Below are 72,089 nucleotides of genomic sequence, written 5' to 3'. Positions count from 1 at the left end.
TCATCATCATTAGCTTCCTCACTAATTGGTGTAGGTGTCACAGAAACTAGTTTCTGTGATGTACTACTTTCCAATAAGGGAGCAGGTACAGTTACCTCATCAAGTTCTACTTTCCTCCCACTCACTTCTTTCGAGAGAAACTCCTTCTCTAGAAAGTTTCCGAATTTAGCAACAAAAGTTTTGCCTTCGGATCTGTGATAGAAGGTGTATCCAATAGTTTCCTTTGGATATCCTATGAAGACACATTTCTCCGATTTGGGTTCGAGCTTATCAGGTTGAAGCTTTTTCACATAAGCATCGCAACCCCAAACTTTCAGAAACGACAACTTTGGTTTCTTGCCAAACCATAGTTCATAAGGCGTCGTCTCAACGGATTTTGATGGTGCCCTATTTAACGTGAATGCGGCCGTCTCTAGAGCATAACCCCAAAATGATAGCGGTAAATCAGTAAGAGACATCATAGATCGCACCATATCAAGTAAAGTACGATTACGCTGTGGTGTTCCAGGTGGCGTGAGTTGCGAAACTATTCCGCATTGTTTCAAATGTACACCAAACTCGTAACTCAAATATTCTCCTCCACGATCAGATCGTAGGAATTTTATTTTCTTGTTACGATGATTTTCCACTTCACTCTGAAATTCTTTGAACTTTTCAAATGTTTCATACTTATGTTTCATTAAGTAGATATACCCATATCTGCTTAAGTCATCTGTGAAGGTGAGAAAATAACGATATCCGCCACGAGCCTCAACATTCATTGGACCACATACATCTGTATGTACGATTTCCAACAAATCTGTTGCTCTCTCCATAGTACCGGAGAACGGTGTTTTTGTCATCTTACCCATAAGGCATGGTTCGCAAGTACCAAGCGATTCATAATCAAGTGGTTCCGAAAGTCCATCAATATGGAGTTTCTTCGTGCGCTTTACACCGATATGACCCAAACGGCAGTGCCAAAAATAAGTTGCACTATCATTATCAACTTTGCATCTTTTGGCTTGAACATTATGAATATGTGTATCACTACTATCGAGATTTAATAAGAATAGACCACTCTTTAAGGGTGCATGACCATAAAAGATATTACTCATATAAATAGAACAACCATTATTCTCTGATTTAAATGAATAACCGTCTCGCATCAAACAAGATCCAGTTATAATGTTCATGCTTAACGCTGGCACCAAATAACAATTATTTAGGTCTAATACTAATCCCGAAGGTAGATGTAGAGGTAGTGTGCCGACCGCGATCACATCGATGTTGGAACCATTTCCTACGCACATCGTCACCTCGTCCTTAGCTAATCTTCGCTTAATCCATAGTCCCTGTTTCGAGTTGCAAATGTTAGCAACGGAACTAGTATCAAATACCCAAGTGCTACTGCGAGCATTAGTAAGGTACACATCAATAACATGTATATCACATATACCATTGTTCACCTTGCCATCCTTCTTATCCGCCAAATACTTGGGGCAGTTCCGCTTCCAGTGACCAGTCTGCTTGAAGTAGAAGCACTCAGTTTCAGGCTTAGGTCCAGGTTTGGGTTTCTTCTCTTGAGTAGCAACTTGCTTGCTATTCTTTTTGAAGTTCCCCTTCTTCTTCCCTTTTCCCTTTTTCTTGAAACTAGTGGTCTTGTTGACCATCAACACTTGATGCTCCTTCTTGATTTCTACCTACGCAGCTTTCAGCATTGCGAAGAGCTCGGAAATAGTCTTATTCATCCCTTGCATATTATAGTTCATCACGAAGCTCTTGTTGCTTGGTGGTAGTGATTGGAGAATTCTGTCAATGACGCAATCATCTAGAAGATTAACTCCCAATTGAATCAAGTGATTATTATACCGAGACATTTTGAGTATATGCTCACTGACAGAACTGTTCTCATCCATCTTGCAGCTATAGAACTTATTGGAGACTTCATATCTCTCAATCCGGGCATTTGCTTGAAATATTAACTTCATCTCCTGGAACATCTCATATGCTCCATGACGTTCAAAACGTCGTTGAAGTCCCGATTCTAAGTCGTAAAGCATGGCACATTGAACTATCGAGTAGTCATCAGCTTTGCTCTGCCAGGCGTTCATAACATCTGGTGTTGCTCCAGCAGCAGGCCTGGCACCCAGCGGTGCTTCTAGGACGTAATTCTTCTGTGCAGCAATGAGGATAATCCTCAAGTTACGGACCCAGTCCGTGTAATTGCTACCATCATCTTTCAACTTTGCTTTCTCAAGGAACGCATTAAAATTCAACGGAACAACAGCACGGGCCATCTATCTACAATCAAACATAAACAAGCAAGATACTATCAGGTACTAAGTTCATGATAAATTTAGGTTCAATTAATCATATTACTAAAGAACTCCCACATAGATAGACATCCCTCTAATCCTCTAAGTGAGTACGTGATCCAAATCAACTAAACCATGTCCGATCATCACGTGAGATGGACTAGTTTCATTGGTGAACATCGCTATGTTGATCATATCTACTATATAATTCACGCTCGACCTTTTGGTCTCCGTGTTTCGAGGCCATATCTGTATATGCTTGGCTCGTCAAGTATAACCTGAGTATTCTGCGTGTGCAACTGTTTTGCACCCGTTGTATTTGAACATAGAGCCTATCGCACCCGATCATCACGTGGTGTCTCAACACGAAGAACTTTCGCAATGGTGCATACTCAGGGAGAACACTTCTTGATAATTAGTGAGAGATCATCTTAAAATGCTACCGTCAATCAAAGCAAGATAAGATGCATAAAAGATAAACATCACATGCAATCAATATAAGTGATATGATATGGCCATCATCATCTTGTGCTTGTGATCTCCATCTTCGAAGCACCGTCGTGATCACCATCGTCACCGGCGCGACACCTTGATCATCATCGTAGCATCGTTGTCGTCTCGCCAATCTTATGCTTCCATGACTATCGCTACCACTTTGTGATAAAGTAAAGCATTACAGCGCAATTGCATTGCATACAATAAAGCGACAACCATATGGCTCTTGCCAGTTGCCGATAACTTGGTTACAAAACATGATCATCTCATACAATAAAATTTTAGCATCATGTCTTGACCATATCACATCACAACATGCCCTGCAAAAACAAGTTAGACGTCCTCTACTTTGTTGTTGCAAGTTTTACGTGGCTGCTACGGGCTTAACCATGAACCAATCTTACCTACACATCAAAACCACAACGATAGTTTGTCAAGTTGGTGTTGTTTTAACGTTCGCAAGGACCGGGCGTAGCCACGCTCGGTTCAACTAAAGTTGGAGAAACTGTCACCCGCTAGCCACCTTTGTGCAAAGCACGTCGGGAGAACCGGTCTCGCGTAAGCGTATGCGTAATGTCGGTCCGGGCCGCTTCGTCCAACAATACCGCCGAACCAAAGTATGACATGCTGGTAAGCAGTATGACTTATATCGCCCACAACTCACTTGTGTTCTACTCGTGCATATAACATCAACACATAAAACCTGGCTCTGATACCACTGTTGGGGAACGTAGTAATTTCAAAAAAATTCCTACGCACACGCAAGATCATGGTGATGCATAGCAACGAGAGGGGAGAGTGCGATCTACGTACCCTTGTAGACCGAAGCGGAAGCGTTAGCACAACACGGTTGATGTAGTCGTACGTCTTCACGGCCCGACCGATCAAGCACCGAAACTACGGCACCTCTGAGTTTTAGCACACGTTCAGCTCGATGACGATCCCCGGACTCCGATCCAGCAAAGTGTCAGGGAAGAGTTCCATCAGCACGACGGCGTGGTGACGATCTTGATGTACTACCGTCATAGGGCTTCCCCTAAGCACCGCTACAATATTATCGAGGATTATGGTGGAAGGGGGCACCGCACACGGCTAAGAATACGATCACGTGGATCAACTTGTGTGTCTAGGGGTGCCCCCTGCCCCCGTATATAAAGGACCAAGGGGAGGAGGCTGGCCGGCCCTATGGCGCGCCAAGGAGGAGTCCTCCTCCTAGTAGGAGTAGGACTCCTACTAGGAGTAGGACTCCTACTAGGAGGGGGAAGGAAGTGGGGAGGGAGATGGAAAGGGGGGCGCCGCCCCCCCCTCTCCTAGTCCAATTCGGACCAGGGGGGAGGAGGCTCGTGGCCCACCCTGGCTGCCCTTCTCTCTCTCCACTAAGGCCCATATGGCTCATTACTTCTCCCGGTAGGGTTCCGGTAACCCTCCGGCTCTCTGGTTTTCTCCGAAATCACCCGAAACACTTCTGGTGTCCGAATATAGCCGTCCAATATATCAATCTGTATGTCTCGACCATTTTGAGACTCCTCGTTATGTCTGTGATCACATCCGGGACTCCGAACTAACTTCGGTACATCAAAATTCATAAACACATAATATAACTGTCATCGAAACCTTAAGCGTGCGGACCCTACGGGTTCGAGAACAATGTAGACATGACCAAGACACGTCTCCGGTCAATAACCAATAGCGGAACCTGGATGCTCATATTGGCTCCTACATATTCTACGAAGATCTTTATCGGTCAGACCGCATAACAACATACGTTGTTCCATTTGTCATCGGTATGTTACTTTCCCGAGATTCGATCGTCGGTATCTCAATACCTAATTCAATCTCGTTACCGGCAAGTCTCTTTACTCGTTTCGTAATACATCATCTCGCAACTAACTCATTAGTTGCAAGGCTTATGTGATGTGCATTACCGAGAGGGCCCAGAGATACCTCTCCGACAATCAGAGTGACAAATCCTAATCTCGAAATACGCCAACCCAACATGTACCTTTGGAGACACCTGTAGAGCTCCTTTACAATCACCCAGTTACATTGTGGCGTTTGGTAGCACACAAAGTGTTCCTCCGGAAAACGGGAGTTGCATAATCTCATAGTCATAGGAACATGTACAAGTCATGAAGAAAGCAATAACAACACACTAAACGATCGGGTGCTAAGCTAATGGAATGGGTCATGTCGAAGACATCATTCTCCTAATAATGTGATCTTGTTAATCAAATGACAACACATGTCTATGGTTACGAAACATAACCATCTTTGATTAACAAGCTAGTCAAGTAGAGACATACTAGTGACGTTTAGTTTGTCTATGTATTCACACAAGTATTATGTTTCCGGATAATACAATTCTAGCATGAATAATAAACATTTATCATGATATAAGGAAATAAAATAATAAAATTATTATTGTCTCTAGGGCATATTTCCTTCAGTCTCCCACTTGCACTAGAGTCAATAATCTAGATTACACAGTAATGATTCTAACACCCATGGAGCTTTGGTGCTGATCATGTTTTGCTCGTGGAAGAGGCTTAGTAAACGGGTCTGCAACATTCAGATCCGTATGTATCTTGCAAATCTCTATGTCTCCCACCTGCACTAGATCCCGGATGGAATTGAAGCGTCTCTTGATGTGCTTGGTTCTCTTGTGAAATCTGGATTCCTTTGCCAAGGCAATTGTACCAGTATTGTCACAAAAGATTTTCATTGGACCAGATGCACTAGGTATGACACCTAGATCGGATATGAACTCCTTCATCCAGACTCCTTCGTTTGCTACTTCCGAAGCAACCATGTACTCCGCTTCACATGCAGATCCCGCCACAACGCTTTGTTTAGAACTGCACCAACTGACAGCTCCACTGTTTAATGTAAACACGTATCCGGTTTGCGATTTAGAATCGTCCGGATCAGTGTCAAAGCTTGCATCAACGTAACCATTTATGATGAGCTCTTTGTCACCTCCATATATGAGAAACATATCCTTAGTCCTTTTCAGGTATTTCAGGATGTTCTTGACCGCTGTCCAGTGATCCACTCCTGGATTACTTTGGTACCTTCCTGCTAGACTTATAGCAAGACACACATCAGGTCTGGTACACAGCATTGCATACATGATAGAGCCTATGGCTGAAGCATGGGGAACATCTTCCATTTTCTCTCTATCTTCTGCATTGGTCAGGCATTGAGTCTTACTCAATTTCACACCTTGTAACACAGGCAAGAATCCTTTCTTTGCTTGATCCATTTTGAACTTTTTCAAAACTTTGTGAAGGTATGTGCTTTGTGAAAGTCCAATTAAGCGTCTTGATCTGTCTCTATTGATCTTAATGCCCAATATGTAAGCAGCTTCACCGAGGTCTTTCATTGAAAAACTCTTATTCAAGTATCCCTTTATGCTATCCAGAAATTCTATATCATTTCCGATTAGTAATATGTCATCTACATATAATATCAGAAATGCTACAGAGCTCCCACTCACTTTCTTGTAAATATAGGCTTCTCCAAAAGTCTGTACAAAACCAAATGATTTGATCACACTATCAAAGCGTTTATTCCAACTCCGAGAGGCTTGCACCAGTCCATAAATGGATTGCTGGAGCTTGCACACTTTGTTAGCTCCCTTTGGATCGACAAAACCTTCCGGCTGCATCATATACAACTCTTCTTCAAGAAATCCATTCAGGAATGCAGTTTTGACATCCATCTGCCAAATTTCATAATCATAAAATGCGGCAATTGCTAACATGATTCGGACAGACTTAAGCATCACTACGGGTGAGAAGGTCTCATCATAGTTAATCCCTTGAACTTCTTGAAAACCTTTTGCGACAAGTCGAGCTTTGTAGATAGTAACATTACCGTCAGCGTCAGTCTTCTTCTTAAAGATCCATTTATTCTCAATTTCTTGCTGATCATTGGGCAAGTCAACCAAAGTCCATACTTTGTTCTCATACATGGATCCCATCTCAGATTTCATGGCTTCAAGCCATTTTGCGGAATCTGGGCTCACCATCGCTTCTCCATAGTTCGTAGGTTCATCATGATCTAGTAGCATGACTTCCAGAACAAGATTACCATACCACTCTGGTGCGGATCTTACTCTGGTTGATCTACGAGGTTCAGTAGTATCTTGTTCTGAAGCTTCATGATCATCATCATTAGCTTCCTCACTAATTAGTGTAGATGTCACAGAAACTAGTTTCTGTGATGTACTACTTTCCAATAAGGGAGCATGTACAGTTACCTCATCAAGTTCTACTTTCCTCCCACTCACTTCTTTCAAGAGAAACTCCTTCTCTAGAAAGTTTCCGAATTTAGCAACAAAAGTTTTGCCTTCGGATCTGTGATAGAAGGTGTATCCAATAGTTTCCTTTGGATATCCTATGAAGACACATTTCTCCGATTTGGGTTCGAGCTTATCAGGTTGAAGCTTTTTCACATAAGCATCGCAACCCCAAACTTTCAGAAACGACAAATTTGGTTTCTTGCCAAACCATAGTTCATAAGGCATCGTCTCAACGGATTTTGATGGTGCCCTATTTAACGTGAATGCGGCCGTCTCTAGAGCATAACCCCAAAATGATAGCGGTAAATCAGTAAGAGACATCATAGATCGCACCATATCAAGTAAAGTACGATTACGACATTCGGACACACCATTACGCTGTGGTGTTCCAGGTGGCGTGAGTTGCGAAACTATTCCGCATTGTTTCAAATGTACACCAAACTCGTAACTCAAATATTCTCCTCCACGATCAGATCGTAGGAATTTTATTTTCTTGTTACGATGATTTTCCACTTCACTCTGAAATTCTTTGAACTTTTCAAACGTTTTAGACTTATGTTTCATTAAGTAGATATACCCATATCTGCTTAAGTCATCTGTGAAGGTGAGAAAATAACGATATCCGCCACGAGCCTCAACATTCATTGGACCACATACATCTGTATGTACGATTTCCAACAAATCTGTTGCTCTCTCCATAGTACCGGAGAACGGTGTTTTTGTCATCTTACCCATAAGGCATGGTTCGCAAGTACCAAGCGATTCATAATCAAGTGGTTCCGAAAGTCCATCAATATGGAGTTTCTTCGTGCGCTTTACATCGATATGACCCAAACGGCAGTGCCAAAAATAAGTTGCACTATCATTATCAACTCTGCATCTTTTGGCTTGAACATTATGAATATGTGTATCACTACTATCGAGATTTAATAAGAATAGACCACTCTTTAAGGGTGCATGACCATAAAAGATATTACTCATATAAATAGAACAACCATTATTCTCTGATTTAAATGAATAACCGTCTCGCATCAAACAAGATCCAGTTATAATGTTCATGCTTAACGCTGACACCAAATAACAATTATTTAGGTCTAATACTAATCCCGAAGGTAGATGTAGAGGTAGCGTGCCGACCGCGATCACATCGACTTTGGAACCATTTCCTACGCGCATCGTCACCTCGTCCTTAGCTAATCTTCGCTTAATCCATAGTCCCTGTTTCGAGTTGCAAATGTTAGCAACGGAACCAGTATCAAATACCCAAGTGCTACTGCGAGCATTAGTAAGGTACACATCAATAACATGTATATCACATATACCATTGTTCACCTTGCCATCCTTCTTATCCGCCAAATACTTGGGGCAGTTCCGCTTCCAGTGACCAGTCTGCTTGAAGTAGAAGCACTCAGTTTCTGCCTTAGGTCCAGGTTTGGGTTTCTTGTCTTGAGTAGCAACTTGCTTGCTATTCTTTTTGAAGTTCCGCTTCTTCTTCCCTTTTCCCTTTTTCTTGAAACTAGTGGTCTTGTTGACCATCAACACTTGATGCTCCTTCTTGATTTCTACCTCCGCAGCTTTTAGCATTGCGAAGAGCTCGGGAATAGTCTTATTCATCCCTTGCATATTATAGTTCATCACGAAGCTCTTGTTGCTTGGTGGCAGTGATTGGAGAATTCTATCAATGAATCAATCATCTGGAAGATTAACTCCCAATTGAATCAAGTGATTATTATACCCAGACATTTTGAGTATATGCTCACTGACAGAACTGTTCTCATCCATCTTGCAGCTATAGAACTTATTGGAGACTTCATATCTCTCAATCCGGGATTTGCTTGAAATATTAACTTCAACTCCTGGAACATCTCATATGCTCCATGACGTTCAAAACGTCGTTGAAGTACCGATTCTAAGCCGTAAAGCATGGCACACTGAACTATCGAGTAGTCATCAGCTTTGCTCTGCCAGACGTTCATATCATCTGGTGTTGCTCCAGCAGCAGGCCTGGCACCCAGCGGTGCTTCCAGGACGTAATTCTTTTGTGCAGCAATGAGGATAATCCTCAAGTTACGGACCCAGTCCGTGTAATTGCTACCATCATCTTTCAACTTTGCTTTCTCAAGGAACGCATTAAAATTCAACGGAACAACAGCACGGGCCATCTATCTACAATCAAACATAAACAAGCAAGATACTATCAGGTACTAAGTTCATGATAAATTTAGGTTCAATTAATCATATTACTAAAGAACTCCCACATAGATAGACATCCCTCTAATCCTCTAAGTGATTACGTGATCCAAATCAACTAAACCATGTCCGATCATCACGTGAGATGGAGTAGTTTCATTGGTGAACATCGCTATGTTGATCATATCTACTATATGATTCATGCTCGACCTTTCGGTCTCCGTGTTCCGAGGCCATATCTGTATATGCTTGGCTCGTCAAGTATAACCTGAGTATTCTGCGTGTGCAACTGTTTTGCACCCGTTGTATTTGAACGTAGAGCCTATCACACCCGATCATCACGTGGTGTCTCAGCACGAAGAACTTTCGCAACGGTGCATACTCAGGGAGAACACTTCTTGATAATTAGTGAGAGATCATCTTAAAATGCTACCGTCAATCAAAGCAAGATAAGATGCATAAAAGATAAACATCACATGCAATCAATATAAGTGATATGATATGGCCATCATCATCTTGTGCTTGTGATCTCCATCTTCGAAGCACCGTCGTGATCACCATCATCACCGGCGCGACACCTTGATCATCATCGTAGCATCGTTGTCGTCTCACCAATCTTATGCTTCCATGACTGTCGCTACCGCTTAGTGATAAAGTAAAGCATTACAGCGCAATTGCATTGCATATAATAAAGCGACAACCATATGGCTCCTGCCAGTTGCCGATAACTTGGTTACAAAACATGATCATCTCATACAATAAAATTTTAGCATCATGTCTTAACCATATCAGGTCACAACATGCCCTGCAAAAACAAGTTAGACGTCCTCTACTTTGTTGTTGCAAGTTTTACGTGGCTGCTATGGGCTTAAGCAAGAACCAATCTTACCTACGCATCAAAACCACAACGATAGTTTGTCAAGTTGGTGTTGTTTTAACCTTCGCAAGGACCGGGCGTAGCCACGCTTGGTTCAACTAAAGTTGGAGAAACTGTCACCCGCTAGCCACCTTTGTGCAAAGCACGTCGGGAGAACCGGTCTCGCGTAAGCGTATGCGTAATGTCGGTCCGGGCCGCTTCGTCCAACAATACCGCCGAACCAAAGTATGACATGCTGGTAAGCAGTATGACTTATATCGCCCACAACTCACTTGTGTTTTACTCATGCATATAACATCAACACATAAAACCTGGCTCTGATACCACTGTTGGGGAACATAGTAATTTCAAAAAAAATCCTACTCACATGCAAGATCATGGTTATGCATAGCAACGAGACGGGAGAGTGCGATCTACGTACCCTTGTAGACCGAAGCGGAAGCGTTAGCACAACATGGTTGATGTAGTCGTACGTCTTCACGGCCCGACCGATCAAGCACCGAAACTACGGCACCTCTGAGTTTTAGCACACGGTCAGCTCGATGACGATCCCCGAACTCCGATCCAGCAAAGTGTCGGGGAAGAGTTCCATCAGCACGACGGCGTGGTGACGATCTTGATGTACTACCGTCACACGGCTTCGCCTAAGCACCGCTACAATATTATCGAGGATTATGGTGGAAGGGGGCACCACACACGGCTAAGAATACGATCACGTGGATCAACTTGTGTGTCTAGGGGTGCCCCCTGCCCCCGTATATAAAGGAGCAAGGGGAGGAGGCTGGCCGGCCCTATGGCGCGCCAAGGAGGAGTCCTCCTCCTAGTAGGAGTGGGGAAGGAACTGGGGAGGGAGAAGGAAAGGGGGGCACCGCCCCCCTCTCCTAGTCCAATTTGGACCAGGGGGAGGAGGCTCGCGGCCCACCCTGGCTGCCCTTCTCTCTCTCCACTAAGGCCCATATGGCCCATTACTTCTCCCGGTAGAGTTCCGGTAACCCTCCGGCTCTCTAGTTTTCTCCGAAATCACCCGGAACACTTCCGGTGTCCGAATATAGCCGTCCAATATATCAATCTTTATGTCTCGGCCATTTTGAGACTCCTCGTTATGTCTGTGATCACATCCGGGATTCCGAACTAACTTTGGTACATCAAAACTCATAAACACATAATATAACTGTCATGAAACCTTAAGCGTGCGGACCCTACGGGTTCGAGAACAATGTAGACATGACCAAGACACGTCTCCGGTCAATAACCAATAGCGGAACCTGGATGCTCATATTGGCTCCTACATATTCTACGAAGATCTTTATCGGTCAGACCGCATAACAACATACGTTGTTCCATTTGTCATCTGTATGTTACTTGCCCGAGATTCGATCATCGGTATCTCAATACCTAATTCAATCTCGTTACCGGCAAGTCTCTTTACTCGTTTCGTAATACATCATCTCGCAACTAACTCATTAGTTGCAATGCTTGCAAGGCTTATGTGATGTGCATTACCGAGAGGGCCCAGAGATACCTCTCCGACAATCAGAGTGACAAATCCTAATCTCGAAATACGCCAACCCAACATGTACCTTTGGAGACACCTGTAGAGCTCCTTTATAATCACCCAGTTACGTTGTGACGTTTGGTAGCACACAAAGTGTTCCTCCGGCAAACGGGAGTTGCATAATCTCATAGTCATAGGAACATGTACAAGTCATGAAGAAAGCAATAACAACACACTAAACGGTCGGGTGCTAAGCTAATGGAATGGGTCATGTCGATCACATCATTCTCCTAATAATGTGATCCCGTTAATCAAATGACAACACATGTCTATGGTTAGGAAACCTAACCATCTTTGACTAATGAGCTAATCAAGTAGAGACATACTAGTGACGTTTAGTTTGTCTATGTATTCACACAAGTATTATGTTTCCGGATAATACAATTCTAGCATGAATAATAAACATTTATCATGATATAAGGAAATAAAATAATAACATTATTATTGTCTCTAGGGCATATTTCCTTCAAAAGCATCGCTCAAGCTTGGGGAGCCTTAAATCAATGTTATATTCATGCCCCAATCATGATCTCTCAAGAGAAATGATTATTCAAAAAATTTATGCTTGGCTTTCTGATAACAATCGCACCATGCTTGATACTTCTTGTGCTGGCTCTTTTATGATGAAGACTATTGAATTCAAATGGGATTTATTGGAAAGAATTAAACGTAACTCTGAAGATTGGGACCTCGGCAATGGTAAGGATTCAGGTATGACACCTAGTTTTGATTGTGTTAAATCTTTCATGGACACCGATATTTTTTGTAAATTTAGCACTAAATATGGGGTTGACTCTGAGATAGTAGCTTCTTTCTATGAATCTTTTGCTACCTAAGTTGATCTTCCCAAGGAGAAGTGGTTTAAATATCATCATCCCATAGAAGTAAAAGTAGCTGCACTATTAAAGTTGAAGAAAAGACTATCACTTATAATGATCGTATTGTTCCTACTTCTTATGTTGAGAAACCACCTTTCCCTGTTAGGATAAAGGATCATGCTAAAGCTTCAACTATGGTTCGTAAAAGCAATATTAAAACATATACACCTCCTGAGCAAGTTAAAGTTGAACCTAATATTGCTATTGTTAAAGATCTCTTGTCTGATAATATTGATGGGCATGTTATTTATTTCTGTGATGAAACTGCTAGAATTGCTAAACCCCATGATAAAGATGAACCTAGAACTGTGGTAGGCATGCCTGTTCTTTCTGTTAAAATAGGAGATCATTGTTATCATGGCTTATGTGATATGGGTGCCAGTGCTAGCGCAATACCTCATTCCTTATACAAAGAAATTATGCATGAGATTGCACCTGCTGAAATAGAAGATATTGATGTCACAATTAAACTTGCCAATAGAGATACTATTTCACCAATGGGAATTATTATAGATGTTGAAGTCTTGTGTGGGAAAACTAAATATCCTGCTGATTTTCTTGTTCTTGGTTCCCCACAAGATAGCTTTTGTCCCATTATATTTGGTAGACCCTTCTTAAATACTGTTAATGCTACTATAGATTGCAAAAGAGATGTTGTTACTGTCGGTTTAGATGATATGACTCATGAATTTAATTTCTCTAAATTTAGTAGACAGCACCGTGAAGAAGAATTACCTAGTAAGGATGAAATTATTGGTCTTGCTTCTATTGCCGTACCTCCTAGTGATCCTTTAGAACAATATTTGATAGACCATGAAATTGATATGTTTATGAACGAAAGAAGGGAACTAGATGAAGTATTCTTTAAACAGGACCCTATTCTGAAAAACAATTTACTTGTTGAAATCCTACGGGATCCTCCACCACCCAAGGGTGATCCCGTGTTTGAGCTTAAACCATTACCTGATACTCTTAAATATGTTTATCTTGATGAGAAAAAGATATATCATGTTATTATTAGTGCTAACCTTTCAGAGCATGAAGAAGAGAGATTATTGAAAACTCTGAAGAAGCACCATGCTGCTATTGCGTATACTCATGATGATCTTAAGGGCATTAGTCCCACTCTATGTCAACATAAAATTAATTTGGAAGAAGATGCTAAGCCAGTTCGTGATCATCAACGCCGGCTGAATCCTAAAATGAAAGAAGTGGTAAGAAAGGAGATACTAAAGCTCCTTGAGGCATGTATAATTTATCCCGTTGCTGATAGTCAATGGGTAAGCCCTGCCATTGTTTCCCTAAGAAGGGAGGTATTACTGTTGTTCCTAACGATAAAGATGAATTGATTCCTCAAAGAATTATAACAGGTTATAGGATGGTAATTGATTTCCGCAAATTAAATAAGGCTACTAAAAAGATCATTACCCCTTACCTTTTATCGATCAAATGCTAGAAAGATTGTCCAAACATCCACATTTTTGCTTTCTAGATGGTTATTCTGGTTTCTCTGAAATACCTGTGTCAGCCAAAGATCAATCAAAGACTACTTTTACATGCCCTTTTGGTACTTTTTCTTATAGACGTATGCCTTTTGGTTTATGTAATGCACCTGCTACCTTTCAAAGATGCATGATGGCTATATTCTCTGACTTTCGTGAAAAGATTTGTGAGGTTTTCATGGATGACTTTTCCGTCTATGGATCTTCTTTTGATGATTGCTTGAGCAACCTTGATCGAGTTTTGCAGAGATGTGAAGAAACTAATCTTGTCTTGAATTGGGAAAAGTGCCACTTTATGGTTAATGAAGGAATTGTCTTGGGGCATAAAGTTTCTGAAAGAGGTATTGAAGTTGATAAAGCCAAGGTTGATGCTATTGAAAAGATGCCATGCCCCAAGGACATCAAAGGTATAAGAAGTTTCCTGGGTCATGCCAGTATTTATAGGAGGTTCATTAACGACTTCCGGCTTCAGTGCTGGGCCTCCTCTCTGGAACCCGATCTACGATCAGGAGAGCTAAGGTACCTTTCCTCCTGTCCCCACCTTAGTTATGTGCTCCTCTACTCTATTCTGAACTTCTGATGTACTATACGTGTTGGCTTGTTGCTGCCATATGCTCTACATGATTTAAACCTTGTGCTAGTGGCCTCACCATATGGTATTTTGATCTCTTCTCAGTAAACTATTGCCTTGTCTTCATTGCATGCTATTATTTTATTGTTTATATGTATACTTGCCGTATCGCCATATTGGTGTTTCCAAAAATTACCGAATTCTGTGTCCATGTATCTATATCGCCGTGTTGGTGTCCCGCTATCGGTGCTTCATAGGTCCGCTATTGGTGTTCTGTTTGTTTTGTCTGATAGAGTAGATGATTCAACTCTGGAGGTTTTAGTCCAGTTTCCAAAATGGTGAATCTAGTGCTCACTGTTGGAGTCATGCAGAAATTATGAGATACAGCCTCGTTAGATTTTCTGAATTAATAGTATAAATTTGTTTGACTGATGCACCTTGATTGCACCGCAGGTACATGGAGATGCAGATATGGCTTCTTGGGTGTTGGCTCCCCCATTTTGTGTGCCCGTGGAAATTGGCCCTCAATGTTACAATGTTACATGCACCAGTGAATGCAGTGATGTTGATTTGTTGAACTTTATCTGATTCTGGCAAATGAATGTTGAATGTTAAAATGTATCTACCTGCTAGTGCTACTTTCCTTTTCCTTTCCTTTGGGATATGGTAACTGAAAGAAGAGTGTAAGCTCTAGTTTCTGTTGCTGTGAAAGCAGATCAACTTCTGCGTGCCACCCTAGAAGACGGTGTCCGTCCCTGTTTGTTGTGCTGTTAGGCAATGCTTGTTTTTCTGCTGCAAATCATTGGCATGCTGTTAGAGGCCACGTATGCTTCTATCCTTCAAAATGTTGGTGCACTATTATTGGACTTGTTTCTATGGTGCAAATTGTTGCTGTATTATCAGGCAATGTCTATCTTTCTATCTGTCATTTGTTTGTTGTCATCTGAGAAAAAAGTTCCATCCCTCAGGGAAGATTCATCTGTTTGAATTGCTTAACCCTACGCCGCGCTTCTGGATGCTTGAAGCCCGTGTTCAAAGCCTCTGTATTTATGAACTGCCAAAGGGACCTGCCTTGTTCTTCCTCAGATCGCCAGCATTGGTGGTGGCCTGAAGTGCAAATTTGGAGGTGGCGACAATGGTGTGCGCGAGATAGCCCATACAGGTTATCACAAGACACAATCATCGAGTTGAGGTTGTGCGCTAGCCGGCCGGTGGTGAGCTCTAACTTCTCCATCAAACGTCGCTGTTGCACTACTTGACTGGTGCCGCCTTAAACACGTGCTGGTTGTCAACATAGGGCCTTTACGATACCTAGACCATTTTTAGGCCATTTGCATCTATGGCTTAATTGGGCTTGGTTGAGTGGATAGAGGCTTTGGGTCATGTCCTACAAGTAGTTTGGTTTCTTGCACTGTGTTGTAGAATTGTTTTGTCTGCTGTTTGTATGCTTGCATGTGTGGTTTAGAGGTGACCAGATGCAAGCCACACTTTTGGTTGTGTGCAACGTGTTGTTTTGCTCACCTCTTTAAAAATCGGTGAAATTACCACTACAATGCACCACACTTCAAAAGCATGGTACAATAACACACAAACATGAAACATGCACACAGTTAGCACAACAATACCTACATTGCCACTTATACCACTTTATCAGTTCAACGTACATGAGTTTAAAAACAGCAGGGGCATCTCATGCCCTACACAACATCAGAGTGTTGTACTCCTACACAACATCAGAGTGTTGTACCCTGATCAGAATATGGACATTTTTAATAGCAAAACATAAAGAACAGACTTCAAGCCACTACTAATTAAATTGAGAACATCATATGGCCTAGGCCAGGTCAGGGGCACTTGACACATGCTTATGGCATCTGTAGCAGCAGATGGTGGAGTTCTTCGTGTTGAAGATCTAGATCTTCAGGCCTAGGTTGGAGAGTTGGGCTTGATTTTGTGCTTCTGAGAAAAGTACTGCCATCTCCGCCCCAACACGAGCTCGTCGTTGAACCTACACGAAGAACTCGCACCACTTGCTGGCAGGGAGCTTGACAATGCATGAAAGGTCGATGTACATCCACCTTCACATTGTCGGATGAAAAAGACCTGGGGACGAGAGCATGGCTTGATCTTCAGCGTCCCAGATCTGCCGCTTCTACAGCTCATGCCAAGTATTCGGCAGATAGCCAATATTGGGCAGAGGTTTCGCTGCCTTCTCCCTCGTCCCTAGCAAGTCGATCCTTGCTAGCCACCAGTTCTCGGGCATGAAGACCTCGGCGCCTTCGCGCCATCCACGACCTAACCCCACCACTAACTCAATCCCACTCGGTCTTTATCACCTTGTTAGTTCAGAAGACAATGGTGAGTAACACCGTTGTAGCGCACAACTAAGCATTAATGAGAGCAATGCCTAATGTACGGTCCATGCACTGATCATAGCAATGGACATCACCTTTGATCAGTGCATTGATCACAGTCATGCGTTGCCTTTGTCAACGCACTAATCAGAGCAATATCCATTGCTATGATCAATGCACTAACCAAGGCTATGTGCATGGCTATGATCAGTTCAGTAAGCATAGCACTGGGCATTGCCATGTTAGTGCACTAATCATAGAAATATGCATTGCCTTGATTAGTGCACTAATCATCGCAATGGTCATTGCCTTGATCAGTGTTATGATCAGTGGGCAAGAAAACACAGTAAACACATTTAGCAAGCATAGCATTCCTAGTAACCATGCAAACATAGCAAGCACAATGGGCAAGCTACCATTCCTAGTAATACTAACATTGGCACGGACACATTTAGCGGGAACACATATATAGCAAGCACATTCAGCATGAACAAGTTTCTAGGCTAGCATTCGTGTTAATCGAAATATTGTCACAGACACATTATAAGCACATAGCACAAATAAATTATAAGCGCGTAACACGGTTCAAACCAATTCGACCTGAATCGAACTCAATTGACTTGAACCGAATTGAATTCAATCTAATCAATTCAGATCGAAGCAACTCCCCCAAAAAACCTAAACGCCCCAAAATTTGAATATGTAGATAAGAGATTTACTTATCACATTCATCGAGGGTGTCGCCGAAGGTGGAGGTGGAGCAAACCACGCGTGGAGGTGGAGCAGACAGCGCCAGACCAAACCTTGATGGGAATAATGGTCCAACCCACCTCATACGTGCCGACAACTGAAGCTGATAACCGCGCCATTGCCGCAACCCTCGTTACCATGCTACATCTACATTTTCGAGTAGATGATTTTTCATATAAAAAACTTTTTAATCTGGGTTCGTATGCAAAAGTTATGTCCATTCTACAAATTTCCCGGACGTTATTTTCTTCCCAAAACATAAAAAGTGGTCGCGTGCTTGTTAGATGTTTCCGGCACACACCCTTTCGAGCCGTCCGATCCGATGCGGGTGTGCGCATCAGCCCGCAGGAGCCACCTGGTCGGGACTTGGAGCAGCACGAGCCCTCATCTGTCGCTTACCTGGTCAGCACCCCAAGACACATCGGCACGCGTCGAGCCGTGCAAAGACGACCGCTCTTTCCCACTCCTCCTCTCTCTCTCTCTCTGTTGGATGTGAGACACGGAAATCCCCCGCTCCTCCCACCCAAATCTCACCGACCAGTGGCGATAAAGGAAGGGTGCGTCGGCGGGGGAATCGCCGCCGTGACTGGGCGGGGTTGTCCAGGTGGAGGCCATGTCGCGGACCACGGCAGCGGAGCAGGCCATGTCCGGGAACCGGATCGACTGGCGCCGGGCGCCATCCCTGTCGGCGGCGCACACGTCGCCGCTCCAGCACCCGCGGCAGTAGAAGTGGGCGCACCCAGCAGACCTCATCTCGCCAGGGGTGTCCATGTCGAAGCAGATGTACCGGCTGAGGAGCGCATCGTTGACGGCCACAAAAACGGCGATGCCGTCTGCGGGAAGGCCGACAGCGTCGCAGACGCGCTGTTCGTCCCAGCACCACCGCTCCTAGGTGCCCTGGGCGCTCCATCTGAATCCCCGGAGCACGACAGCGTCTTGGACGACATGAGGTACACAGTGACGTAGTACAGAGCGAGTCTAATTAATGACTAAACTTAGCGATTATTCAGAAAAGAATGCTCAAGATGATGCCACGTTCATGCTATTTGTTGCATACACATATGCTTTTCGCTGCACTGGTGGAAGGGGAGGGACTCAATCTACTCTTTTTTTTCTTCAGGCAAAATTTTCAGTGCAAGCGGGCAAATTGTAACCACCACTTAGGCAATTTTCAGGAAAATACTGGCTTGTGATTGATTGTACAACTGAACTGGGCTGCAGTTGCTCTAGATCGAGAATTGCTGTGGCCTGCGTCGTAGGGTGATTTCTCACCCCGTGTCAAGCCTGAGATGCATCGCTGAATCATATCCTGCCTGCAGGTCCTTTGGGTGGGTGTGTACAACAGGGTCAGCAGCAATTCGGTCTTTAGTTTCGTCCGTCATGTTGGCTTTAGGCTTGTAGCCTAGTAGTGTTGTAGATATCTGAATAACTTGGTGGCTTCTTACGAGGGAGGAGGACATGAATGGATGTTGGCTACCGGCCAGCCGATGCAGCAGGAAAGGAAAGTGTAGGCAGAGGTTGCACAACATGCAGTTTGCCAATGAAGAAGCAACGGATTTTCACTAGTACTTCCCGGACGGTCATCCATCCTACCACTCCCCCAGCCTGAGCACGCTTAACTTTCTGGTTCTATTCTCCCTCGTTTCCAAGTCTGCACTCGTTGTTTTCCTGACAATAGTAAGATGTCAATCCTATTAACCCTCAGGAGTTTAGCTTGAGCATGAAGTCATACATTTCACTGTTTGAGCTTGAAACTATTGTTCTAAAAAACAATAATTTTTTAGTAACACTAATATTTCTTGAATAAGTAGTTTGACCATTGTTTGACCACAGTTTGACCATAGTTTGACCAGATTTGACCAAAATTCAAAAAAACTAAAATAATTATTTAATAACACTAATATTCTTGAATAATTATTTAGTAACACTAATACTTCTTGAATAAGTAGTTTGACCATAGTTTGACCAGATTTAATGAAAATTTAAAAAAACTGAAATTTGAGCATAACTTTTTTTCCTTTTGTAATTTGAGGATTGTACAAATTTGCAAACAGGCCGTAGGCCGTCTCCATCGGATGTAACTTTTCGAGTAGATGATTTTTCATATAAAAAACTTTTTAATCCGGGTTCGTATGCAAAAGTTATGCCCATTCTACAAACTTCCCGGACGTTATTTTCTTCCCAAAACCTAAAAAGTGGTCGCGTGCTTGTTAGACGTTTCCGGCACACACCCTTTCGAGCCGTACAATCCGATGCGGGTGTGCGCATCAGCCCGCAGGAGCCACCTGGTCGGGACGTGGAGCAGCACGAGCCCTCATCTGTCGCTTACCTGGTCGGGACCCCACAACACATCGGCACGCGTCGAGCCGCGCAAAGACGACCGCTCTTTCCCACTCCTCCTCTCTCTCTCTCTCTCTGTTGGATGTGAGACACGGAAATCCCCCGCTCCTCCCAACAAATCTCACTGACCAGTGGCGATAAAGGAAGGGCGCGCCGGCGGGGGAATCGCCGCCGTGACTGGGCGGGGTTGTCCAGGTGGAGGCCATGTTGCGGACCACGGCAGCGGAGCAGGCCATGTCCGGGCACCGGATCGACAGGCGCCGGGCGCCATCCCCGTCGGCGGCGCACACGTCGCTGCTCCAGCACCCGCGGCAGTAGAAGTGGGCGCACCCAGCAGACCTCATCTCGCCAGGGGTGTCCACGTTGAAGCAAATGTACCGGCTGAGGAGCGCATCGCTGACGGCCACAAAGACGAGGATGCCATCTGCGGGAAGGCCGACAGCGTCGCAGAAGTGCTGCTCGTCCCAGCACCACCGCTCCCAGGCGCCCTGGGCGCTCCCTCTGAATCCCCGGAGCATGGCGGCGTCTTGGACGACATGAGGTACACAGTGACGTAGTACAGAGCGAGTCTAATTAATGACTAAACTTAGCGATTATTCAGAAAAGAATGCTCAAGATGATGCCACGTTCATGCTATTTGCTGCATACACATATGCTTTTCGCTGCACTGGTGGGAGGGGAGGGACTCAATCTACACTTTTTTTTCTTCAGGCAAAATTTTCAATGCAAGCGGGCAAATTGTAACCACCACTTAGGCAATTTTCAGGAAAATACTGGCTTGTGATTGATTGTACAACTGAACTGGGCTGCAGTTGCTCTAGATCGAGAATTGCTAGGGCCTGCGTCGTAGGGTGATTGCTCACCCCGTGTCAAGCCTGAGATGCATCGCTGAATCATATCCTGCCTGCTGGTCCTTTGGGTGGGTGTGTACAACAGGGTCAGCAGCAATTTGGTCTTCAGTTTCATCTGTCATGTTGGCTTTAGGCTTGTAGCCCAGTAGTGTTGTAGATATCTGAATAACTTGGTGGCTTCTTACGAGGGAGGAGGACATGAATGGATGTTGGCTACCGGCCAGCCGATGCAACAGGAAAGGAAAGTGTAGGCAGAGGTTGCACAACATGCAGTTTGCCGATGAAGAATCAACGGATTTTCACTAGTACTTCCCGGACGGTCACCCATCGTCCCACTCCCCCAGCCGTAGCTTGCTTAACTTTCGGGTTCTATTCTCCCTCGTTTCCAAGTCTGCACTCGTTGTTTTCCTGACAATAGTTAGATGTCAATCCTATTAACCCTCAGGAGTTTAGCTTGAGCATGAAGTCACACATTTCACTGTTTGAGTTTGAAACTATTGTTCTAAATTTTTAGTAACACTAATATTTCTTGAATAACTAGTTTGACCACAGTTTGACCATAGTTTGACCAGATTTGACCAAAATTCAAAAAAACTAAAATAATTATTTAATAACACTAATATTCTTGAATAATTATTTAGTAACACTAATACTTCTTGAATAAGTAGTTTGACCATAGTTTGACCAGATTTAATGAAAATTTAAAAAAACTGAAATTTGAGCATAACTTTTTTTCCTTTTTTAATTTGAGGATTGTACAAATTTGCAAACAGGCCGTAGGCCGTCTCCATCGGATGTAACTTTTCGAGTAGATGATTTTTCATATAAAAAACTTTTTAATCCGAGTTCGTATGCAAAAGTTATGCCCATTCTACAAACTTCCCGGAACGTAATTTTCTTCCCAAAACCTAAAAAGTGGTCGCGTGCTTGTTAGACGTTTCTGGCATACTCCCTTTCGAGCCGTCCGATCCGATGTGGGTGTGCGCATCAGCCCGCAGGAGCCACCTGGTCGGGACGTGGAGCAGCACGAGCCCTCATCTGTCGCTTACCTGGTCGGGACCCCACGACACATCGGCACGCATCGAGCCGCGCAAAGACGACCGCTCTTTCCCACTCCTCTCTCTCTCTCTCTGTTGGATGTGAGACACGGAAATCCCCAGCTCCTCCCACCCAACTCTCACCGACCAGTGGCGATAAAGGAAGGGCGCGCCGGCGGGGGAATCGCCGCCGTGACTGGGCAGGGTTGTCCAGGTGGAGGCCATGTCGCGGACCACGGCATTGGAGCAGGCCATGTCCGGGCACCGGATCGACAGGCGCCGGGCGCCATCCCCGTCGGCGGCGCACACGTCGCCACTCCAGCACCCGCGGCAGTAGAAGTGGGCGCACCCAGCAGACCTCATCTCGCCAGGGGTGTCCACATCGAAGCAGATGTACCGGCTGAGGAGCGCATCGTTGACGGCCACAAAGACGGCGATGCCGTCTGCGGGAAGGCCGACAGCGTCGCAGACGTGCTGCTCGTCCCAGCACCACCGCTCCTAGGCGCCCTGGGCGCTCCATCTGAATCCCCGGAGCACGGCGGCGTCTTGGACGGCATGAGGTACACAGTGATGTATTACAGAGCGAGTCTAATTAATGACTAAACTTAGCGATTATTCAGAAAAGAATGCTCAAGATGATGCCACGTTCATGCTATTTTCTACATACACATATGCTTTTCATTGCACTGGTGGGAGGGGAGGGATCCAATCTACTCTCTTTTTTTCTTCAGGCAAAATTTTCAGTGCAAGCGGGCAAATTGTAACCACCACTTAGGCAATTTTTAGGAAAATACTGATTTGTGATTGATTGTACAACTGAACTGGGCTACAGTTGCTCTAGATCGAGAATTGCTAGGGCCTGCGTCGTAGGATGATTGCTCACCCCGTGTCAAGCCTGAGATGCATAGCTGAATCATATCCTGCCTGGTGGTCCTTTGGGTGGGTGTGTACAACAGGGTCAGCAGCAATTTGGTCTTCAGTTTCGTCCGTCATGTTGGCTTTAGGCTTGTAGCCCAGTAGTGTTGTAGATATCTGAATAACTTGGTGGCTTCTTACGAGGGAGGAGGACATGAATGGATGTTGGCTACCGGCTAGCCGATGCAGCAGGAAAGGAAAGTGTAGGCAGAGGTTGCACAACATGCAGTTTGCCGATGAAGAAGCAACGGATTTTCACTAGTACTTCCCGGACGGTCACCCATCGTCCCACTCCCCCAGCCATAGCTTGCTTAACTTTCGGGTTCTATTCTCCCTCGTTTCCAAGTCTGCACTCGTTGTTTTCCTGACAATAGTTAGATGTCAATCCTATTAACCCTCAGGAGTTTAGCTTGAGCATGAAGTCACACATTTCACTGTTTGAGTTTGAAACTATTGTTCTAAATTTTTAGTAACACTAATATTTCTTGAATAAGTAGTTTGACCACAGTTTGACCATAGTTTGACCAGATTTGACCAAAATTCAAAAAAACTAAAATAATTATTTAATAACACTAATATTCTTGAATAATTATTTAGTAACACTAATACTTCTTGAATAAGTAGTTTGACCATAGTTTGACCAGATTTAATGAAAATTTAAAAAAACTGAAATTTGAGCATAACTTTTTTTCCTTTTGGAATTTGAGGATTCTACAAATTTGCAAACAGACCGTAGGCAGTCTCCATCGGATGTAACTTTTTGAGTAGATGATTTTTCATATAAAAACTTTTTAATCTGAATTCGTATGCAAAAGTTATGCCCATTCTACAAATTCCAGAGAGATTTTGTAAATAAAGTCGAAATTCATATTTGTAAATTTTCCCAACAACTAGACCACATATCATATGGGAAACTTATTTTATTTTTTTGACCTTTCCATCATTTTCTTTTGTTTTTTATAAAACTGAAAAGGCGGTCCACGGGGGGGGGGGGGGGGGGGGGTTTGAAAATGGGACCTTTAGTATCGGTTCGTGCCATGAACCAGTACTAATGCCTCAAAGCCCATTAGTCCCGGTTGGTGGCACCAACCGGGACTAAAGGTCTAACCTTTAGTACCGGTTGGTGCCACCAACCGGGACTAATGGGCATCGCACCCTTTAGTCCCGGTTCGTGGCACGAACCGGGACTAAAGGGCCCAGGTGAACCGAGACTAATGCCTTAGCCGCATGAACCGGGATAAATGCACCCATTGATCCCGGTTCTGTACTGAACCAGGACTAATGGGCTTACCCGGCCTGGACCAAAGCCCCCTTTTCTACTAGTGTGTGTGGTCCGTTTTTTTTTGAAAAGGGTGTCTATTTTCCACCATTGTTGTGTCTCTGTTCTACCTGAGATTTCTTGTGCTATGTAATATGTGTTCACTTAGGCAAAACTAACGGGCAATATTTTTTCATAACATGCTATGGGAGATGGTTTTGTGTCCCTTTGCAGCACAAGGATAATGCCCTACAATCTATAACCTTTTTGTGCATTGAGTTCTAGGGGGAAAATATGCCTTCTTCTAGTCAATGATTTCTACAGTAATTTGCCTAATAATATAAAAAATTCCTATCTTGAAATCGACCCCCTAAGCATGTGTTTTTCTACTCAAATCTACGATTCTATGCGATAGAGGCCGGATAGGGAGGTTGAAGAGGGGTGTGCAGGATCCCGGGTTTTGGGGTGAATCGATGATTTTCAGTGCGACAGTGGTTTCCGACTTAGGGATGCGGGGGTTGGAACCGTCAATGATTTGTGTTGAAAGTGTCTAAGAACTTTCCCAACGCATGATAGTTAGTTACTAGAGATGCTGACATGAGTTGCCCAAAGATCCTCTCTCCAGAGCAATGGGTTTTATTTTGCCCAAAACATGCCCAAGGTATGATACTCCCTCCATAAAGAAATATAAGAGCGTTTAGATCACTATACTTTAGTGATCTAAACACTCTTATATTTTCTTACAGAGGGAGTATTTAGTTGCTACACAGGCTGGCACGAGTTATCCAAAGGGATTTTTAGCAGCAAATTGATTTAATTTGCACAACATTTGCTATTTCCAATAGGATAAGTTGTCTACATATAAATAGTAGTTGCCTAAATCACCTAAGTTTCGTACATATGCTTTCATAGATATTCTTGCCTAAAAATGTTTGTTTTGTTTGCAGGGCCTCACTAAATTCTAAAACAATGTGAAAGCAACGTTTTCGAGGTTTTATGCACACGCCCAAGCAAGAAGCTTCAACATCACTTCCAGGTAAGCTTCGCACAAAGCTATCCAATTTTATTTTATTTTGTTTCAGCAAAAAAGGAGGAGTCGCCTCAAACTTATATGCATTTTGCCTACATCCCAGCATGACTTGCTGTTTTATTTTTCCTCTGCAAGCAAGAAGCTTTGCCAATCACTTTCACATAAACTTTACACATCCCCAATATTTCCAACTAGTTTTTTCTGCCTCCCCAGTAGCTGGCTGTTAGCTTTTGTTGTTCCAGCAAATGAAGAGAGTTTCCTAAAACTTATATGCAAATTGCCTACATCACAACAGGAGTTGCTTTCTGGCCCCGTTTATTCGCAAGCAAAAATGTTTCACCAGTAACTCCTAGGTAAACTTCGCACAACCCCAGAGCTTTCCAACATGTGTTTTGATGCGTCCCCAGTAGGTGGTTTTTCGCTTCTTTGTTCAGCAAAAAAGGGAGTTGCCTAAAACTTATATGCAAATTGCCTACATTACAGGAAAACTTGCTTTTGATTTACCCTTCTCCTTTTTTGACAACAAACTAATAAGCTGCCTGCATAAATAGGTTTTAACTCACAAAATTTGCGTACACCGCAAGCACAACTTGAGCCTTTTTGTTTCTACGTAGCTATTGATCCCGAGGACGATAGCTAGGGAGAGTCGATGGCGACGTCTACCTCAAAGTCAACATTATCTTGGCGAAGTTTGAGAGGGGTGTGGGTGGGAAGTTGTGAGGCAGAGGCTACGAGTTGCCAGATCTACGGGCGTGAGTTGCCAGATGTGTGGTACGAGTTGCCAGATCTGCGGTTTTTTGAGCTTGGCACTAGTGTGGTTCCCCTCTTTTTTCACAAAACTTGCATAACATTGATAAGTAGTTGCTTGTTTTTGCCTTTTGACTTGCCTAATGGTTTTCCCAGTTGTCGCCATTTGGTCGTGTGGCCGTAGTGCAAGTTTTCGTGGGAGTTGCGATGTGGTAGTGGCAATTTTCAAAGCCTGAACTCCCACAATGCGCCCGCTAGCGGAGGTGGGTAGCAAGCGACGGGCGGGAGGAGAGGGGGTGAGTTTATGTTGTGGATATGGTGAGGATGATAGGCATGGAGAGTTTGACGTGATGGTTTTGGGCTTAATGTTGATAGGCCTTTTCCTAGAAGTAGACAACATGCACTAGTTGCTCGTAGCTTTCGTTACTAGCCAACGTGTCCAAACTTTGCTTACTCAGAGTACCAAAAACTCGCACACACTAATTCATTGATCGAGATTTTGAACTAAGCATTTGGTACACTTAATAAGGGAGCCGAACAATGTGTAGCTATTTTTTATCCAGAGTGGAGATTGAGCCTTTTTGTGTCTGGGTGGAACACTTCAGATAATGAACAATCCTAAACTTGCCTAATGTTTGTTACTCAGTTGCCTGGTATGGTTCAAAATTTGCTTTTAATGGTTTTGTTAATTTGGTGGCTTTGAGTTTTGCCAAAACTTGACCAACACTATATAGGTAGTTGCCTCAATTAACACATGAACTTTGCTCATGTGTTATTTTCCTTCACATTTCAAGAGCTTGCTAATTCTTTTTAGTTAGTGTCCTGGAAATTTCATACAAGCCACCTGAATATGCATTTTCGATGATGTCCTTATCCATGTTTTTTAGTGGGGAAAATGGCTGGGACGAGCAAAAAATGCAATTGGCAACAACAACTTGCGGCCGCTCATGACCATGATTCATCTCCTGACCATGATTCATCTACTACCATTGAAGAGCAACAAACAGGGGGAGGAATACGGCAAGCTGCGTTTAAGCTCTTTTCCCCTTTGTTTAAACATCAATATGCTTTTTTCTCAGGCACCTCGCACACATATATCGAACTTAACAAACACAAACACACACATAATCACTTGGACTAAAAACTAGGGGTTAGGCAATTCCACACTACTAGACCAGTCAATTGACACATAGAACAAGCAAGTTAAACACATTAGATCACATACAAATATTAGGGACAGACCTAGGAGGTAGGGGGTTGTGTGTCAGGGAAATCACGCATGCAGAACATGCATGTCACATTCAAATGTCAAGCAAATCACATACTCAACACCAGCCAGTCACATTCCAATGTCAAACAAGTCACATGCTCAACACTAACGGCAGGTAAGCTCTCTTTCTTTTCCCCTTTTCAAGCACCCACATGGTCTGTTTGACATTTTGAGTAGGACTTTCTTGACATTTGAATGTGACTTACCGGTGTTAAGTGTATGACTTGCTTGTTGTTTTTAGGCAAACTGTGATTTTGCATGTTTCTGAATGTGTGATATTCCTGACACACAACCCCCTCCGCCACACTTGAAATTTGTTTAGGCAAATTATTTCTAAGTTTTCCAAATAAACCAACCTTTATAACTTGTGTGTTTCATTGCCCACATTTTCTCCAAATGTACACAAGGCTTTTTTGTCTACCCCTAGCAAGTCAAGAGTACATTACATAGTGCATTGCAGCTAGTGATGAGTACGACTTGCCTGACATTTGGCTCTGACTTGCTAGTGTTAATTACGTGACTTGCTTGCTATTTTAGGCAAACTGTGACTTGCCTGTTCTGCATGTGTGATTTACCTGGCACACAAACTTTAGCCCCTCCCTTATTTGAGGTTTGTTTAGGCAAATTATTTCTATGTTTTCAAACAACAAATCTGTAACTTGTGTGTTTTAATGTCCACAATATTAAAAATACAGTTTTCGCATGTTTTCTATTACTAGTAAGAGTGCACGTGCAACGCACATCTCCACCAATACACACATAAAATTCGTTTGAGTATAAAGTTTAAATTTGTATTCTATAAATTCTAGACAACAAAACAAGGCATGACAAATATTAAATCGATGCACAACAATATGCATTTTTAACATCAACTCGTAAATGATTCAGGAACATAATATCAGATGAACATAAATATAGTGAGTAATCATGCATGCAGGCCATGTCTCAAATGATTTATACAATAAATCAAACATAGAAGACCTTACAAATTTTATGGTAAAAGAACCAAGAGTAGACACTGAAGTGTTGCAATGCAACCTAAGGAAAACCCGATACATCTTTTGTCTAGCAGGTCTGGTTCTTAATTAAGCGGTGGTTGTTCGACACAATCCACATAAACTACAGCCATGCTGTTACGCACCTGCACCCACCTACTTAAAAATATTGGTACATGATATGACATGTCTGCCTGCCAGTGATGATGAGAAAATGTATGCCAAGAATTAACAAATGCCGTGAATATGCTTTTTCCCAAACACAAGTGCTACCACGCATACCTATGTTATATTATAAAGGTCCATATTCAAGAAATAAAAATAAAAAACAAACGCTAAACTGAGAGAGACGGACCAAGAAACCACACAATGGTGACAAAGAAACAGCAGTGATGCAGGGTGTGCGAAATAAAATATCATCTCATGCCGCAGGGCGCAACAGCGCATGCATGTGCTGTCACTTCAATGAACAAGCCCATGGACCGCAATACCTTTTCAAGCCTATTCCTGCCATGCCTCTCTCCTCCTGTCGCTATCTGTCTCCTAAAGAAAGCCTGCTAATCGCCTGGTTACTGTACAAGCGTCTGCACTGCAGAATTCTCTAGCACGAATCTTGAACACTGCGGACCGACGGGATAACCGGGTGTCGAGGCACCCGGGTGTCGTCACACCTTTTCGTTTTCATGTTCAAAGTTGCTTCTTTGACTGTACTGTTGATAATCTGGTTCAACATAAGCAGTGGCACAACTTCAGAAGTCAAATTTCAAGAATCTTTATTCAAGAGGTCAAATGAGTTAAAAATATCATGAGTAACAAACATTCATCCTGGTGCTATTGTTATAAATAAATGTGCATTTATAGAAAATACGTGAATGAGAGGTATCTTTTTTCAATAATTTCTTGTTAGGACAGAAAACTATTAGTACCTTTGCTCAATCCCTCAAGTAGTAGAAAGGATCACTGCTTATTGTGAACGTGAACTCCTGACCAGTTTTCAATGAGGCAAATCTTGAATACTAATTTCTGGGCCCTGAATATGTTAAATCTAGCTTATATCAGAGCAAATAAGCTGGAATATGGTGAAAGAAGGGTCGGCATAAAAAGGTTTGATTACACTATTTATTGATAGAGCAAAATCATGTGCTTGCATGCGCATGCCAGACTTATAATTGACTCGTCCATAAGAGTCTACAAGCATGGTCTCAACTCTTTCACCAATTCAATAATTTTCTGGTGCGATGCATGGTCTCCATGTGACATATTAGCCGAGCCACATTGATGTCATCCTCAGCAAAATCCTAGATAATCTCCCTTGTGTTAGTTGAGGGACCAACTGTGCACATAATCCTCATTTTGTGCCTAACATTTGGTTTAGACCACCACATACACATTGGCTGATGTACTGTTATTTGATGAATATCCATAAGATGCTGGTAGTCCTCGTTTTCCTGTCAAGAAGTTTTCTTACAATTAATTTCAATGCATCAATTTATAAGGTTCCTTACCCACAGAACAATGCATTATATTCAACTTAGCGTTCAGCAATTAGTAGAGACATATGACATGATCATTTTGCACTTTACAGTACTAAGAAGACGACATGAGATAATACCAAATGCATTTGATTAAACCACAGTTCACTTGAAGAACAAGATCACAACCAACTAAGTTGATTATATTTCAAGCAAGTGCGCGGATCACAAAAACAGCAGCAGGTGTTCAATTCAAACATATATGCAGACATACAATAAGTATACAACTACAAAAATTAGGCTCCTGGTAAGCTGAGATGGCAATACATGTAAGAACTATACCAAACTAACCTGAGTATTGTTCAAAAACAATTGATATGTGCTCTCACCATAGAGCACAGATCATAACTTATAATTCAGAGATACGTGTGTGTTCTTACTGGCACCTCGCTGCTATCTTCAGAAAAGAGGAATTGCCTTGAGATTGTGGAAGCCGTCGCCAGTCCAGATGGAGATCTTGCTCAGTGTGTAGCTTTCATCCAACTTGAAATCCATGTAGAGAGTAACAAGCTCGCCCCAACAACAATTCAGATCACAAAAAGGATCCCACACATAGAAGATTAGATATGTGTTTTGAATGGATGCCCTCATCTAGCTGGTTCTTGTCATTCGACTTCGCCTGCGCTGCACATATACAGATACAGGTGGTACGAGGAAATCAAGATCGATTTTAAGTATAAAAGCATGCCCAGATTCAACCAAACTAATCAATGGACGATATATAATCACAGGTAAAAGCGCGCTATGAGAAACAAGCACTGTATATAATAACCTGCAAACATTTTTCACTTTCTCTCTCTCGCTCGCTACTCCATGGAACAAGAACAAATACTATTCGATACTTCTTGCATGTAGAAACTGCTCTAGTTTATTGAAGACTCGATGCACAATAGTTACACATGATTAGGCTTCTAATTAACTACTCTAGTAACTGTTTGGTTTATCGAAGACTCAATGATAGGAATCACGCATCATCCAAACAAAATTGACCGGAAGGCAGCGGAAGATCGTTTACTCGTCGTGGTTACCTGCAGCAGTACATTCTTCTGAAACTGGATGTTGACCATGTGTGGCTGCACACTATCTGACCTGAGAAATATAAATCCGCTAACGATGAGGGTGCCCTTGCAGTTTGTAAGATCAACGATGATCTAAGAAGAAAAGCTATACCATGTGTTGGGGTGGAATGAGATAATGACAGGGTCAACTAATCCAACATTTATCTGTTTCAAGAAGAAAAGGGTAAACCATTTTCAATATGCCACTGAAGTTTGTCTACATTACATTCAGATTGATGTGAATATGAAGTCACAACAGATTGGACAGTTTGTCTCTAACCTCTTCTTCCGACATTTGTGAATCGAAAAGAAAAAAAATCTGAATCAGCCTAGAAAAGCAAGGAACCACGCCTCCAAAATTGATTCCTATGCAGAGACGAAAATCCTAGAACTTGACATGGCCAGCATATGATTCACCGCAGCTCGATGGCTGTAGCACACGGCCGCAGGTATGGGCGCACGCATGAGGGAGAGCAGAGCACAGGGGCTTACCTAGGCCGGAGTCGAAGAAGCGTCTGGCCACCGGAGGCGCAGGAGGAGACATGGAGGGAGCGCAGGGCAGAACAGCAACCGCGCCGGTACCCGCCTCCATCGGGCCGCTGGCCGTGATCCGCGCTGCCCGAGGTGGAGTGGCCATGGACGCTGCGTATCCGCCGCCATGGTTGCTCTGCCCAGCCTAGAGAAGAAGGGTCAGGGAACCCGAGGTGGAGCGGCTGCGGACACTGCAGATCCATCGCCATGGTTGCTGTGCCCAGCGAGAGAAGGGTCGGGAGGCACTGATTTTTCCTTTCTGACTGGCGGCGAGGCACCGAGTCGGATGGAATTGATCCACGTATCGCAGGCGGGGCCGCGGGGATTAGGGGACGTGGACCGCGAGGGCTGTTCGCAGACCTCGGCGTCTGCCAGGCAGAACAATTGATCTCAGACGTTAATCGGATTGTTACCCCATTGATGTAATATAAGCAGTAGGATGCGTTTAAGTTGACTTAATCCGAGGATCCTGGTTACTCCGTGTACAGTTTACTGTGTGGTTTTAGGGGACTTTAAGTTTGCTCTTTTAATAGTAGTGTATATATATATATATATATATATATATATATATATATATATATATATATATATTAATAGTAGTATATATAGAAGTATAGATATAGATATAGAAAAGGAACACAAGGTTTTTTAATACCTAGCAAGTTAGAGTGCATTACATAGATTTGTCTGTTGGGTTTACTTAACTTGTCCAAAATAACTGGAATTTTTTTCAAAACTATGTTATTTTTTGTAGCAATTTCGGAAACTATAGCGTAGAATGAAGAAAACGCAAAACTAGTAGCCCGTCGGCCAGGAGTGGGCCGAAAAGGCAGTTTTCGGCCAGGGTGTGGCCGAAGTAGGCTTTTCGGCCGTGGTTGGGCCGAAAACACGTTGTTGGCGGGGGCGCGGCCAAAAATAGTAGCTTCGGGTGCGAGGAGGCCGAACTGGGCCGTTTTTGGCCCACCGGTGACCGAAGCTGGCCTTTTCGGCCAGGCTTCGACCGAAGAGCTTTTCGGCCAGGCGTAGGCCGAAAAGGTGCGGATAAGCACCGTTCGCCCCTGCGCTGCTGTTCTTCGTTGGATCCTTCTTCGTTTCCCTTTCTCTCTCTCTCAGTTCTTCTCTGTAGAATTCCCCCTGCGCCGATCTCCTCCATTTGCCACTCATTTGCAAATCCAACCCACAGAATCGGTAGATCATAGCAATCTCCACGGGCCTACGGTGTTATTTTTTGCTATGGGATAGTTTTTGATGTGTAGAGGAGCAGCCATGGTGGGGAGGAGGAGCCATGGTGGAGAGGAGGACGGGTAGTAGGTGGTGGTGACTAGTAGCAGCAGCTGCAGAGGAGGAGGTGGTGAGGAGGAGGAGGTGAGTAGTAGCAGCAGCTACAGAGGAGAAGCGGACACACACTTCGAAGGTATAATCACGTCGTCACAAATATTATGTAAATATTAGCGCATAGTTCGTGTAGCGGATAATATTAGTGTTCGTTGTGAATTTCAGTGTTAATTTAATTTAGGAGGCATTTTAGCGGATAATATTAGTGTATATCATGAATTTTAGTGTTATTATATTTTTGGAGGCATTTTAGCGCATAGTTCGTGTAGCGGATAATATTAGTGTATATCATGAATTTTAGTGTTATTATATTTTTGGAGGCATTTTAGCGCATAGTTCGTTGTGATTAATGAGAAGATGGCAATGTCTGACAGGTGAAAATGTCTGAATCAGTAAATCTGAATGTTTACTACGGCGCTGGTAATGTTCGATATAATGAGTTGGGGGTTGATCTTAGCGAGTTTAAAAATGGCGTTATGACACTAGCTGACCCGGACAGACTGGACATTAGACAGTTGAAGTACTGGTTGACAACTAGTTTCGGTCTGGATCCTGAAGTATGTTCCGTCAGTATTCATGCATTATGGACCAAATCTTGTAAAAATGTCAAGTGGGAGTTGATGCCGGTAGATAGGAGCCAGCATTGGTTGTCCCTGTTAAGACGCTGCCGAGACCGAAGAATCCACCCATATGCACTTGTGCAACCTGTGCCGAAGGAGGAGAATACCGTACAACTCCACAGGGGGTATGAACCCGGCCAAGGCAGTGAAGTGGCTAACGAGATTGTTTTATCCGGGTCACAGCCACAAGATGTGGATGCTAGCCAACCGGAGAAAGAGTCAGACTACGTGCCACACAATGTTTGTGGTCCTGATACTGGGCAGAGTAGCCAGTCGATAATATTAGCTGTTTCTGGTTTTGCTGATGGGGATGAGGAAGGGGATGAAATGCAGAGGGTGATGGAGGAAGAGGACGAGGATGGATTGGTGGAGGAACTGGATTCTGAAAATTCTGAGGATGAAGTTGAGGTACCGATTCCTTCTGCATGGGAGCAGGACATATCCACCGGCCTTACGGTGAACGATGGCCATGAGACTCCATGGCAGTATAATCTGAACCAAGTACAAATAGGGGCTATGTTTGATACAAAGAAAAAATTGAAGTATGCGGTGATAAAGTGGGCTATGTCTACGCAGAGGGTTTTCAAGACACACATATCAAGTCCAACAAACTATACCGTGAAATGTGTTGTACCAGGTTGTCCTGGGAAGGTGCACGGTCACGTGCCGAAGTATGACATCCACTGGGTTGTCACCATTGTCGTCCCACATAATTGTGTGAGGACGAACCTGCTGGTGAAGCATCCGAACCTGACTTCAAGTCTCATTGCGCAACTCATGTATACTGAGATAGTAGAGAAGAAAGATATGGAAGCAAAACACATCCAGACAGCAGTGAAGGTCAGATGGAATTATGTCATTGCTTATGGGAAGGCTTGGAGGGCTAAGCAGAAGGCTATGGAGGAAAGGTTTGGGACGTTCTTCGACTCATATGATAATGTTGTCCGTCTCCTGGGCATACTGAAGGAAAGGAATCCGGGCACTTATGTGAACGTACAACACATGAGGTTGCTGAGTATACCAGATTTCAAGGTGTTGAAACGAGTGTTCTTCTCATTTGCTATGTGCATCGAAGCTTTCCGGCATTGTCCTCCTGTTATGTTTGTGGATGGTACATTCCTGACCGGTCAGTATAGAGGGCAAATCCTTACTGCTATTGGTGTGGACGGGAACAATCAAATCATCCCACTTGCCATGGCATTTGTGGAGGGTGAGAACTTTCTCAGCTGGGTTTGGTTCTTCCGCCAAGTGAAAATTGCCATCGTGAAGGACCGACCAAACGTGTGTGTCATTCATGACAGACATGCTGGTATATTGAAGGCCGTGAAGACACTTCGGAATCCAGCAGATGACGAACCAACACCTTGGAGGGACTTGCAGAGCCGGTGGTGCATGCGCCATCTTGGGGCTAATTTTTTCTCACAGTTCAAGAACAAGCGGTTGATGAACTTGTTCAAAAAATTATGCAAGCAGAGCCAGCAGCGGAAATACGAATTTATTTGGTCAAAACTAGATGAGTTTACTAAGAAGCAGGTCCGTGCAAGGAAGAAAATGGAAGAAGATCAGGTTAAATTAGCAGCACTCATCGCGGAGCTAGAGGAGCCAGTTGGTCTTTGCGACTTGCCAGCAATTGACCCTCCTAATACTAAGAGAAAGAAGGGAAGGGCAATAAAGAATTTTTCTGAGTGGATAGAGAAAGAGCCTCCAATGAATTGGTCTTTGCTGCATGACACACATGGAGCTAGGTATGGCCACATGACAACCAATCTTGCAGAGGTGTATAACTTTGTGCTGAGAGGGAATAGAGCATTGCCACTCACAGCTATTGTGGAGGCTGTATTCCATGGCACTTTGAGATATTTCAGAGAAAGGCACGAGTTAGCAAAGAAGCATATTGAAGATAATCAGAACACACCTTATTGTAGCCGTGTCATGGAATACATGGCAAAGAAGATAGAGAAAGCAAAGAAGCACAGTGTCAGACTCATAGGGAATGAAGAAAGGAGGTATGAGGTTCAGCTTCCTACCGATGGTTTTGGTTCTGGAAATGAGGTGAAGACACACGAGGTTAAAATTGGAACGGAATTTTATCCAACGTGTGAGTGTACATGCAACAAACCGAAGTTGCTGCACCTACCTTGCTCTCATGTGTTGGCTGCCTGTGGCCAGATTCAGTTGGATGCTATATCCTTCGTGTCCCCATACTATTTAAAAGAGGCAGTGCTCAACACCTGGACAGGCGAGATGACAGGGTTTAGAGTCGTCGGCAATTTCAACAAGGTAAACGACGGTGAGAGAGTATACATCCCGCATCCAGACCTTCGGCGAACAAGTAGGGGCAGACGAAAGGCCCGTCGCATCCGGAACGATATGGACCAGTCTGAAGCTGGTGGAGCAACCAGACAATGTTTGTTATGCGCGGCTTATGGGCATAGGATGAAATATTGTCCCGACCTGAACAAAGATGGTGCTTCCGCATCGACGAGTGCTTCCACATCGACGGCTGCGACAACAGGAGCAAGAGGCAGACGTGGTCGTGGCAGTCGAGGCCGAAGGGGCGGACGAGGAAGAAATAACTCACAAGCTATATAATGTGCCGTAGTGGGTTTTAATACGTAATATGTCAGGACTATGTTTTAATTTGTAATATGTGAGGACTATGTTTTAATTTGTAATATGTGAGGACTATGTTTTAATATGTAATATGTCAGGACTATGTTTTAATTTGTAATATGTCAGGACTATGTTTTAATTTGTGCGGATAATTTGAATTGCAGATATGTCTTCGTATCCCTTAGTTAATGGTAACATCGATAGAAAGCACCGGGGCACTCTTACGGAAGCGGGCAACAACTTAGACGTGTTGGTCACTCGTACCCCAAAGACTAACTGGCTGATACACGATTCATGGGTTGATAGGTATGTGTGCATATAATGGAGACCATATAATGACTTACTATGTTTGACATACTTTTCATAACCGCTAACAATCTCTTTATTTTGTAGGTTAAGTTGGGCTGGACTTCTACCCTTGGCACGGCTGGTTGAGGGTACATTGGATGAGTGGATTGATGGTCCGGACTTAGATGAGGCAGGTGAACCATTGCAGTTACACAAGAGGCAAGTGAGACGTTTCTCTTACGACAAGTCACTCCTTACCTGCTTAGTAGATAGATGGAGACCAGAAACACATACGTTTCACTTTCCTTGGGGAGAGATGGCGCCTACTTTACAGGATGTGTCTTACTTGTTGGGATTACCTCTGGCCGGTGCTGCCATAGGTCCCTTAGAGGCAGAATCTGGGTGGCAAGCAGCGATGCAGACCCGTTTTTTGGCTGCAGTCCCGACTGCTAGGGCTATAGACAACGATCCTCATGGACCTCTTTTTAGATGGTTGAGCCAGTTTCAGGTAACCATCACGGCCACTTAAACAAATGTTGTTTTTTAGTTGTCTGATGTTCATACAATTATTACGTTTCTATGTAGATTGTCTCGTTAGGACATCCCGACGTTCAGTTGTCGGAGGCTCAGATTGACCGGTCCCTAGAGGCATATATTCTTTGGCTATTCGGCAAGACAATGTTTACGGAGAACCACGTGACCACTGTCGATGCACGACTCATCGGTATTGCACGAGAGATAGCTGACGCACGTTGCCCTGCGGATATTCTACAGAGGAGTTTTGGTTCTGCTGTGTTGGCGGCTACGTACAGAGGCCTGTGCAAAGCTTGCTTGTTGAAGTCTAGAAAATCTAGTCTTGTTGGATGTCCATTATTGTTGCAGCTTTGGTCATACGAGAGGTTCCCTATTGGACGACCCTATGTCTACATTGATAAACCTTTTGGTTTGGAGGACTTAGCTGGGACTTATGTGCCTGCTATCGGCGACTTACCTACTATGGGATCTGTTTGGACACGGCGAGAGGTACTTTTATATTAAGTAACAATTAATTCAATTATTTCTTGCCATTCAATAGTATTACTAATGCTTATTTGTTGTCATGCACAGAGACAGTTTGCGCATACTCAGGTTAGGGGATGCTACCCGTCCTTCATGGCGCAGTTTGATAGTTTGCACGAGGATCAAGTTATTTGGGAGCCATACTCGCCTCAGGCTATATCATCGAGGTACCCAGTTGGGATTTCTGGATTGTGCACTAGAGATCGGCACTTTTGGATGACCAAGGCCAAGTTGGTGTTCGACGTGACGGTTGAGGAGATGTCTCTTCATAGGGTGATGAGACAGTTCGGTCTATATCAAGAGCCTGCGATTCCAGATATTCCACACTTGCCAGACCACGTGCACAAGTAAGTACTAATACTATTTTAGTTGGCAGCTCTGCATTCATAATATACCTAACCATGTATCGCGCATGTCAATCTCAGGGACAGTCGCCTAGGAGGAAACAAGTCCATGACTTATTGGCTTGAGAGCATTACCCCTTACGTTGACGAATGGACTACCGCTGCGACAAATATCTGGGGTGAGGTTCGGCCCTTTAACTGGGAAATGTTTGGGTTGTATCTGCAGCGTTACCGGCATACAACGAGGATCTACTTGGTTCCATCAGCTGCTACTGATCAGATCGAAGCCCCTCTCACCAGCGATATGTACCCAACTGCCTCTGTTGTGGGAACCAGACACCACGCGGTAAATGCCTTGGTTCTCATATGTTAAGTCTTTTGTTAATCTGGACATATTCGCTTGGTTGTCTATTCGTGGTGTCTATCATACAACGAGCATATAATTGGTTCATTCTTTGTGTACAGGGTGACTTGACAGTACAGGCGCGAGAGGAGGTTTCCGCTTTAATGCGGCGCTTTCAGAGGGGAGAAACTATCCCACCGCGAGAGGGCGTCTCATGGTTGAGGCGTCTTGATGACAAGCTACGCGGGATTTACGCAGCTGTCACGTGTAGACGGACTTCGGATGTTGCACTTCCTCCTCCAGCACATCGTCCGCCACGTCCCTCTGTACAACATTCAGAACCACGACCCTCTGTGCACCGTTCAGAACCACGACCCTCTGTGCATCGTGCAGAACCTCATCCTTCACAGCCAGGGAGATCTTCCTGGCATGAGCCACCTCCTTCACAGCCAGGGAGATCTTCCTGCCATGAGCCACCTCCTTCACAGCCAGGGAGCTCTTCCTGGCATGAGCCACCTCCTTCACAGCCAGGGAGCTCTTCCTGGCATGAGCCACCTCCTTCACAGCCAGGGAGCTCTTCCTGGCATGAGCCACCTCCTTCACAGCTAGGGAGCGCTTACTGGCATCAGCAGATGAATCTAGGTAACACTACTCACTACATTCTTTTGAACAGTGTAGTAATCGTTCTTGCATTCTCAGCAGTCACTGATGCTTACTGGTGGTGCTTCGTTCATGCATTTGTATCAATTTTACTTTACCGCAGGCGGCAACCAGTCGCAACCGTTCATGCATTCAGAGCAGTCACCGATCCTTAGTGGTGGTGCTTCGTACTTTGAGGGCGACCGCGAGGATGATGACCAAGCTACAAACATTTATGGCTTCTCGCAGACAGTGTTTCACACTCCACCACCACCACCGACACAGGAGACACAGACCGTGACAGACGAGGTTAACTATGGTCGTGGTTATCGCGAGCCTCGTCCACCGCCTCAGCGCTTATCGCCTTCGGGTCCTCGCCCGAGGAAGACCCAGACTCGTCGTCGTCCCCCGCAGTGATATGCTTATCTATCTATGTATGACTCATTATCTATGTTAGTTTCAGACTATTCGCAGCTGTGTGTCAGTATTTATGTATGAGACCTGCTTCATGTATGTGTTACTATCGCACTTGCTTCTATGTGATCAGGAGACATATATTGTTTTATGTATGCGAGACACATATTACTATTAATTCGCATTCTTATTTCAGTTACACTTCCAAATAGACTACAACCGATAATTAAGATACAAGTACATCTGAATTAAACGGTGCGGCTGAACTTATGCAATACATCTTACATACTACAAAATGAAATTCAGATAGAACATAATGCCCTACAATAATACAAGACAAACTAATAATGCAAATACATCTGAATGAAACGGTACAACTGGAATACATCTTACATACTACATGAAGTCATCATCGTCATCCTCCGTTGATGCAGCCCTCTTGCCCTTCGACGATGCGCTCTTCTTGCCTTTCGTCGATGCAGAACTCTTGCCCTTGGTCGATACAGAACTCTTGCCCTTCGCGGATGCAGAACCCAGAAGCGGCGACATGAAGATATCATCGTCGTCCTCGCTCTCCTCAGTCCATAAAAATGGATGCTTTTCTGCAGTCCTTCTGAAAGTTTCACTCTTCGGCTCCACCACCTTCTTCCACCTTTCATGCAACCTAAGAAGTTCTTGACGTACCTCCTCATAGGTCCTTTCAGGCCACCCAGACCTACGTAGTTGGTGAGCCAACTCATTCATTATGGTGTCACTACTGGTGAGTTCGTGCCATGGAACTATCCTATTGTCCATCCTGAAATCGGTAGCTAGACTCAGCAGAGTGCTGCTCATCTTAGGGTGAAAACTACGATCGAATGGATAATGGGACATCTCGACTACACTACACTGGAATGCTTATCCACCTCCGCCTGAAGGGGGTTTTATAGATACAGAGGAGAAAATGGCGGGAAAGAATAACTGCGGTATGGCGGGAAAGGGTTGGCGGGAAGGGATTGGCGGGCAAATAAGGCGGGAAGGGATTGGCGGGAAATAAGGCGGGAACGGATTGGCGGGAAAATAAGATGGGAAGGGATTGCCGGGGAGGGGTTGGCGAGAAACGGGTGGCGGAAACATATGACGGGAAGGGGTTGGCGGGAAACGGGTGGCGGGAAACGGGTGGGCGGGAAACGGGTGGCGACACAATATAATTCAGCATGAGCCATGCAACTTCGGCCTAGGGTTGACCAAAAAGTGACTTTTCGGCCTAAACTTGACCAAAAAGTCTATTTCGGTCTAAGCGTGGCCGAAAAGTACTACTTCGGCCTAAGCGTGGCCGAAAAGTGCTACTTCGGCCTAAGCGTGGCCGAAAAGTGCTACTTCAGCCTAGCTATGGCCGAAAAGTACTATTTCGGCCTAGTTGTGGCCGAAAAGTACTACTTCGGCCCACTCCTGGCCGACGGGCTACTAGTTTTGCGTTTTTTTCATTCTACGCTATAGTTTCCGAAATTGCTACAAAAAATAACATAGTTTTGAAAAAAAATCAAATAACTGCAACAAGTTGCCTTACCTTTTTTTGGCTCTAGACAAATCAGAACGAAAAACCAGCATTGTGTTTTCTTGTTGCAGGGATCAGGGCACACCCCAAGCTATGCAGAGAGAGAGGTGGCGCAGGGGTGGTTGTACAGGAAGCGGGATTGGAAACTGACCTTCAAGTGTTGATGGGGTGGGTCGATGGATCCTCAGAGTTCCATGTATTAAGATTCATGGCGAAGAAGGAAAAGGGAGGGATGGGTAGATGGGGAAGAAAGGCTGGAGGAGGAGCGGGGGGTTGGACTGTATGGGAAGGGAGGAAGGCTGCGATGTTTTTGTGGCGTGAGGGGTTTTTTTTTGACAAATTTTTGTGGCGTGAGGTTCGCACTGTATCGCGGGATTGTACTGCGGGAGAAGGTAATCTGTCCGTGTGAGCGATCGAACCGTTTCTTTCCTCTTTTGGGCGCCAGCTAGCAACAGGGGAGGGTCCACTGCCTTATTTAGGCGTGTGCCCTGGACCGCTAGCCAGCCAACGGCTGCTGGCTAGTCGCGTCCAATTTTCTTTTTGAGAAACCTGTAACTTAAATTATTATTTTTTGAGGCTAACCTGTAACTTTATTAATCCTGGAAATGTTGGGGCTTAGTGGGAATTGTTTTACTATACTCATCACATGGGCTTTCTCTCTCGGAGAAAAACAATACGAAGATTTGGGCTTTAGTCTCACTCAGACGCTGTGTGTGAGTCGCTCAATTCATTGCCTCAAAAAAAAAGAGCATCAGATTTACGTTTCGACTTCCCGGCCGCACGAGAAGTCGGGATCTGGAGGGCGAGATGACGAGCCGCCGCTGCTCCCCGTCGTCGGCGGTGCCACCGCTAGAGGATGACAACCTCCTCTCCGAGATCCTCATCCGCCTCCCCCCTGAGCCATCCTCCCTCCCGCGCTCCTCCCTCGTCAGCAAAGGCTGGCGCCACGTCGCCTCCGACCCTCGCTTCTCCCGTCGCTTCCGCCTCCATCACCGCCGCAACCCTCCTCTCCTTGGGTTCTTCAACGATGTCCACTTCTTACCTACCATGGATTCCCCCAATTGTGTCTCGGAGGGACGCTTCTCCTTTACGCTTGACCACGGCTTAGGCGATCACCTGATACTTGGATGCCGCCATGGTCTAGTACTAGTTCTCAGTCTCGACAAACCTACGGGGCACCCTGCGGGGTACCCAGTCCTTGTATGGGACCCTGTCACCGGCAAGCGGTACCGCATTGCCGTTCCCGTGGCGTTCAATGTGGGCAAGACTTGTTGGATCGGTGCGGCGGTGCTTCGTGTTCGTGGTACTGGATTAGTCCACTTCCAAGTTGTTTTGCTAGTGGCAGACAAGGGAACACTGGTGGAAAAAGGGCCTTTGGTCGCGGTTCGCAACTGCCATTAGTCGCGGTTGCGCAACCGCGACCGAACGGGCGCGACTAAAGGCCCCCCCTTTAGTCGCGGTTGCTTAAGAACCGCGACTAAAGGCCCGTCCACGTGGGCGCCAGGTGGCCGTCGGGGCGGAGGACCTTTAGTCGCGGTTCTTCTGGCCAACCGCGACTAAAGGCCGCCGCAGGTTTAGGGTTTTAGCCCCCCCCCCTTAAACCTGTTTTCTGTTTAATTTGTATTGTTTTATTTCTTTTGTGCTTTATTTTAATTTTGAAGGAGTTTCATATATTCTACGGTACTACATACATGCATATGAATGTACAATTTCAAATAAATTTGAAATTAGAACCAAAAAGAAATCAAGAGGAATATACAATATATATTCAATATCATCGGATGACCATATACAATTTTGAACAAGTTTCCATACATGATTTAATGCATATAAAGTTCTACGTCCTCGTAATAGTGTTCTCCTTTAGGATGGAGGACTTCCCTGCTGAACCATCCAGCTAGTTCCTCTTGAAGTGGTCGGAAGCGAGCTTCTGGACTAAGCATCCACCGGAGGTTATTCCTCTGAGCATTGGTATCACTCGGAACCCGCTCAGAGGTGTATCTCCGGATCATCTCACAGACATAGTATCCACATAGATTGGTCTCCGGTGGCTGAATATCCCCAGCATTCTTAGCCTTTAACATTTTGAATTCTAGCTCTTTTTTGAATTCACCGACCTTTGTATCTACGAACCGTCTCCAAACCCTACGAGGCAAAGAAAATTAAATGAACAAGAGAGTTATTAATTAGTTACTTGATATTAGGAAATGAACGAAATAGGCCGATCGATATAGAGCGCAAATGAATGAAAATAATTACTTCTGCAGCATTCTTCTCATGCCGCCCCAAAGCTTTGGATCCATATTCACAGAGTCGTGGACGAGACATTCTGAGGTGTTAACTTTAATTACTAGCAGAATCCAGTGGAACCTGCGGACACGATACATGCACAGTACGTCATGCATAACTCATCGATTAGCCGGCCACATACCATGCATGGAGTAAACAAAAGAGAATGTGCTCAAGACAGAAACACTCACTCAAAATGGTAAGGAAATAGAATATCACTTTTGAGTTCCTGCTTTGTAAGAAACTGCCACAGGTCTGCCTCCACGTCGGCGGGGTAACGCTCCAACACATGTCCATTAACGATGTGTGGGTCAATGAACCCAACATCATGGATGTTCCTTACTCTGCATTCCTTAATCTTCATTTTGTGGAAAAAACAGGAATAAAAACATATTGTGTATTCAAAAAATGTTTAGGGATTTCAGAATAGTTCACGTATTTAATTTTTTCACTGATTCATGACATATTCGTGAATTTAAAAATTATTCGTGTATTTCAAAAAATTGATTTTATTAGACACAAAAAAATTCATCAAAACAAAAAAATATTAATGAATTCCAAAACATATTCTTTCTTCTTTCTTTCTTCTTTCTTTTTTTCTTCTTCCTTTTTTTTCTTCTTTCTTTTTTTCTTCTGTTGTTTTCTTCCTTTTTCTTTTTTTCTTCCTTTTTCCTTTTTTCTTCCTTTTTCTTGTTTTTCTTCTGTTTTTCTTTTGTTTTCTTCTTCCTTCTTTCTTCTTCTTCCTTTTTCCTTTTTCTTTCTTCTTCTTCTTCCTTTTTCTTCTTCCTTCTTCTTCTTCTGCCGGCGCGCGGAGGACGGCAGGCAGGGCCAGCGGGCGGCGGGCGGCAGGGCGGCGGGCGGCGGGCGGCGGGCGGCGGGCAAGGGCGCAAGGCACGGGCGGCGGGCAAGGGCAGGGCACGGGCGGAGGCGGCGCTCACTGGGGACGGGGGCGGCGGCGCGCAGGGCTTCGGCGTCGGCGTCGGCGTCGGGGCAGGGCTTCGGCGTCGGCGTCGGGGCAGGGCTTCGGCGTCGGCGTCGGGGCAGCGCTTCGGCGTCGAGAGAGAGGAGAATGGGAAGTGGCAAAACTGCTAAGTGCAGTATTTATAGACGCACCTTTAGTCGCGGTTGGAGAGGCGGACCGCGACTAAAGGTACCCTTTAGTCGCAGTCCGCCTCCCCAACCGGGACTAAAGGGTTTTGGCGCCGCTTCCGTTCCCGCGCAGAAAGACCCTTTAGTCGCAGTTGGGGACAACAACCGTGACTAAAGGGTACCCTTTAGTCGCGGTCCGCCTCCCCAACCGGGACTAAAGGTCTGTGCTAGAACTGGCGCGGTGCGGTGGGATGTTTAGTCCCACCTCGCTAGCCGAGAGGCTTCGACAGTGGTTTATAAGCGCGGCTGTGCTCACCACTTCGAGCTCCTCTCAAATGCAGGCTTACGAGCCTATTCTGTCACTATGTGCCTGTGGGCCTACTCGGCCTTCTGCGGGCCTGAATCCTGGCCCTTTAATGGGTTTCTAGTGGTATTCAGGCCGTGGTGGCCCAGTAGGTGGCATATTTTCTTTTTTTCTTCCTTTTTTCCTTTTTCCTTTTTTCTTCTGTTTTTTTCTTCTGTTTTTTTCTTATGTTTTTCTTCTGTTTGTTTTTTTCTTCTGTTTTTCCTTTTTTCTTCTGTTTTTTTCTTCTGTTTTTTTCTTCCTTTTTCCTTCTTTCTTCTTCTTCCTTTTTCCTTTTAAAATCAGAAAAATAAAACTAATTCATTTTAAAATCTTAAAAATACAATTATATATCAAAAAAATCAGAAAAATAAAACTAATTCATTTTAAAACCCCTTGAAGGTTTGACAAAAGGTTTGATACATCATTCAGTTCATCGACCAAATACAAAGTTTGGTACAATAAATTATTACACATCAATTCTTCCCTTGTGTCCCTGCTTGCTTACGATTGTGCCGTATCCATGGACCTCTCGAAGGGGAACATATTGTGTAGAAATACAGGACCGAGAACGAAAATCTCTTCGACTAGGTGAACCAGGAGGTGCGTCATAATATTGAAGAAGGATGGCGGGAACACCAACTCGAAACTGACAAGGCATTGGATCACATCGTTCTGTAACCGTGGTAGAACTTCTGGATTGATTACCTTCTGAGAGATTGCATTGAGGAATGCACATAGCTTCACAATGGCTACTCGAACATTTTCCGGCAGGAGCCCCCTCAAAGCAATCGGAAGCAATTGCGTCATAATCACGTGGCAGTCGTGAGACTTCAGGTTTTGGAACTTTTTCTCCGCCATGTTTATTATTCCCTTTATATTGGACGAGAATCCAGACGGGGCCTTCATACTGCTCAGGCATTCAAAAAAGATGACCTTCTCTTCTTTGGTCAGAGCGTAGCTGGCACGACCTTGAAACCATTCCGGATGCCGGTCATCAGGGTCTTTCAAACGTTGCTGGTCCTGCCGTGCTTCCTTTGTATCATTTGTCTTCCCATACACGCCCAAGAAGCTTAGGAGGTTCACGCAAATATTCTTCGTAACGTGCATCACGTCGATTGCAGAGCGGACATCTAGGACTTTCCAATATTCTAGCTCCCAGAATATAGATTTCTTCTTCCACATGGCTGCGTGCCCGTCAGCTCCCTTCGGAACTGATTGTCCGCCAGGACCCTTTCCAAAGATGACTTTCAAATCCTTGACCATATCAAATACCTCAGCACCAGTGCGTTCCGCAGGCTTCGGCCGGTGATCTGCCTTGCCGTTGTAATGCTTGCCTTTCTTTCTTACTGGATGAATTTTCGGAAGAAATCGACGATGCCCAAGGTACACGTTCTTCTTACAATTTGGCAAATGTACACTTTCAGTCTCATGTAAGCAGTGCGTGCATGCATTGTATCCCTTATTTGACAGTCCCGAAAGGTTACTAAGAGCAGGCCAATCGTTGATGGTTACGAAAAGGAACACTCGTAGGTCAAATTCCTCTTGTTTGTGCTCATCCCACACACGGACACCACCCCACAGCTGTAAAAGTTCATCAACTAATGGCCTTAGGTACACATCGATGTCGTTGCCGGGTTGCTTCGGACCTTGGATGAGCACTGGCATCATAATGAACTTCCGCTTCATGCACAACCAAGGAGGAAGGTTGTAGATGCATAGAGTCACGGGCCAGGTGCTATGGCTGGAGCTCTGCTCGCCAAAAGGATTCATGCCATCCGTACTTAGAGCAAATCTTATGTTCCTTGCGTCAGCTGCAAAATCTTTGAACTATCTGTCGATCTTTCTCCATTGCGTTCCATCTGCGGTGTGTCTCAACTCCCCGTCCGACTTACGGTCCTCTTTGTGCCATCGCAACAACTTGGCATGCTCTTTGTTCCTGAACAGACGTTTCAACCGTGGTATTATAGGAGCATACCACATCACCTTGGCGGGAACCCTCTTCCTGGGTTTCTGGCCCTCAACATCGTCACTAGGGTCATCGCCTCTGATCTTATAACGCAATGCAGTGCATACCCGGCATTCATTCAAATTCTCGTATTCACCGCGGTAGAGGATGCAGTCGTTGATGCATGCATGTATCTTCAGAACCTCTAAACCTAGAGGGCAGACAACCTTCTTTGCTTCGTACGTACTGGCGGGCAACTCGTTATCCTTTGGAAACATATTCTTCAACATTTTCAGCAAGTTTTCAAATGCCGAGTCAGCTACACCTGTCTCTGCCTTCCATTTCAGCAAATCCAGTGTGCAGCCCAGCTTTTTCAGACCATCATCGCATCCGGGGTACAGCGCCTTTCTGTGATCCTCTAACATGCGATCCAAATTCTCCCTCTCCTTTTCAGTTTCGCAGCGTCTCCGTGCATCAGCAATGGTCCGACCAAGATCATCAACGGGATCATCACGTGCCTCTTCTTCACCTTCCCCTTCACCTTCAGCATCCTCCATGAAAGTATCACCGAAATGAGCAAGATAGCTTTCATCGATGAAATCATCCCCTTCTTCATCTTCTTCCATTATAACCCCTCTTTCTCCATGCTTGGTCCAACAATTATAGCTTGGCATGAAACCGTGCCGAAGCAGATGCATGTGAACATCTCTTGAGGAAGAGTAACCCTTCTGATTCTTACAGATAACACATGGACAGATAACAAAACCCCCCTGCTTGTTCGCATTAGCCACTACGAGGAAATCTTTCAAACCCGTAGTGAACTCGCCGGAGAGTCGGTTACCGTACATCCATTGCCGATTCATCTGCATTATTATAATATAAAATATATAATTAACCATCATGCATTTGTTAAACTAACTAGCTACAAACAATATAAATTAAACAATGAACTGCACACATGCATATTTTATCAATGACACACATGCATGAAAGGTTCAAGTTGCTAACCGCGATCGAGGAGGAAAAAATAAATGAGGAACCTCAAGTGTGGCTCCAACACTTCATATCATGTTTGTTTCACCCTCTTAGGGCATTTCATCAAACACCTTGTGTGCATAAGAGGAACCAAAAGCAAACCTACACCCCCTTGTGAAGCTTGTGAAGAGAAGTGGCACCAAATGGCTAAGTGAGCGTGCTGAACTGGTATATATAGGGGAGGAGCTTTAGTCGCGGTTGGCCTGGCCAACCGCGACTAAAGGCCTTTGCGCACCTTTAGTCGCGGTTGGCCTGGCCAACCGCGACTAAAGCCCCTCACGTGCACCAGCTGGCCACCGAGCGCCCTGGGCCCAGGCCTTTGGTCGCGGTTCGTCTGCCGAACCGCGACTAAAGACTTCATTAGTCGCGGTTCCTACAGTTTCGCGACTAATGAGGCTGGACGGAAGCCTCTTTTTCTACCAGTGGAAATGGACGAATACTCGCCTGGGTTTACTCGTCGGAGACCGGCATGTGGGGTGATCCCATCCAAACGCCGCTTCCATCCTTGAGTTCTGGCTTCCAACCCTTTGCCTGCGACGCCGCTGTGCTTGTTGGAGATTCACTTTACTGGTTGCTTCTTGGGAGTTCGGTTACTGGGACTTCGTCAAGGATCCTTCAATTTGATTTGGATAGGCAGACACTAGGTGTGATATCTGCTCCGCCGCCGGCGCATAGGGATAGTGTGTCCAGCAGCGCGTGCTTGGTTTTGCACGCAGATGGTGGTGGGCTTGGCTTCCTCTTTGTGTCAGGCTACCAAGCCCAGTTATGGAACATGAAGACCTATTTGTATAATGGTGCTGCTTCATGGGTGCTCGAAAGAACTATTCAACTGGAAAAGCTACTTTCTGTTACTAGTAATTTGTACTTGCTTTGCACGTTAGATTATTATGTTTAATCACAATACTAAATCATTTAATTTAAAGCTATATCTCCTATGATATGATAAAATTATCATGTAATTTTCAAAAGCACATTTGTGTTTTCTAGTGGGAACTTTTGGAAACTTATTCTTTTAGCTCTTCACATCAAATCACAGTACCACAACGAAGTTCTATATGGAAAATGCATTAGGCCAAGCATTTTTTTCCCAAAAGAAATGTTATTGACACGTTCGTGAAATTCCAATGTTTTCCAAATTCAATCTTTAAATAAGGGAAAATTAGTGTGATGTTATAATTTTCACCTTACCTTTAAGTTAGAGTTTTCTTATAAACTCTATTTCATTTGTGTGTCGTTGACCTGTCCACACAGTGTGTTTTAAGCAACTTAACATCTTGCTAAGAAAATGAAAAATAAAATCTAAATCTAAATTTCCTACTGATTGTTTGAATATTTCTCTAACTAACAAATAATACTGTAGCGCTCACGTCTAGGTACTTCTAGTGTGTACTGGAGTTGTAGTACTACCTTGTCTTGTCTAACATGGCCGGTTCACATGCTAGCTCCTCACGTGAAAGTTCTAGAGGAGAGTCAGGTCAGATGGCATGGCAGGAGAATGGCCCCGCACAGCGAATCCCTGGAATATTGACCATCGGATTGCAAGATCTAACGGCACACAAAATGCCATGTTTCCTCATATTTGAACCAATTAATCATGGCCGTCCAATTGCAAAGATCAAACGGCTCATATGTCATATTACTCGTACACTATATAGTAGTATAGATAATCCAGAGAAGGAAAAGGTAATGATACTAGGGTTTGCTGAGAACAACAATGTGGTACTCGTGGAGACGGTTATTGGCGTTTTTACGATCCAGCTTGAGACATTGAAGTTCAAGAAAGTTCATGAAGCCCCTATGCTGACTTGTCATCATGCATTCGAATGTGTCTATGCTGCAGGTATAGCATGCCTAAACCAAGCTTTGTTTTGATAATTTGGTTTATGCATTGCCTTTCACATTCTTTAGGGTTGTAAGCTAACACTCATATATCAGTTTTTTGCTGTGCTTGATGATTTTTTCAACAAGTAGCAATGTTGTTTTGTAGTGTGTTTCTCTTTGATGTTTGTGTGTTAGCGTTATGTGTGTTGATTATGATGTAGAAAACCATGGTATCTAGCCAGTTCTGCTTCTGTGGAGACTGGAGAGATGTAACACTATCTATTGTATTGTGATTTTGAGTTCCATTGATTAATTGAAGCCCTTCGGTGTGTTTCCTTTGTCATTATATAATAAGTAGCAAAGGTTCTTCTAAACAAATTCTCATCCTTCTACTTCTCGAGTCATAGGTTGCAATTTTTTTTATCTATTTACAATATAGATGTCATATGATAAAACAATGAATGCATATTTTTCCAATTCTTGCTATACTAACTGAACTAAATATTTTTTTCGCCTGTCTATTGGCATATTCGACAATTGTATCATGGTATTATTAGTGCGTAACCGCAGTTAAGATGTTTACAATGGCTGGAAATTGAAGAGAACTACATAAATACAAACTAGCTTGAACCAAATGAAAAGAATTTAGGTAGCTAAATTGGCAGGTTCTGAAGCTTAAAAGCTAGAGAATTTAGGTAGCTAAATTGGTAGGTTCATGCTGTTAGAGAGAATTTATGGTGCCTAATATTCCTCGAAGAGAGTTAGGAGTACCACTATAATCTTGCCCTACACTTAAGAGGGTGGTATATTCTTTTATGGTAATGTTGCTTAATATGCAGATTACTGTTTTGCCAGTCAACACAGGCTACCCCCCTCATTTTTAGGGGGTACTCCACCTTAAGTGTGACCCTTCAAATTAACTGAAATGAAGCTAGGTTCATGTTCAGTTGAATGTAGCATAGAACAGATCTATTGTAGTGTTGATCATGGTAGTAATCTTAAATCCATACTAACGATTTGGTTCTGTATTTATGAAATACTCCCTCTGTTTCAAATTTGAACTAAAACCACGACGAGTAATTTGGAACGGAGGGAGTAGTTGTTTATTTTTATTAAATTTAGTAGTCTTGCTGCAAGAGGCATGTTCATTTGTGCTAGAGAAAATTAATAAATTGATTTTATTTCATCTTTTCTGGCAAAATTGATTTAAAGTTTTGAATAGTTATGATCAGCTTTACTGTTGAATTTATTGGTATGGGTACATTTTGTTTTGTCCGACATGACATGGAGAAAGCTTAAGAATAATTGTATGAAACTCTTCAGTTCTGATTAGCTAATAATCTTAGATGCATATTGTACATTTTTTGACACTAGTGATTATATACTGTTTTGAGACTATTCCCTTTGTTTGATACTGAAACTAAAAAAATATTGAGAAGCCCTAGCTGCCTCAATCTATAAACATTGGCAAAAGAAAATTAGAATCGTGGCACCGTCTCTTCGAATCTAAACCACATAGTTAGCTTCCAAATTTTTGCGTGATCTGCTGTTTGCAAGCAGCCATTGCATCTGTGATTAATGCTCTCCAATTGGGCAAGCATGTGCCATGCAGGGGCGAACTGCCGCAGGAGAGCCCGCGTGAGTTTTCCACATTAATTTGTATGGAATCTGAATATTCAACGAATTAATCAGGCAACTAAGGAGCAAACTTAGCAGATTTATTTCGCAAAAAAGTGCATGTGCTCATTGGTTCTGACCAAAATTGAGAACCTGGTCTCTACCCCTGCCGAATCGCTGGCCATATAAGCCTGTCCGCAGGAAGTACTAGATGAGGTTTTGTTTATCTAACCCTGATGTTGTATCAAACCCAAGTTTACAACTTTACATATATAAAAAGGACCCAAGTTATTTTCTTCAAATTATATATGTGAGTGTAATAATCTAAGTATGTGCTTGAGGCCCCATCATATCTATTTAACTTCTCATTGGAATGTCATTGGTTCTCCGACTTTGTATGCTTGTGTGCTGGAGATGGTGGAGCTGAACTTTTGCACAATACATAGGATGATTGTCAAGATATATTGAGTAGGTAATCTTATCTTTTAAGTGGCAGCATAATGAAATATTTTCTCTTTCCTATGCTTTGTCGATATTTTTCTGTTTTACCTTTTTCTGGTTGCTAAATTGTATTTGATATTTTTTTTCTATCAAGTGCACGCGTGCAAGTGTGAAGGCGATTGCGTAGTCCCTGGCCCCTCTATGCTAGTAACAGTATTGGAACATTCCTTGTTCATTAATGAAAAGGGCTTATAGCAATTGTCATTTGACATTGCTGTTTATTTGGGATCATTATAATACCTAGTGCTCGCTTGCAATTATTGTCCAGCCTTCAGCTTTTAGGCGATTTGCTTAAATATTTTCTCAGTATGTCTTGGTCTGTCACTCTAACTCACACATGTAATCTGCAATTGGCCTCTAGAGTTTTTAAGATGCTGTCAGGTAGTAATGTACGGTCGATACTATGATCCAACACTGCACATTCGTCTTACCTTGAATGAGATTTGAATGCAAAGTGAGAACTGATTAGCTTAAACTATGTGAATGTTTTATATTTCCAGTTTTCACATAACAATAAAAATGAATCCAGTATATAGAAGTTTTCACCTTGGCTTCCCGGACCACAAATCTACACTAATACAATAGTTGAACCACATTCAAAATTTACCTTGGGCCATTCCTTATGTTCTGTCCATTCACAGCCAACTCCGTACAACAAAGATCTTCCTTATGAGTCACTGTTGCAAAAACAGAAACGATATTGGAACATCTCGTCTAAATTCAAAAACACTAGAAGACCATTTGAAATCAGGAGCTGGAAAATCTTTCCTGCTGGTTGCAAATTTGAACTTAGTTGGTGGCCTTATTGATGGACTTGAAGAACAAAGGCCTATATCGGAGTATCCGTTGCAGAAGGAATCAATAAAAAAAACTAACAGACTCCTCCACTACAAGTAGCTGTACTGGAATATGCACTAATATGGTTCCGTTTCAGAGATGAAAGCTCGAATTTCTCCATGCGGTAGCCACTACAGATTACAGAATAAATCTCATTCTGTTTGCTGCCCAACGACAGGAGTCTTCAACCAATGATTATGAAGATCTGGAAATGTTTAATAACCGAGTAGCTGTCTTGGTGAACCCCCAGTCCCCACAGGTTATTTAATCTTTCCGAGCTTGGGCAACAGGTTGAGGATCTTGGCTACCACACGACCCCTTGTCTAGATGGGAGATTGATAATGTGATCGAGCAGAGTTCCCTGGACCCCTTAGCTTTGACGAGTTGTGCATCAGAGATGTTGGCCGCTAATAAAAGAGGATTTTTACAAAAGAAGAAAGAAAGATATTCGAGAATCTGCTCTCCTCCAAGCTCCATATCAAGTTAAGAGATACTACAATTGGACCTTTAGCAAGGTAGAAAAGAAAAATCTTTAGTCCAGCATACACATTAAAATGTAATCTGCTATACATGGGAGTCATCAGTGGAGTGAATCATGAATTCATGATACGTCAAGGAGTAATTACATCCAAATAGAATCCTACTCTTTAAATAAGTCAGGAAAACTTCTAGTCAAATTTACCCTTGTTTAAATGGGTGGCCAAAACATATATCCTTCGCACGTAGTGGGGAATCCTAAAAGAGCTCCAGCCTCAAATGGGTGCATCTATGTTTGTATCTCGTTGTGACCGAGAAGTCGGAGCTGCGTCTGGCTTGCCTAGATTTCTTCAATTTTGTGCAGTCTAAATTTTTCTGATTTTGGTCACCATAGTTATTTAATACTTTATGATTTTTTGTTTAAATACATGATAAAAAAATGACTTGCCTAGATTCTTCATAAAAAACTGTTTCGTCATGAGTAGTTGTCAAAATATATTGTTTTCATTCTATGCAGAGTAAAAAAAAGATATCTATTTTGGACTAAAGGAAGTGTTAATTAATAATATGATGTGTGAATGTGATCCCTTGCTTAAGGGATCTAATGCATGAACAAGGAAGTATTAATTTATAATATGACATATGATCTCTTGATTGAGGCGTTTACTGCTTGAATTTTATTAATTTCAATTTGCTACTGATTATTTAGCTCGCCCATTTCTAACCATGAGAACAATGCACATTTTAAATGATTTGAGATGCTATGCAGCTAAGCATTTCTCTCGAATTGAGGTATTTTCAGCAACAGGTCATTGAGCTTCTGCTGAGATTAGATGTAGCCAAAGACTTGAGAACATGTCAACATTAGAAGTTGAAGGTTTCTCATGTAAGGAAATAGAACTTCAAAATGTGCGACTACAAATGAACAGTTCTATTGGTTCTGTCTGAGTCAACTTTGGAGGTCTTGTCCTGTTTCTACATTGTTGAAGCTAATGAGCCATACAAAAATTATGAGATATAACTCTTTTTCTGAATTAATAATACAAATATGTTTAACTGAGGACATCGATTGCTCCGCAGGTACATGGAAATGCAGATGTGGCTTCTTGAGTGTAGGCTCCTCCATTCTGTGTGCTCGTGGAAATTGGACCTCTATGCTACATGCACTGGTGAACTCTGATGTTAAACTTTTATTCGATTCTGGTTACTGAATGTTGAATGTTGAGAACTGCACCTGCCTGCCTGGTGCTACGCTACTTTACTTTTTCTTCGATATGTGGTGCCCTAGAGCTCGACGGTGTCCGTCTCTAGTTGTTGTACTGTTAGACAATATATGTTTCTATGATACATATTGTTGTTGTACTGTTAGACAACATATGTTTCTACGTTGCCAGTTGTTGTTGTACTGTTAGAAATATGTTTCCATGAAGCAAATTGTTGCTGTACTGTTAGACAATATGTTTACATGATGCAAATTGTTGTTGTACTGTTAGACGATATATGCTTCAATGCGTCATTTGTTCATTGCCATCTGAGAAAAAACCGTCCTCCGTGAAGGGATGATTCAGCTCCTTGAACTGCTAAAGCCTACATGGTGCTCTTGGCTGCTCGAAGCCCATGTTCAGAATGTCTGTGCTGACGAACAGCCAAACCAGCCGTCACACCTTGTTCTTCCTCAGATTGGTGCCTCCTGCACCACCTGGGATGGTCCTGACTCCCTCCCTTCACAACAAAGTATTTTGCTATTTTGCGATGGAAAGTATTTTTATATAAACCTTCAAACGAACAGGTATTTTATAACGCAATGATATTCTCCAGTTTTCCCTTTTTATATTGTAATGATATTTTTCTACCAGAAAACCTTGCCACTCCTGGCCCCGTCGTCGGATTAGGACGTGCACAGTAAGATGTCACTGTGTCTGTGTGTATAGATCGATGGGTCCATGGTGTGTGATCAGTTGTGTAAACACGATGACATAGTTCTTTCAATGCTGTGGCAAAACCAGAAGAAGTGACGAACCCGTCCAAATGTAGTACTTGGGTTGTTTTTCCGAAATAGAAAAATGTCGATACCAAGGAGAATTCTGTGGAGTCATCACCTGAAAGCTCCATAACAACCCATCTATGCGGGCGTTGAGCAAAGTACGCATTATTTTTTTCTTCACTATGCAGGTGTGCCCTGGAGACGCTGGACCAAAGCTCCATACCAACCCATCAAAGCGGCTGGAGTGATGGAGGGGAAAGAGGTGAAAAGGTGAGCATGTTCTCGCTGTAGAAAATAGATTGCATCTCTTTGATTTTCCTTTTCAGGAGCTGAACCTAACTAGTGCGCCAAGGCCGTTAGACGGCTGAGTGTGTGGTAAAATTCTGGACAAGTGTGGACATTGCGTTTGCGATTCTACTGACCATTCCGTTTCCTCACCTTACAAACTTCTCATGACTGAACATCCGGTGTCCCAACCCTACAAAAATCACAAGAAAGGATTGCTTTCAGGATAATATATCTATGCTGGTTTGAAACAAATGAGATCTCAAAGGATTCCTCGCCATAGCTGGTCTACAATTCTACATTACTCATCTACTCGTGGTAATCGTACGTAACGTAGCACTATATACCGTTTGCGCAACTCAGAGAGGCAAGACCAAGGTTAAAGATGAAGCATGGGACCATGGAATCAAGAGAAGCAGGACCGAGATCTGTTTCCGTTTTGTCTTCCGAGATGGCATCGTCTGTTTCTGTAGCTTTTTTTCATAGCCATTTTAGCCCTCTGGTAGGATTGTGCTACACATCTAGGCGATGCGACTGAGTTGACTCTGAAGATAGTACTAGGAAATTGCTAGGCATGTTCCTACAATATGGCTTGGTCTTATCGTTGGTTTGCAACTAGTGACCACTGACCATGCAACGCGGTTCATTCTTTACAAGAATCTCGATGTACTCAGTATCCTACCAGTCAAAGAAAACAAAAATATATATACTCCTAGATTTAATCACCAGGACAGTATTGGTCCGATTCATGAGAAAATAAGTAGGCGGCTTAAAGCATCTTCTCAGACGAAATTTCAAAGATCTTTCAGAAAGGTGGAAATAATGCGGTCCTATTAACCTATCATCTATGAGGCGTGCAAGATGTTTGTGTTCAGTGGGTTGTACTGCACATAGCAGCAAAGATTGCTTGTTGGTGTTTGTGTGGATCTAAATGATTAATCCAAGTTAACTAGCAAAAAAATAATGAGCAATTAATTACTGCAGCATTGTTGACATTAGGCAGCATGAATCTGGAGGATACCTAGTATGAAGTTAAATAATCCTTGTCTAAAGTGCGTCAATTACATCTCAAGTTATGGTCTGTCTCTTGTCGGCCTTAGTGTGAATGTAGAGTGAATCAAGTCGATTGGTACGAGTCATTCTGTACTTTTAGACAAGTGTGCTGAAACAGACTTGGACGAGGAGCAGCCGTGGCACCACGGCCGCATGCTGCATGCCGCTTTGATCTAGAGAAATTGCCGCAAGAGGGTGCTTTTCGATCTACTTTAAGCTCATGATCCAACTTCCATGTAAATCTCACTCCAAATTCAGGTTAATCTGCCTACTCTTTTGCTCTGTAATCTTAGGAAAGGAATCTTCTCAAACGAACGGACAGTAGAAATTTCTGTAGGAATATGTCCTATATATGCTTTCTGGTTTCTATACAGAAGTCCTTCGATTCGAGCCTGCTATTCAGCGCAGAATGTCAGAAGTGCCTATATAGTGCATATTGCAGGTACCTCACAAGCATAACAAGGACGCCAAGATAAATAGTTGGCCAGCAAGAGATGGTCGGAATAATGGTGAGCGCTTCTCCTGGCGCAATGAACTACATCCAGGGTATGCTGACCACCCTCATAGGGAAGGAGTTCGCTAAGCTGAAATACCATTGATCAATTCAGAGTTCCACCTCGGCTTAGTGCTGTCAATCAGCTCGGACACCCACACCAGCGGGTTCTGGACTAAAGGAACTATAAACTGCATCAATTCACACTGAGGGATCCAGTTATCCTTCGAAATCTCGCTGGTGACCCCGTTTCAAATTCGATGTATTAACCCCTGTTTAAGAACATCCTTCCCTTAAAAAATAGAAGGGTAACCGAGAATATACGGCCTTCCAAGAGAATATACGGCCTTCAAAGTTCTTGCGCTCAAAGAAGAAGACATTTCAAGAAACCTCCAGGCCTTTTGCGCAATGAGTGCCAATTTAAAATTTTCAAAATCCATGAAACGAGGCCCCGCATATATTGTGGAATAGTCATAGTGTCCCAAGATACACGCCATGGATTCTTATGTCCTTGTTTGCTTCCCCACCAGAAGTCTCAAATTATTAAAGTTAAGTGCTCATAGAGGCTTCTAGGTAATATGAAACACGACATTGAATAAGCAGGTATTGCTTCTGCCACTGATTTAATGACTACACCATTACTTTCTACCAACAAGATCTTCTCCACTCATCCCTAAACTTCAATCTGCAAAATGATTTTTTAGATATTCCAAGGCACCGTTCTTTGAGTTTCCACCACAACGTTGTGGGCTAAAGCATTGGGCTCTCCATTGATCACACTGAGTACTGGCACTCCACTCCCCTCAGTTTCAGTTTCACTTTTACACTACTGCATCGATTGATCTTGCATCGGAGACGATATTGACATGAAGACTAGTAGCCACCCGCCACCGCAGGCGTACCCGCTGCACGACGACGGCCTGTTATCTGAGATATTGTTCCACCTTCCCCCGGATCCATCCTCCCTAATGCATGCATCCATGATAATCACACGCTGGCACCAACTCGTCTCGGACTCGCAATTCCGCCACCGCCACAACCCTCCCCTTCTTGGCTTCTTCAAGGGGGTACGGAAATCTGGCCTTCCTGCCTACTTCGGAGGCCCCATATCATATCGCGCCCGAGCATTTTTCCTTGGAGCGCGATGGGGGAGATGTCGTTTGCAGACCGCTCGGATGCCACCACGGTGTGGTGCTCATCTTAGCCCCGAAGCATCTTAGGGTACTCATGTGGGACCCTATCACTAGTGAGCAGCACCACCTCGACATTCCCCCAGGGCTAGCGACAAATGATTGCGATGAGAGCACTGGCTGGGCCGGGGTTTGTTGCTTCGCCACAACTCTCATCGCAATCATTCGTCATTAGCCCTCGTGGAACATGGAGGCAGTGCTGATCGCTAGTGATAGGGTCCAACACGAGTACCTACAGATGCTTCGGGGCTAAGATGAGCACCACGCCGTGTTGGTATCTGAGCGGTCTGCAAACGACATCTCCCTCATCGCGCTCCAAGGAGAAGCGCTCGGGCGTGATATGATATGGGGCCTCCGAAGTAGGTAGGAAGGCCAGATTTTTGTAGCCCTCAAAGAAGCCGAGGAGGGAAGGGTTGTGACGGTGGCGAATTGCGAGTAGGAGACGAGTTGGTGCCAACATGTGCATGTCAGGGATGCATGCATTAGGGAGGATGGACTCTGGGGAAGGCCGAGCAAGATCTCAGATAACATGTAGTCGTTGTGCAGCGGGTACGCCGGTGGCAGCGGGTGGCTACTAGTCTTGATGTCACCATCATCTCCGATGCAAGTAGTGTGGAAGTGAAACTGAGGGGAGCGGAGTGCCAGTACTCAGTGTGATCAATCCAGAGGCCAATGATTTTTACCACAACGCTGTGGTGTGGACTATGCCATATGATGTGGGGAACACAAAGAACGGCGCCTTGAAATATCTAAAATTGCTTTGTAGAGCGAAGTTTAGGGATGAATGGAGAAGATCTTGTTGGCAGGAAGCAATGGTGTACTCATTAAATCAGTGGCAGAAGCAATACCTGCTTATTCAATGTCGTGTTTTAAGTTGCCTAGAGGCCTCTATGAGCACATAACTTCAATAATTTGGGACTTCTAGTGGAGGAAGCAAACAAGGACAGAGGAAGCCATTTTGGGTATCTTGGGACACTATGACTATTCCACAATACAAGTCGGGCCTCAGTTTCAGGGATTTTGAGATTTTTAAATTGGCACTCCTTGTGCAACAGGTCTGGATGATTCTTGAAATGCCTTCTTTGAGCGCAAGAATTTTGAAGGACATATATTTTCACTGGTAGAAAAAGAGGCTTCCGTCCAGCCCCATTAGTCGCGAAACTGTAGGAACCGCGACTAATGAAGTCTTTAGTCGCGGTTCGGCAGACGAACCGCGACCAAAGGCTTGGGCCAGGGCGCTCGGTGGCCAGCTGGTGCACGTGAGGGGCTTTAGTCGCGGTTGGCCAGGCCAACCGCGACTAAAGGTGCCCAAAGGCCTTTAGTCGCGGTTGGCCTGGCCAACCGCGACTAAAGCTCCTCCCCTATATATACCAGTTCAGCGCACTCACTTAGCCATTTGGTGCCACTTCTCTTCACAAGGGGGTGTAGGTTTGCTTTTGGTTCCTCTTATGCACACAAGGTGTTTGATGAAATGCCCAACAGCGTGAAACAAACATGATATGAAGTGTTGGAGCCACACTTGAGGTTCCTCCTCGATCGCGGTTAGCAACTTGAACCTTTCATGCATGTGTGTCATTGATAAAATATGCATGTGTGTTGTTCATTGTTTAATTTCTATTGTTTATAGCTAGTTACTTTAACAAATGCATGATGGTTAATTATATATTTTATATTATAATAATGCAGATGAATCGGCAATGGATGTACGGTAACCGACTCTCCCGCGAGTTCACTACGGGTTTGAAAGATTTCCTCGTAGTGGCTAATGCGAACAAGCAGAAGGGTTTTGTTATCTGTCCATGTGTTGACTGTAAGAATCAGAAGGGTTACTCTTCCTCAAGAGAAGTTCACCTGCACCTGCTTCGGCACGGTTTCATGCCAAGCTATAATTGTTGGACCAAGCATGGAGAAAGAGGGGTTATAATGGAAGAAGATGAAGAAGGGGATGATTTCATCGATGAAAGCTATCTTGCTCATTTCGGTGATACTTTCATGGAGGATGCTGAAGGTGAAGGGGAGGTGAAGGGGCAGGTGAAGGGGAAGGTGAAGGGGAAGGTGAAGGTGAAGGTGAAGAAGAGGCACGTGATGAGACCGTTGATGATCTTGGTCGGACCATTGCTGATGCACGGAGACGCTGCGAAACTGAAAAGGAGAGGGAGAATTTGGATCGCATGTTAGAGGATCACAGAAAGTCGTTGTACCCTGGATGCGATGATGGTCTGAAAAAGCTGGGCTGCACACTGGATTTGCTGAAATGGAAGGCACAGGCAGGTGTAGCTGACTCGGCATTTGAAAACTTGCTGAAAATGTTGAAGAATATGTTTCCAAAGAATAACGAGTTGCCCGCCAGTACGTACGAAGCAAAGAAGGTTGTCTGCCCTCTAGGTTTAGAGGTTCTGAAGATACATGCATGCATCAACGACTGCATCCTCTACCGCGGTGAATACGAGAATTTGAATGAATGCCCGGTATGCACTGCATTGCGTTATAAGATCAGAGGCGATGACCCTGGTGACGATGTTGAGGGCGGGAAACCCAGGAAGAGGGTTCCCGCCAAGGTGATGTGGTATGCTCCTATAATACCACGGTTGAAACGTCTGTTCAGGAACAAAGAGCATGCCAAGTTGTTGCGATGGCACAAAGAGGACCGTAAGTCGGACGGGGAGTTGAGACACACCGCAGATGGAACGCAATGGAGAAAGATCGACAGAGAGTTCAAAGATTTTGCAGCTGACGCAAGGAACATAAGATTTGGTCTAAGTACAGATGGCATGAATCCTTTTGGCGAGCAGAGCTCCAGCCATAGCACCTGGCCCGTGACTCTATGCATCTACAACCTTCCTCCTTGGTTGTGCATGAAGCGGAAGTTCATTATGATGCCAGTGCTCATCCAAGGTCCGAAGCAACCCGGCAACGACATCGATGTGTACCTAAGGCCATTAGTTGATGAACTTTTACAGCTGTGGGGCAGACCTGGTGTCCGTGTGTGGGATGAGCACAAAAAAGAGGAATTTAACCTACGAGCGTTGCTTTTCGTAACCATCAACGATTGGCCTGCTCTTAGTAACCTTTCGGGACTGTCAAATAAGGGATACAATGCATGCACGCACTGCTTACATGAGACTGAAAGTGTACATTTGCCAAATTGTAAGAAGAACGTGTACCTTGGGCATCGTCGATTTCTTCCGAAAATTCATCCAGTAAGAAAGAAAGGCAAGCATTACAACGGCAAGGCAGATCACCGGCCGAAGCCTGCGGAACGCACTGGTGCTGAGGTATTTGATATGGTCAAGGATTTGAAAGTCATCTTTGGAAAGGGTCCTGGCGGACAATCAGTTCCGAAGGGAGCTGACGGGCACGCAGCCATGTGGAAGAAGAAATCTATATTCTGGGAGCTAGAATATTGGAAAGTCCTAGAAGTCCGCTCTGCAATCGACGTGATGCACGTTACGAAGAATATTTGCGTGAACCTCCTAAGCTTCTTGGGCGTGTATGGGAAGACAAATGATACAAAGGAAGCACGGCAGGACCAGCAACGTTTGAAAGACCCTGATGACCGGCATCCGGAATGGTTTCAAGGTCGTGCCAGCTACGCTCTGACCAAAGAAGAGAAGGTCATCTTTTTTGAATGCCTGAGCAGTATGAAGGTCCCGTCTGGATTCTCGTCCAATATAAAGGGAATAATAAACATGGCGGAGAAAAAGTTCCAAAACCTGAAGTCTCACGACTGCCACGTGATTATGACGCAATTGCTTCCGATTGCTTTGAGGGGGCTCCTGCCGGAAAATGTTCGAGTAGCCATTGTGAAGCTATGTGCATTCCTCAATGCAATCTCTCAGAAGGTAATCAATCCAGAAGATCTACCACGGTTACAGAACGATGTGATCCAATGTCTTGTCAGTTTCGAGTTGGTGTTCCCGCCATCCTTCTTCAATATTATGACGCACCTCTTGGTTCACCTAGTCGAAGAGATTTTCATTCTCGGTCCTGTATTTCTACACAATATGTTCCCCTTCGAGAGGTTCATGGGAGTATTAAAGAAATATGTTCGTAACCGTGCTAGGCCAGAAGGAAGCATCGCCAAGGGCTATGGAAATGAGGAGGTAATTGAGTTTTGTGTTGACTTTGTTCCTGACCTTAAGCCGATTGGTCTTCCTCGATCGCGGCACGAGGGGAGACTAAGTGGAAAAGGCACGATCGGAAGGAAATCAACGACATGTATGGACGGCCATTCTCTGACTGAAGCACACCACACTGTACTGACCAATTCCAGCTTGGTGGCTCCGTACTTTGAGAAACACAAGAATATTTTACGCTCGGACAACCCGGGGAAGCCTGAATCCTGGATTAGGAAGGCCCACATGGAGACTTTCGGCAGTTGGTTGAGAAAACATTTAATGAATGACAATGATGTTGTAAATCAGCTGTACATGTTGGCCAAGACACCATCTTCGACTATAACGACTTTCCAAGGGTACGAGATAAATGGGAATACATTTTACACGATCGCCCAAGATAAAAAGAGCACCAACCAAAACAGTGGTGTCCGCTTTGATGCAGCAACCGAGAATGGGCAAAAGGTCACATATTATGGTTACATAGAGGAGATATGGGAACTTGACTATGGACCCTCCTTTAAGGTCCCTTTGTTCCGGTGCAAATGGTTCAAGCTAACAGGAGGTGGGGTAAAGGTGGACCAGCAATACGGAATGACAATGGTGGATTTCAACAATCTTGGTTACCTTGACGAACCATTCGTCCTAGCGAAAGATGTCGCTCAGGTTTTCTATGTGAAGGACATGAGTAGCAAACCGAGGAAACGGAAAGATAAGAAAACGATCAGTACATCATGCGATGATCCAAAGCGCCACATTGTTCTTTCAGGGAAAAGAAACATCGTGGGAGTGGAGGACAAGACAGACATGTCAGAAGATTATAATATGTTTGCTGAAATTCCGCCCTTCAAAGTGAACACCGACCCAAGCATTAAGTTAAATGATGAGGATGCTCCATGGATACGGCACAATCGTAAGCAAGCAGGGACACAAGGGAAGAAATGATGTGTAATAATTTATTGTACCAAACTTTGTTGAATGGATCATGTGAATTATATTACCCGTGATGCGTTTGGTGTCCATTTTCGAATGATTCGAGATACCACTGATGATACATGAAATTTGGAGTGATTTAGTCATACTCCTGCCTAGGCGTATAAAATTTTGAATTAAATTAGTTTTATTTTTCTGAATTTTTTGATATATTATTTGTATTTTTAACATTTTGAATTGAATTAGTTTTATTTTCCTTAATTTTTTGATATATTATTTGTATTTTTAGAATTTTGAATTGAATTAGTTTTATTTTTCTGAATTTTTTGATATAATATTTGTGTTTTTAACATATTGAATTGAATTAGTTTTATTTTTCTGAATTTTTTGATATATTATTTGTGTTTTTAACATATTGAATTGAATTAGTTTTATTTTTCTGAATTTTTTGATATATTATTTGTGTTTTTAACATATTGAATTGAATTAGTTTTATTTTTCTGAATTTTTTGATATATTATTTGTATTTTTAACATTTTGAATTGAATTAGTTTTATTTTTCTTAATTTTTTGATATATTATTTGTATTTTTAGAATTTTGAATTGAATTAGTTTTATTTTTCTGAATTTTTTGATATAATATTTGTGTTTTTAACATATTGAATTGAATTAGTTTTATTTTTCTGAATTTTTCGATATATTATTTGTATTTTTAAAATTTTGAAAAAGAAAAAGTTTTTTAAGAATACCTTTAGTCGCGGCGGTTGGCCTGCCCAACCGCGACTAAAGGTCGTTGCGCGCGGGAACAAAAACCCGCCAAAAAAGCCCTTTAGTCGCGGGTCTCCTCCCCAACCGCGACTAAAGGTTACCCTTTAGTCGCGGGTCGCCTCCCCAACCGCGACTAAAGGTACCCTTTAGTCGCGGGTCGCCTCCCCAACCGCGACTAAAGGGGGGGGCTATAAATACAAGCGCCCGAACCCCTTCTCGTCTTCTCCGAATCAACACCGCCGCCGTCGCCCTCGCCCTCGACGCCGCCCGCCGTCGCCCTCGCCCTCGACGCCGCCCGCCGTCGCCCTCGCCCTCGACGCCGCCCGCCGTCGCCCGCCGCCCCCTCTCGCCCACGTACGGCGCCCGCCGCCCCCTCTCGCCCTCGTACGCCGCCCGCCGGCCTCCCTCGCCCACCGCGCCGCCTCTCGCCCGCCCTCAACGCCGCCGGCCGGCCTCGCTGCCCTCAACGCCGCCGGCCGGCCTCACCGCCCTCAACGCCGCCCCCCAATCCACCTCGGGCCGGCCTCGCCGCCCTCAACGCTGCTCTACAGAGAGCGATCGAGATCGTGGAGAGAGAGAGAGAATTTTTTTTTGTTCTTTTTAATTTTAACTAGTTAATTAGTTTAACAAAAACGGTAAAATAACTTAAAACTTGATAATTAACAAAAAAACCGTAAAATTTGATAATTAACAAAAAAACGTATATACGGAGAGGGGGCGGCGATGCGCGCGGTGTTTTTTTTAGGGATCGAGAGGGGACGGCGAGGGTTATAAATGTGTGTTGTCCTCGCCTCCCTCTCCGTGACGCCGTCGTCTGCCGCCCCGTCTCGCGCTCTACCGCGACACCCTCTCCCACCCCTTCCTCGCCTCCCTCTCCGTGACGCCGTCGTCTGCCGCCCCGTCTCGCGCTCTACCGCGACACCCTCTCCCACCCCTTCCTCGCCCCCTCCTTTTGCCACCGCCCTTTCGCCACCGCCACCGCCACCGCCCCCCTTCTTCACTTAATTAATTTGTTTTTACTACATGTTTTCAGGACTGACATAATGGCGGACGATAGAGCTGACCCGATTATGGACAACTATGATCCGGACGGTGAAGCACATATGTTCGGCATCATAAACGGCGATATTCTATATGTGCCGACCGGACAAGAAGAAGATGATATCTCTTCTTATCTGAACCTTGACGGTGAAGATGAAGGGCGCCGTCAGCAAGATGATGCCGAACAAACGTCGATAAACGACGATCTTCAAATGGAAGTAGCAACCACCTCCGGCGTCGAGGTATATATATATATACATTGAGCCTCTGGTGATACAAACTAACTGATTTGAATAAATATGTGTGGACTAACGCGCGCGACTCTCTTTCTTATTTTAGCCCTCGGCCGGATCGTCGAAACAATCAAGTACGTCGTCAAAGCGTGGCGCAACCAAAACGATGAAACAAGGAGAAACATGCACCATCGAGGTTGTCGACAGTGCAACCGGCAGGCCGCTGGAGCCCCGCAAGAACGCCACCAAGTTTGTCAACCAATGCGGAGCCATTGTTAGAGACAACGTCTCGATCACCGTCCAGGAGTGGAATAAGCCAAAGAAGGCACGAATTGCTGGTTTCACTTTTGTCGATAAGAGAACAAAAAAAGATTGCTTCAAAAAGCTTATGGAACATTTCGTTCTACCTCCGGAATACAACAAATTCGATGAGGAGGGTAACAAGATTGAGGAAAACAAGGAGAGGAGGAGGCTAGTCAAACAGTTCGCTCTTCATAAGATGGCCGACGCATTCCGGAAATTCAAGCAAAATCTAGCCCATGACTTTGTCAAGCAGAACAAGACTCCGGATTTCAAAGGACAATATGAGAAACTGAAACATGATTGGCCAGAATTTGTGAAGCAAAAGAAATCGGAGCAGTTCATTCAAATATCGAAAAAAATAAGGAAAATGCGGCTAAGAAGGAGTACAATCATATTATGGGGCCAGGAGGGTATCGCCTTTGGGAGCCTAGGTGGGAGAAGATGGAGAACGAGCTGAGGGCGCGAGGAATCCGTCCAGGTACGGAGGGATGGGACCCAAGGGCCAAAAGCTGGTGGTACGGGCATGGGGGAACGCTGAACCCGGAGACAGGGGACTGTGTTTACCGGGGCAAAATAATTAAACCCACCCAAGCCCTTATTGACGCAATGAGGGATGCTCAAGAGGGGAAGATCAAGTTCAACAGAGAGAACGACGCGCTGACAAAAGCCCTCGGGAATCCTGAACACGGAGGACGTGTACGAGGCATGGGGCACATTCCGTGGAAAATAGGGTTCCCCCAGAACGATGACCCGTACGGTTACAGAAGCCGGAAGAGAAAGATGGATCGGGAAGCAGATGTTGTGGCGCGGTTGGCATCGGAAATGGATGTGATGAAGAAAACCGTGAGTGTACTAGTAGCCGAACGAGATGCAGCTCGGGCGCAGCATGAAGATCATCCAGCGGATCTCAGAAGCCAGCAGCGGAGAAGCAGTGTGGCTTCCACGGAGGCCCCACCGGCTGGTGCAGATGCACCGACGATCGAAATTACTGCACCGGAGCCTCTGGTGGTCGAAATTACTGCACCGGAGCCTCTGGTGGTCGAAATTACTGCACCGGAGCCTCCTCGCTACCCCGTGGACGATATAAAGGAGATGAAAGAATGTCATCTGTATTATCCTATCGGGAACATGTCCATGAAGGTAGCCATCGGCAGTGCTTTACCATGTTTACCTGGAGCACTCCACCACAACACCCCCATTCAAGATGGCTATGCTCGTGTCACGGTGGAGGACATAGTCCAAGGGTTTGAGGACCTGGAGATTGACATTGCTACACCTGAAGGGGAGAAAAGACTTGGAGATGTCAAGCGCCATTTCATTCTATGGCAAAAGAAGTTTATCAAGTTTCCAGGCGAGGCGCCAAGGACAACAAGTCCACCCCCCTACGGTGGTGGCGGTTCACCTACACCTCCGTCACGTCAGCCGACGCCCCCCAGTCCACAACGTCCGGCGGGTGATCAGACGCCGCCCCCAGTCCTCGTCCGGCGGGTGATCAGACGCCGCCCCCCAATCCACCTCCGGCAAAGAAGCAGAAGCAGTCCTGGATTATTAACCCGGACCCTTATGTACCTAAGACCACAAAGGTACCGGAGCCATCATTGAAGCCTCTCCCCACAAGGCCTTGGGAACGTAGTGCCGAGGAAACTGCCGCGGCCGCGGCTGCTGATCATGAGAAATGGAAGGCGGACTGCAAGAAGAAAAGAGAGCCCGAGCCCAAGCCAGTATTTTCTGATGAGCAAAAGAAGTGGGCTAAGTCATTTTTGAGCACACCGTCCCAAGCCGCGAAGAATCTGCCTGACGACTATGCACGTGAACTTCGTAGGCAGGCACTCATGTTGAAGGAGAAGAAAGAGCGGGCGGAGAACCAGGAGAACAAAGCCTTGGAGGAGGCCGAGAAAACGGAATTAGAAAGTAAAAAAAGCGGGAAACGAGTTGCCCAGCTTGGGGAACAAAGTAAACAATCGATTGCCCCGCTTATAGTGAAAGCCGCCGGTCCGGATGACCCCGATATCATAGCAGCTGCGGCAGCACATGGATTGACTGTAACGAGTGCCAGAGAACAAGCGGCCAACTTAGGTATTACTCTTCGTGAACTGTTAGGCCTTGATGAGGCGCCAGTGAAGGAGGTAGTAATTACATATGTGAAGAATGGGCCTCTCGTCGAGCCTGCGCAGGAACAGGATCTACCTCCACAAATGAAAGGTCTGCTGAAATGGTACAAGGGTTACATAAAAAATAAAAAGGCCAAAGAATATATTTATGCGGAAGTTAGATATGAGCATCACTTCAAACATTACTATGTACAAATTCATCTGAGTGAATTGTTCCAGCTTTTCAATCTGCGCGAGCTCGACAAATCTATCATCAGTTGCTACGTTCTGTAAGTGATTTATTTCTACCCCATCTCGTTCATATTGCCTGCACTATATATATGTCCTAACTATATTGTTGTGTCCGCTATTATACATGCAGAATGAAGATTAAGGAATGCAGAGTAAGGAACATCCATGATGTTGGGTTCATTGACCCACACATCGTTAATGGATATGTGTTGGAGCATCACCCCGCCGACATGGAGGCAGACATGTGGCAGTTTCTTACAAAGCAGGAACTCAAAAGTGATATTCTATTTCCTTACCATTTTGGGTGAGTGTTTCTGTCTTGAGCACATTCTCTTTTGTTTACTCCATGCATGGTATGTGGCCAGCTAATCGATGAGTTATGCATGACGTACTGTGCATGTATCGTGTCCGCAGGTTCCACTGGATTCTGCTAGTAATTAAGGTAATTAAAGTTGACACCTCAGAATGTCTCGTCCACGACTCTCTGAATAAGGATCCAAAGCTTTGGGTCGACATGAGAAGAATGCTGCAGAAGTAATTATTTTCATTCATTTGCGCTCTATATCGATCGACCTATTTCGTTCATTTCCTAATATCAAGTAACTAATAACTCTCTTGTTCATTTAATTTTCTTTGCCTCGTAGGGTTTGGAGACGGTTCGTAGATACAAAGGTCGGTGAATTCAAAAAAGAGATAGAATTCAAAAGGGCAAAGGCTAAGAATGGTGAGGATATTCAGCCAGCGGGGACCAATCTATGTGCATACTATGTCTGTGAGATGATCCGGAGATACACCTCTGAGCGGGTTCCGAGTGATACCAATGCTCAGAGGAATAACCTCCGGATGATGCTTAGTCCAGAAGCTCGCTTCCGACCACTTCAAGAGGAACTAGCTGGATGGTTCAGGAGGGAAGTCATCCATCCTAAAGGAGAACACCATTACGAGGACGTAGAACTTTATGTGCATTAAATTATGTATGGAAACTTGTTCAAAATTGTATATGGTCATCCGATGATATTGAATATATACTGTATATTCCTCTTGAATTCTTTTTGGTTCTAATTTCAAATTTGTTTGAAATTGTACATTCATATGCATGTATGTAGTACCGTAGAATATGTGAAACTCCTTCAAAATTAAAATAAAGCACAAAAGAAATAAAACAATACAAATTAAACAGAAAACAGGTTTAAGGGGGGGGGGGCTAAAACCCTAAACCTGCGGCGGCCTTTAGTCGCGGTTGGCCAGAAGAACCGCGACTAAAGGTCCTCCGCCCCGACGGCCACCTGGCGCCCACGTGGACGGGCCTTTAGTCGCGGTTCTTAAGCAACCGCGACTAAAGGGTGGGGCCTTTAGTCGCGCCCGTTCGGTCGCGGTTGCGCAACCGCGACTAATGGCAGTTGCGAACCGCGACCAAAGGCCCTTTTTCCACCAGTGTTTCCTAGAACACCTTTCCTTGAAGCTGCGGTGGAAGTCACCCTTCTATTTTTTAAGGGAAGGATGTTCTTAAACATGGATTAATACGTCGAATTGGAAACAGGGTCACTAGCGAGATTTGGAAGGATAATTGGATACCTATAGTGAATTGATGTGGCTTATAGTTCCTTTAGTCCAGAACCCACTGGTGTGGGTGTCCGAGCTGATTGACAGCACTAAAGCAAAGTGGAACTCTGAATTGATCAATGGAATTTATTTTTTATTGTGATGCTGCTAGAATCCTTGAAATTGTTGTGTGCACTAGCAATATGAATGACTTTTTGTCATGGTATTTCGAAAAGAAGGGGCGGTTTACACATAGGTCCACATATCGCATGATTGTCACTACTAAAAACAAAGGGAAGATTGGTTGGATTAAAGGGCAAGTTCTTCAAATAATGATACCTTACACAAATATAAGGTTCATCTTGGAAAATTATGGTACCAGGGAAAGTACGGGTGTTCCCCTCGAGATTGGCTCATCAGTCTTTGACAACTGAGGACGTACGTCAACAAGAAATATGTCAGTGGTTGCACATGCACATTGGCAGACTCCTGATATCACTCATTGGTGGAGTGCACAATGACGCGGTGTGTTTGGGCATTAGTGGATCCGGAACTACATGAATGAATGATTGCAAGCAGAGAGCCCAAGGCTCGCAACTAGCTTTTCTCCATGATGGAGATATGCCACGTGAGGTCTTTGTCCGGCTGCTAGTAACGCTTTGGGCAATATGGACGGCCAGACGAAAACTTTTGCATGAAGGAATAAACCAAGGTACCATGTCCACCCACCATTTTGTTACACAATTCATTGCTGATATGGATGAGTTGAAGGAGCTGGTCTCGAAAAGGGTGATGGTTCGTATGACAGATTGATTAATAAAATCTAGAACATAATCACATCACAAAATTAATACAAATAAGTAAATATATTCTACATTGATGGCGAGAACCAGCATCGTTTGGCAATGATAATGTGGATGTGACCGTCTATCTCAATGGCAATTAGGAGATTGTGTAGGTGGCACATGCACATTTCAAGCATCTAAATTGGCTGTTGTTTCTTCCACGAGATGATCACCATGGTAAAACAAAACCAACATGAGGAGCACAACACGTCTCAATTGTCTTTTCGAAAGTTTATATCATGAATCTTCATAGCCTTTAACCGATAGTCACTACTAAGTACTAACAACAATGTTGGTAACCAGGCGCACCGAATTGTGTTCGTTACAAAAGAACAACGAACACGTTTTTTGATGTGTGATTACTTGGATACATATCGGATATGTGATATGGTGATACGCCCGATAAGGCAATTTTCTAACGAAGATACTGGATATGTTTCTATACATATATTAATTGTAAAAAAAAATATGTAAAATGAAGGAGTTTTTTATAGGAAGCGCATCTTTGTATTTAAGTGATGAAGTAATCCAACAAATTCTCTAGGAACACTTGTTGCGTCCTTTCTCTTTCCCAATGTTTTACAACATCAGGACGTATCTCCACAAGGCTTATTCTCATTAGCATCCGACGGAAGAACAAGAGCAGCAGCCAATACATGGACTACATCCACATCCACTCTGCATGGTAAAAGGAGCATACTAGGAGAACATACTAGAACAAATTTATTTAATCCTAAACCCTAAACCTAAAACACATATGTACTGAATATCGAGAAGGAGACGAGAGATCGGAGAAGTAAAAGGAAAAGAGAAAGACATACCTCCTGCGGAGACACGGAAGTCTCTTGCCGACGGCAGGTTAGCCATTAGAGTTCAAAAGGACAGAACATTTGGGAGATGAGAGGGCTCGACGAGTCGAGGATTTATGGGGATGTGTTGAGGCTCCACAAGGGGTTTTCACGTCAAACGAAGAGTTTCCCATGTCCAAAACATATCACATCAGTATCCCACACGTATCTTTTTTAAAATCAATAAATCAAAGGATACATATCAGGGCACTGAGTATCCGGGCAGTATCTGGTTGGATACGAGGGCTTTCTGAAGTATCAGCGCAACGTACGACTTCCCCACTACAGGCGGCTCTATGGACTGATAGATTCACTATCAGATGGGTTTGCAACGTACAACTCCTCCACTACAAGCAGCTCTATGGACTGATAGATTCACTATCAGATGGGTTTCTTTTGGAGATGAAAATTTTGTAATTCTTTCATGTGGTGGTGTAGGTTCCTCTAGTGCCCCCCGCAGTGTTTTTGAGATTGTTGGACCACATGCAATAAAGTCCATAAGGAGGGAGAAGATTGCTAAATCTTCTGAGACGATTGCCTGAGCTATCGAGAAGATTGCCTGAGTATTGGAAGATTGCTAAATCTTTTGAGAAGATTGACTGAGCTATTAAGAAGATTGTCCAAGCCATTGAGAAGTATACTATATGTGTGGGAGACGACCCCTGAAAATTGCTGTGAAGAGTAATTGTTTATGTGAGCTGTTCGAGGAACAATTGACTGCAGTGAGAAGAATGAAGACGAGGAGAGGATGTAGTTCTTTCTCTAGTTTCACTTTTGTCTATTGAGTCATTGGGAAACTATACTTTTATGCGGTTGGGGTTTGTTGAGATTTAGGTCTTTGCTGTGTGGTAAATCATAAACCTGTTTCTTTGAGTGAGGTTGAGAAAAATATCTTCGTGTAGAATGATTGTCCTGGAGTCCGTGAAGATGTTCTTCAGGAATTAGTGAAAGAATCACTCGCAGTTGACTCAGCTTGAGTTGTTCCTCAAGTAAGTTGTCGCGTGAATTTGAAATACGACCGTTATGCCACATGTGGATTGACCATTAGGTGGCGCATGCTCTTATCCATTTCTCACAGTGGGATTGCTCTGGCTACTGTTCCCTGCTCCATGTGAACTGACAAGAGTTTGTAAGCAACCCATCCAACGAGGGATTTGCAAGAATCCTAAGAGAGAAAACCTAGAGCCTAAAATCAATTAAATGATTGAGCATCACGAAGAATTAGATTGATACAAAGCTTGCGCCTATTACTCTTGTGGGTTGCACACCCACTAGGCAGTTAGGCGCCGGTTCAAATAACTAAGAGTCATTGTGATTTGTGAAGGACAAGTATGTGAATGTTTGGAGGTTGCCTTAAAGAATCTTGTCTGAGTGTCAACTCATGACACCAGGGATCAAGGATGCCGTGTTTTTTTTTGGTCAGGGGCGAAATGGTTAGTTCTTCCTCCAACTACTTGAGACAATGAGACACAAGTATTTCTAAAAGTTTAGGCCGCTCTGTGGTGTAATACCCTACTTCCTACTCTTGGTTGGTTGATATATGTAATATGCTGGAGTTTAGATATGCTCGAATGAGCTCGAGGTATCTCGCGAGAGCCTTTGTGGTGCTCGGGGTTTAGTGTAAGGCAA

At 44.1% G+C, this 72,089-nt stretch overlaps 1 protein-coding gene and 1 pseudogene across 1 annotated transcript; one reads left to right on the top strand and one right to left on the bottom strand.

Annotated features, from left to right (window-relative positions):
- Positions 1 to 30,146: 30,146 nt before the first annotated feature.
- Positions 30,147 to 31,545, bottom strand: LOC123131504 (anaphase-promoting complex subunit 10-like; annotated as a pseudogene).
- A 4,583-nt stretch (positions 31,546 to 36,128) lies between these two features.
- On the top strand, positions 36,129 to 38,410 carry LOC123129408 (serine/threonine-protein phosphatase 7 long form homolog). Its single transcript, XM_044549588.1, has 7 exons — positions 36,129 to 36,210; positions 36,298 to 36,700; positions 36,778 to 37,215; positions 37,306 to 37,598; positions 37,677 to 37,941; positions 38,061 to 38,247; positions 38,388 to 38,410. The coding sequence occupies exons 2-7, from the start codon at positions 36,509 to 36,511 to the stop codon at positions 38,408 to 38,410; spliced, it is 1,398 nt and encodes a 465-aa protein (XP_044405523.1). The 5' UTR covers positions 36,129 to 36,210; positions 36,298 to 36,508.
- The last annotated feature ends 33,679 nt before the right edge of the window (positions 38,411 to 72,089 follow it).

This window comes from Triticum aestivum, chromosome 6A (assembly GCF_018294505.1).
Source record: "Triticum aestivum cultivar Chinese Spring chromosome 6A, IWGSC CS RefSeq v2.1, whole genome shotgun sequence".
Classification (NCBI taxonomy): Eukaryota; Viridiplantae; Streptophyta; class Magnoliopsida; order Poales; family Poaceae; genus Triticum; species Triticum aestivum.
The sequence above is the reverse complement of the archived record's forward strand: the minus strand, read 5'-3'. Positions and strand labels throughout refer to the sequence as shown.

Bases quoted from the DNA above. Each gene is read 5' to 3' on its own strand.
- LOC123129408 (XM_044549588.1), top strand. From the start codon at position 36,509: ATGGCGCCTACTTTACAGGATGTGTCTTACTTGTTGGGATTACCTCTG. The intron at 37,599-37,676 runs GTAAGTACTAAT...TGTCAATCTCAG, and splicing joins TTGCCAGACCACGTGCACAA to GGACAGTCGCCTAGGAGGAA. The intron at 37,942-38,060 runs GTAAATGCCTTG...CTTTGTGTACAG, and splicing joins TGGGAACCAGACACCACGCG to GGTGACTTGACAGTACAGGC.